The sequence below is a fragment of the Varroa jacobsoni genome, unplaced genomic scaffold (genome assembly GCF_002532875.2).
Source record: "Varroa jacobsoni isolate VJ856 unplaced genomic scaffold, vjacob_1.0 scaffold_734, whole genome shotgun sequence".
Lineage (NCBI taxonomy): Eukaryota > Metazoa > Arthropoda > Arachnida > Mesostigmata > Varroidae > Varroa > Varroa jacobsoni.
The window spans coordinates 370,772-438,300 of record NW_019213636.1 but is presented as its reverse complement, the minus strand read 5'-3'; the positions used below and the strand labels follow the sequence as shown (position 1 = coordinate 438,300).

The following is a 67,529-nucleotide window of genomic DNA, read 5'->3' as shown; positions in this document are numbered from 1 at the left end:
ATATAGAGCGAGTCGCATAAAATGAATGAATAAATAACTATAGGAACAAGAATTACAATAGCAAAAAAAAAAAAAGAGATAATTAACTAACAGTAATCTCAGACACGATAACAACTACGAGATTATGATCATTTATTAGCAACAGCAACATGAATATAGACAAAGTAATCATCATCACACTTCGTCGATTCGTACGCAAAAGCGACCCTCATTCACGCGTGAGCGGAAGCCACAAAATGGCAAGTAAACGAGAATCGTATAGAAAGACAGATCGATGAAGGCTTCATAGAAACGCGGCGAAATCAATCAGTTACTTTAATTCTATATTTATCGCCTGCTACAATAAATATGAATTACTAAAGCGCGTTCTGATGATTACGCATTCGCTCGAAACTGTCTCGTGTGTTTTTTTCTAACTTTACACATTTTTTCCAGAACGATCAACGATAATAGATGTTATATCGGACAATCTGACATAGGATCATATTGAAAAGAACGAATGTTTGCTGCTACATAGATGTTTAATCGTTTCATTTTGAAGCTCCGTTGCGGCGTATAAGTCACATGTAACAATTTCTAGTAGAAGTACAACGACCGTTGCACTGTCGATAGTGGCTGTAGCTCATCTGCAAAATGACCTTGCCTCCCCGAGGGGGTCCTCGATTTTCCTTTCCTTATCACTCGTGTTCCTCTTGGGTGGAACTTTGTCTTTATCCTTTCAACTCGTAGAAAATATTCAGCAGTGTCTGCTCTATCAGTGGACCAGACATTTTATAAAATTACTGCTGGTCAAACAGTTGCAGCGTACGGCCAGTGTTATGTTGTTTGTAACTAGGGGCATTCATATACGTACGAGAATTCTATCGTAGCAGTGGAATACTGATTCTACTTCTTTCTTCTTTCACTTAGGTGGCGTAGGACGTCGACGTTTTTCGGTTGTCTAGTCAATTGACGTACATGAACGCGTTACTTTGTTCGAGATTCAGACTTTTCGTACGAAGGAGTTTTAGCCAAAATTACAGAAAAAAAATTGATCATGTATGATGCATTAAGCGTTTTTTTTACCCGTAGTCAATAATGTTGTGGGCTCACAATTTCTGATATAGCAAGGTCACAAAGGTGGATTACTCTATATGTACATTTGGTCTGTTTCGCTTATAGTAAGCATTATAAGGTGGCAATATGAATAGCCGAGTTATTTCTCATCGTACAGAATTACGTAAAAGAGATGACATGTTTTTGGGTTTCACCTTCAAAGCAGCTCTCACCCATTGTGTGATTAAAGTTATTGTCAGACAAATTTTCGATGAGCAACCCAATAGCGCTTGCTTACTTGCACACCCATAGCAAGAGCATGACTGTGTAAATTTACATAAAGCATACAAATTTTACCTTTTTCTAACAGTTGCTCAACCCAGTACAGTTACCCAGCTCTAACCCATTACATATTACAACCTTGGCTCAGAATAAATAAAATGTAATGCAATTATCGGACCCCCACCGAAAGTTTAGCACCTAAAGCTGCGTACAAACAAACGATCGTTTCCAAGCAGAGAAACCGTTCTAGTCAAAGCACTTTCTTTACCGGGTAGACAGCGCGTATTCGTTTGTCAGAGGTTCGTTGCAGTCTATCCAGAGATCAGCTTAATAACATTCTCTGTCTTCTAACAGCAGCAAGCTTCATCATCAGTAGGGGTAAGCTCATCCTTGCGGTAAGTAGCGACTGTTTGTATATTCGAATTTTTCGAGTGCTCTCACTTAAATCATCTGGACTTCACTCCATTTTCAGTAGAATTAATTTTACTTGGCTGCTCGTTAATGCTTCAAACTTGGAACCTGCCAACCACTGTTTGTTTAATGTATCCTCAATAGATTTCATTGTTTTTGACAAATTTCTTTCTACCGGATACCGTCTTATTTAAAATTAAATAGATTGTTAGACATAGGATAACAGGATAGGTTCAGAAGGACACTTAACATTATCCTGCTTGTCCTCATATTAATATTAACAGCAAAATATCGATTTCTATCGCATTGGCTTCACTTTAATAATCTGTTCGGCCGGGCCGATCATACGACTCTATGCAGACGAACACGCTTCTTAAGAAATTGATATTTTTTGTTTGAGGTAGTTACAAAGCTGTCTAACGAATAGAAAATCTGTCTGCGAATGAGAATTGCCATACGGAATCCCTCGGGGTTCATTTCTCGACTTTTTTTTTTCTGTTTTTGGCTTTATATTAATTATTGAAGTCATTTGCTTATAAGCTTTATGTCCAAAACTGGGGACGGATGTTGATGACGCCGCAGGTTCGGTATAGAAAGACATCGATCGAGTCGCATAGTCTGCAAGTGACAGCAGACGTTTAGATTTGTTATTTATAAAAGAGCTTTTAAATATAGAACGTCTTCACGCCCTAAACTGAAAGTGGATTATTATCCACAGCTTGTTTAAAGATTTGAAAATTACCGTATCGTCTCTGTTTGGCTCTAACTTCCACGGGGATAATCCTGTGCATTTTCAATCAACGCAATTTCTATCTGTTAATGTCTGATTTACATACAATTCTGTCAGATTTCTAATTTTACCAAGATGATTTTAGCGCTCTTACGTCTAACGTCCATACGTCAAAATCTACATGCGTCTTTACACATCGAAGTTGAACATATGAACAGATCAAGTTACTTGAAATTGTTTGTGTGAATGCAAAGGCTCGACGTACTCGCAGTACCTTAATACTTAAATAAATATAATAAGTATACTTAAATAATACGTAATACATAGAATATAGCGCACCTGAGTGCTGCATCAGAAGCTTGCTCGCCCCAAATTATTCGATCAGATCCATTTCCATTACGTAAGTCATAACAGGCACGATCTATCTATAATACCCACCTAGATGTGTGCCATACATTTGCTAGTATAATAATTTCTCATATACTGCCTATGATGACGCTGATAATCACAGAAGAACACCTTAAGTTGTTCGATAATTCTAGCTACACCTTGTTGATAATTCCGCAGACAAACGAAGCGTCACAAACTTAAATGCACACTTAGTTACTTGGTAATTTTTGACACTTTGTTCATACAACAATATGATACAATTATAATCATTGTAGAACGATTTGAAACATGTCTAGAGTTTGACCTTCTATGCGTATCGCATATGGAAGCAATAGTCGTAGTGTTATGACAAAACAGTTTTTGAACAAACAGCGTTTGAAACAGAGCTTTCAGAATGAAGCCTGATTTACCTGATTGTCCATCACAATGTCAAGGTCTTTTTTGCGTTGCAATCGCAGATCAGAACAGGTTATTGCTTTATAAATGATTATATCGAATTTTCCGATAACCAAACGTGGACAATCAATTTGTGTGCTATCGTCGGTCCGGGAATACCATAACCGTTTCGCACGAAGTGTGCACACTGCGATCTGTCAGGGGATATAGTTGCTTGTTGGTAAATATCCCCCAAAATGCTGTTACCTGTCGATTTATAAGGTAGTTTATCAGGAAAATTTGAAAAGCATGCTTTAAAATATTGAAAAATGTTATTATTATTATTTTAGCAAGGCGTATAGCTATATATATATACATTGTTACTACTATTATTCTCATTATCTATTGAGAAATCGCGATGTGTTTGTTACAAGGCCCAGAGTTTGTGAGAAGGATTGCCCAGTCGTATTTTGACACCTATATGCGCAGATAAATACAATTGACATAAAAAGAAACAACCCCCCGAATATGAGCATGACGGGTCCATAACAGAGTGCAATACAATATTTCATTAGCGTCACACCAAATTTATGATTTCCGCTAAACTGAACGAATTTCTCTTCATTTAGAAATCAGTTATTTTAGTCAATATGGAAAATGTACTCTTGACTCAATAAAGGGGAAAAGTTATACAAAGTATTTTGACAAAGCTATCTGCTTCTACAAGGCGTTTTTTTTCTCTCCTAATTTTTGATTTAAGCGGGGATCGAGCCAAGTAATAGTGCGAGCCATTGCTAAAAAGTGTAATTTCTCTATTTGGTTTAATTTGTGAGAAGGTCAAACAAAGAGGTAACCTCATCCTTCGGAAAATCATTTATTTCTTTGTTGACTTAATAACAACAGCAAACCGATCAAGATCTGAGACACTCAGCTTATCTAGCAGTGCCCGGCACAATCCTACTCAACGCTCTATTTACTTCGGAACAGTGAACCTCGCATTGCGCAACCTAACACTCCGTGTGTCTCCATGAGTTTGGACCATTAGCAGGGCAACAATATAACATCTAAAAGAAAACAACATGCTGTTATAAACTAGACAATAACCGCATCGTTCAAACACATGGACCGAACAATAATAATACGTGGTGGAAAATGATAGATGAGTAAAAAATGTTTGTTTGCCTCTAATTTTGCCCATTTGTTTTGACTACTTTGAAAACGTTTATTATTAACGGAAATACTAGTAGTTCAACTAAAATATATGCGTTTGATGTATGAAAAGTGGCGATGCAAGACAGGGCTTTCGACTGCATTGTATCACTACGTTAGAAGTAGGCGACAGGAGACGGTGTTTCCGAAAATACTTTATGGGCTTTAAACTACGACTATGTGCTCTTTCACATTTCCTTGTCAATATCGGTGCTTGACCTGTACATTTAACATCTTCTATAGCCGCTAAGGCTTCCTTAAACTTCCTAAATCTTTTAAAATCCAGCAAATGAGACTCCAGGACAAAAATTACTGCCGCAATTTTACAAATATTTTCAATACAAGCTTGGAACAATCGAAGCTTCGACGCATATGGGTGCCAATCCAGCCTTCTACTGGAGACGAGAAGTCCATAAAACTTTTGATATAACAAAACTAATTTAGAAAACGTTCGAAATAGTCTGGATTAAGTACTAGTAAAGTTTTAGCTCATATGTCAATAGATCATTATAGGCGCACAAAGCCTACAGGCGAACTCGTTCCCTGATGTCAACGTATTGGGAACTGTCTGCCAGAATGGGCCGTTAACGACAGCTCACAAAAAAAGGCACGTTACGCAAAGCCCTTGTGGATTCTACAAGGTTCACAGAACGAACTTGCTTGTTCTGACCGAAACGAGTATAATCTAATATTGATACAACGCTTAAGAATAAATGCTTTAGGACATTTATAAGAATAAAGGTAGTCTTGGGTAAACTCGTTTCAGCAAGAAACCAGCAGGAGCACGGAAACATGACGACAAAATAGCCATTTTGAGCCCTTGTCGGTCTAAGGTTCTCGTATAAAGTTTATAAGACTGCCGTGACATATAACATACCTCAAACTCTGTACGGTATGTGTTTTTTAGAAGTAAAAATAACGATTCGTATATCAAAACATTTTATACTCATACGATTGGGTTCATAATACTGTTGCTATTCATAACCCTATTGGGTTAGGTGAACTTATTTTTCACAGATTTTGTGTAAGCAAAACGAACTGATCATTTGCAAGCCTTTAGTTTTATGCCGTTAAGTTGAACAGCAAGTTCCACTTTCACAGCGGAGCTTACGATCAGAACAACATTGAAAAGGAATTGTACTTGCGCATTAAATATGAATTAATGTGAGTCCATTGCGTGAGATTACCCTACGTGGTTTATTGTTGAACCAGACATACGATCCTCTTCGCCTTACATACAACACTACAAAGACCTCTTAATTGCGAAATGATTCTAATTCATATATATATATATATATAGAATCATAGAATAGAACAATCGGCAAAAACATTAGCAGAATGTAGTCTGCTTACTAAGAAAGTACTTCGATAAAACAGTGTATTTACCCTCGAATATCACAAATAAACTATAGCCCAAAATGTGACATATTTATATATATATATATATATATATATACAATTTAGGACTACGCAAATATGTCACATTTTGGGCTATAGTTTATTTGTGATATTCGAGGGTAAATACACTGTTTTATCGAAGTACTTTCTTAGTAAGCAGACTACATTCTGCTAATGTTTTTGCCGATTGTTAAATTTATGGTGCACTCATGGTGTGCTCGCCATTTCTCAAATAACAGAATCGTGAAACAATTTAGGCCTGAAACTGAGCATAGGCGTACTTAGTTTTGTGCTAAGAGCCATCCTCAAATCCAACGGAGCACTACATGAGTTTCTTGACAATTTTCTATCTAAAATCAACAGATTTCTTCATTTTTTCCAGACTTCGTTCAACTAGACCTCAACTATGTCCAACTCCATCATACAAGCTTCATTTGCTCTAGTCTTCTTTTTAATTAATAGAAATCATCACAACTCGCGTCATGGAGTGGGGCCTTAGCAACCAAGAATATTGGATTGTGCAACTTCAGTAGAGCTAATCATACTAATTAACATAAATGAGGAAAATACATATTTCTGTCGTTTTTGGGCCAAAATTGGTTCATTGGCGTGCCCGAACAATGTAGGCGGCAACTTTCTTAATTTTGTCCGGAATTGTCATGCCTGTTCCTGTTCAGGTTTTAGATTTATTGGTTTTGACTTTAGTTAAGGCGCCAAAGTACCTAGAATCGTCAGTTTATCATGGTCCAACTACTATCATCGTCTTTATGGCAATCTTTAATGTGGCAATGTATGCATGTATGTGTTTAACGGTAAGGTTTCCAGCATGAAATTTGCAGCAGAAACGTAATTCTTTGGCAATACTTAGCAGTGGCCGCCCGCTCCAAGCCTACAATTAGTCCTTCCTTCTATGATACCCCGAAATTTCGCACATGGTCAAGAGATGATTGTCCAACCGTAATTTATATAAACTATTTAATTAGATACAACGTTTCGCTTCCAATCGTATTAGGAAAATTGTGCTAGCAAATATCCACCATTTACAGGTTCATCCATTCTAATAGTGACTTAGGCGTATATCAATCAACCTGATTAGCACAAAAGTGAACATAATTCACTTTTATAATTATAATAATATATATATAATATATTCCCAACTCGATCATCATAGCTAATTTATGTTATTGTTGCGGCGAAAAGTCCACTGGAAGGCTAAAATCAGTCACATACGGTCGGGCACACCCAGAGTGCTCAGGACGTCTCTTAGAAGGGGTCTGCACGATAGGCATAGAATATATCAGTTGTTCGAGGTGCTACGTTGGCGGTTACAGCAAGTAACTACATATAAATTATTTCCTTGGACAACACAAAAAAGTCTCACAAATATGAAAGGCATGTTGTCTTAATTAATAAAGTTTTATCTAGAATTTAATCGATTCAATGTATCCATCGATTCGCTATAATGATGCCCCAGAGGCACCTCAATGCGCCAGACACACCCTCGTTAACATGACATTTTAGGTGTTGCAGCATCCTCGGTATTGCAATTGAACCTCAAACGATACGGCGCATTCCATTACGTGCGTATGACAATGTTTTGATTCGCCTTCTGGAAGTATTGCAAGGCGAAGGTAATGGAATCTTTCCGATACAACGCAGCGTTTAAGATACCGAAAACTAAATAGCGTAAGTAGGCCAATGGGCATGTTTCTAAATATAAACATTTAATAAATAAAAACACGAAAAACTATGGCGATTCTGCAATTTTTCTAGAAAAAGACCGTTCGGTTCCGACGCTAAGTACGTTCGTTCATGGCATCTATCTGACGTTTGAGCTGTTCGGCCAAAGCTATTTACAATAGAAGAACCTCAAATTCTAGCAAAATACTTCGGGAAAGAAATTTTCCTGAGTCAGGAGCTTGCGCCTTTAACGCCGTATATGAATCGACTACTTCTACAGAGTCGTTAAGCTGTACAAAGCATCGATGCTTAATAAATTACGCACTATGCCTAACGATGGCAAGGTAGGTTTTCGTTTCGGATATCACGACAGCTGCTCGACGTATACGCTGTTGAGCGCTTACCAAAGTCAAAGGCGAAATCAGGTTGTGCTTTTACCTAACGAGGCTCAGAACGACGCCTGTCTCGATCTGAACTAAATGGCTCGATCTGGCATTGCATTAAAAAAAAACGACACGATGACAAATATTGGTAGAAACAGCATTACCTGCTGGCCGGAGCTCTTGGTAATTTTTGGCGGGAAAGGAACCCGCTTTAACCTGTTCCTCGCGCTTTATCAGCTTCTGTTTGCTTTTATGATTAAACCTGTAGTTTATTTATAGGTATACACAATAGAATCTAGCACTGCAGGGCCACAGAAACAGAACGCTTGCAAACCATGTGAAGTACTAATTATTACCAGGTTTGGTACGTAAACGTTTGTTTTACCGTTATCTTCCGTCGTTACGAATCATCCAGAAGGCACATAGGGCTGCCGGGAAGGAAAGCTATGCATCTTCGACAAGCGTTTTGCAATTTTTATTGTACGTAAATTATTATGCACACTAATAGGGTACACTATGCGTACATTTTAGATGTTCCGTGGTTCCATAAGCGATTGGAGTTGATCGCGACCACACTAAGAGTATACGCGAACGAATTTCTTTCATTTCCTATCATACCTGCGACGTTACAGTCCGCGCGACCTCACGTTTTCAATCCTACAAAAAATACTTCGGAAATGTTCCGCAGTAACCGCAATACCATTCTGGAACGTCATCACAAATACGCTTTTGCTGAAAACCAGTCGATGACTACGTCTTCCGGAAACGAGTCTACCTTAAACCCTACTTAACAACTAGCGTTGTCAACTCGTTATCGCTAAGGCACAACTATAAATTCGTCAGGCGACCACAGCGAAATCCACTTAAAATGGTTGGCTTAAACATATAAATAGTGAAAATATTATTCAGTTGTATTAACGACTACAAAAACAACCATCTCTTGGACTCGAGTTTTTTTAGTCTAGCACATATTATCGAACTGACTTTAAGAACATGTTGAATTCGACGCGTAAGAAAACGATAGATATTATAATATTCGCTTGACAAGTAAGACACGAGCGATTTGAGTACGCTCAAACGTTTTGCCATTTCTAATACGACTCAAAGCACTCGGAATGAAGCTCGTTCCTGTATTGTTTTTTTCACTATTAACAATAGCCCCCGTACGCAACGTGTGGGCTGCCCATGGTAACTATCGACTAGTCAGCTTACTTAAATTATCCGTGTGGACACACGGAAGTTATTGTTTCACTCGCAAGTGTGAACCAGCGGGGTACAACCATTCACATAAACCATGGACTATTTTCGGTCTTATTCCGTTACAGCCAGATGGTAAGTACGCGGTTTTGCTTGAGCCTTGCTTACTAACGTTAATGCACCTATTGAACCTTAACACCTACTAGTACTACTACAGAAAGCTGTACGATTCATATACCAATTAAACGGCATTGATTTAACAAGCTCTTGTGTAGTGGGCCACTATTGACGACTCCGCGGTCGATTAATATAGATGTATACTAGTAGCATAGCGCGCCCGATATCCTCAGACAGACAAAACTGATCCCCTCAATAATAACCTCGTTCCGGTAATACTTCGCCGCCATTTCCGTGTCATGTTTCGTATTAGGCATAGAGGATGAGTAACTAAGAGTCACAGGTATCGCAGAACGCAATCGACGAGTTGAGCTTTGAAAATTCCGCCGATGTTTTTTCAGGCAAGAGAATTCCAACGAACTGCTCCGACGTGAAATTGAATTTCACCACTCTAAAGCCGATCTTGCCAGAGCTAATCGCGACGTGGCCAAGCTTTACCTCGGAAAAACCTGAACATGTCTGGGAGAGACGTTTCAAGCATTTTGGTCAGTGTGCAATTAGTCATGACGAAACAGCAATGGTGTCAGCGTATGATTATTTCAAGACGGCAATTTTACTCTACGACGGACTTAAAATAGACGAAAACTTTAAACTCGGTGGCATTTCGCAGAACAATATTACACCGGTATCGCTCAGCCGAATCAATTGGCTTTTCAATGGACAGAATAAGGCCATCGAGTTCTACTGTGAAGGAAATCGAAGTGGATATGATGTCCTTCAACGGATGAAGTTCTGCTACCATCCACGTTCACTCCGCGCAATTTCGTGTCCGAAAATTGCCAATGAAAGACCAACATGTAAGACCAAACAAGTCTGGTATCTAACGAATCCTGCTGGCGATCAGTCGAAAGCGTCTGATGCGATCAGAACAGTCAATACGACTTGTGAGCTTGTTATGATTGCCGTATTATTTTATACGTTGCTTACCCTCAAAGATATGAGCATAAACTGAAATATATGATGTCGGGTGAAATCCCCTAAGTTTCGAGGATGAATTATTGATCAATAATTGATATCAAGTAGCGTATATTTGCAGTAGTATATTTGGTTATACATTTCATGGACATAAATGCTTTGAAATCATTGTCATTATAAGTGCCTTGCTTAGGCCTATTGACCCTGAGAATCAATAGTATCAAACATCCATTAATAGCAACAGCGCCGATGCCCTATGCGCGTGATCGCACGACATTTACCAATCCAGTTATCTTCTATCTCTGCTACTGTTAATATATGCTGGTGCATGGGTCCTTCTGCGAGGCACTAGGTAAATTCAGCAACAACACACGAACCCATGGGCACAGATAGACATTAAATGGGTGAATGTAATGCGGCAGGTCTCACAGGACACGTTAGTGCAGACGCTACCAGTGGGGCGGCAATTTTAATCAGGTTACTCAGTATATATATAATGGAACCTAAAGGGAAATGATAGCACCTGTTCTGTCGTTGTGCTGTGTGTACTACCAGAGCTTTCATCGTTGCTTAGGACTAGCTCCTTATTAATTTATATGATCTAAGGACCACCTACGTTGCAAGCCAACCTGAAACGCAATAGTGTCTTCATAGCCAAATTTGGTTTTCTGAACAAAAATATCTTCTGTCATTAAAAACAGAGTGCTCGAACGTCCCGTGACATGCAGATTCAAATCTGTTTCGGCTGGTATTGCTAATGGTTTCAGAGCAGCCATTCTGTAATCCTCTATATCATGGTGGTTTAAGATGTGTAACACATAATTTGCTATAATCGTTAGTTATACTCTATAACGTATGTGTATAAAGTAAAGCACGAATAGCCCCACATAAACCTTATTTACCTGGAGCTGTTCGTGCCTGTGACTGATTGGGCAGTTCACATTCAATCGTCAAGATCGCGTTGTTGCCTTTATCGTTGTTACAGGAAACTTCCAAAAAAAATGCCACAACATCAAGTTCGACTTAAGCTACCTCAATTCGATCTCGGCTAAGTTGGAAATTTTGCGACGAAGCTTCACGGCCATTGCTCCTGGGTTTATTTGAAGCGGCGTTTCAACCCTTCTTGAGATGTATCCTCGATGAAACGAAGGTTCCTTGTTCGGTTCTTGATCATTTCACGAACAGCATTGAGCTGTACCGAGGAGACAACCCTTTACAAGTAAAACGTCTAATGGTTGACGAGTTCTTCTGCCAAGAGAGCAAAAATAATGGCGACGTTCTTTAGCGGATGAAAATGTTTTGATCGTAGCGCATCTCGTGTCCAAACATAAGGAGCACAAACACTTCTAGCAAAAGTCCATACGTTTGGTACTTCAAAAACAGGCCAGAAGACTATCGCACCAATCGAAAACCGTCCTTTATCACCACTACATGATATGGTACCCGCGGCATGACCTATACGCTGATTCTAATTGTCTTTTCATTGTTGATCTTACTAACTATCTTCAAAGACTGGACATAAACTGTCTGATTAATAACATATTTCTAACATCAATTCGTTTGGTTTACGCAACCAACGCAACAATCATGCTCCTTGATGCTAACTTCAAGTCACTGGTACCGTCAAGTAAAGTACAAATGAATTGAAAATATTATATTATATATTATACTTTGATTATACGAGGATGGGTGTAATATCTGAATAAATAAAGATAATAAGCCACCAGTGTCATTTACTACTGTTACGGCAGGGCTGAAGGGTTCCCACCTGCAAGCAGTCAATATATACACTCTGATCATTTCATTGGACTTTCTATATGTAATAAATTATCCATTTTATTTTATATATACAGTTACATATGCGTTTCGCTATGTGCCTTTTACATAACGAAAAAAAAAGTGACAACGGGAGCCACGCTTATCTCGATTGCCACTCGTCCTTCACTTCATCATAAAATACTGCCGCGCTCAGAACACTTAATCTTCATAACATTAATTTAATGTTTCAAATACTGATCCTAGACAAAAACAGGTCCTACAAAAGAATATTTTAGCTATTTCAGTATATGCTCACCTGACATAATCATGCACTCAATAAGTAACTAAAGTAATAAAGTAACTAAAGAAATTGCCATTGGTAACCGTCAACGACCTCGAACGGCTACTAACAGGTTGTCACTGCTAAGAAGAAAGTGGATTTTCGACAGGCGTCCAGCTTTTCGGTTAGGACACATCAACAATGACTCGATCTGTAATAGTTTTAACTACGTATAGTAACGTACTACGAAATCCGCGTATGAGTTTTGAATTTATTATCTGTTCAGATCTACTCGTGACCTTTCGTCTATGGACAACTTCATAGAATTCAACGTACCGATTTGATGTTGGACGATTTATTTAGCTACGGCGCAACGTTTGCTCCTTGTTACTAGAAGGGGCCACAATCTGTGTGGAGCGATGCTAAGCTAAGACAGTACTCGAGCTAAAATTAATAACTAAGTTAATAGTTAACTTAGTCTGGAAAGACCAATAATATCGCTTATCAATACACGCGACTGATTCACAAGAATCGCTGAGTTCAATACGGTTCTATTGTCATCATCAGGCCTCAAAGGAGCGGATCGCATCAATGAAGTAAACTTCAGAGAAGTAAATACGAAGGGAAATATCATTCGAGATTGCTTGTACCCTTCAAGAGGTGTACTATATTCTGGTGTGTATTGCTACTTCTCAGTAGGATTTATATACGGTAATGTTTTTTTACTCTACATCTAGGCTTATCGCCCACACTTGGTTTGCAGATTTATTTTACGTTCAATTGATTTGCTATACAAAGAGTTCTAAAAGGCTAATAGAGTAATATGTTATCCGTGAAAAAAACCAAGGGAACTAAATGTCTACAGTTATTTTCTGTTCCAATAACTTGTGAGCAGTTCTGCAGTACGTCGCGTTCTCGGCGTAACATCATAGAAATATACTTAGTCACGGCTAGTGGGTTCTACCCACAAACCTCAAAAGCGATTCCACTTAGATCAGACGAGACGCCAGACCAACTGTCAGAATTAGCTAGGTAAGGTTTCATCCTAAGAATTCCTTTAATGGACGAAAGAACGGGGACCTTTTTGACATTACTATTTGAGTATTTATTCATCTGATAGTTGCTACAGTTGCACGCACTCCCGGAACAAAAATCCATCAATATAGGGCGATTTTGTTATTATGCTAGGTAAACCTTGTGCGCGTTAACATATTTACAGTTCCTTCTAAATGGTCAACTAACCCGAAGAGCCTTAGGATCCTCGTACCTATCTGTAATAGATGACAACAACCCCGGGGAAGTTGTCACGTATCATGCGTTGCATCTTCTAGTATTTCTGAACGTAATATTGCTGCTTTTTTTTTTTTTACGAATTTTTAGAACAGTTACATTTTATTACTATATGATTATTCAATGCCAGCTAATTGCAATGGCGAAAAAGTTGACGTCTGTGTGATGTGGCACTGAACAGTTTATTGAGTATTCGCGCCTCTATCCGTTTCCTTATTGCTAGCAAACTACCAAAGTACTAACTCAAGTTCAATGTAGCCAAAAGCATTATAAGTAAGCTTTTCCGCAAACTGTTCTCAGCAATGTTTAAAGTGTTAGGGGTGCTATGTAATTAGCTAATCAGCAGGCCTTTGTTCGTTGTTTGACTGTTTGAAAAATATCATTAAGGCCTGTGTACGATATTACTGCGTTCAACTGATTAGAATTACTGCAGTTTGTTATATAAATGTCGGTCGAAACGAGTTAATTCGACCCTCCGGGAGATAGCTTGATCTTTGAGTATGACGTTCAAGGCACGCAAGACGGATACGATATTCTTCAAATGAACATTACTGAAGACAAACGCGACGTAAAAACGCTAGCATGCTTGGTTATTGCCACAGGTATACGAATACCGTACCGTCCGCGCTAATCGTTAAAGTCTAATGGCAACGTGAGTGCCACAGTATGTCGGATAATATACATTTTATCATGTAGTATCGAACATGTAGTATTTAAGGTAGCAAGCTTAAATTTATTCAATTATCGTTCCAATGTAATTCAATTGTCAAGTCAGCTAAAGGTATGAGGACCTACTTGAAAATGATATTTATACTCAGTCAAATTGGGCCCGTCATTATATATGTATGTATATATATATATATATACAATAATCACTATTCCGGTCGATTCGGGTCGGTTGGAAAGATGTGTCATAAACATGGACTCAAAAGAAAAAAAAGCCTCAAATGCTCCTATTTATCGTAACATAATATTAGTTGCGGGCTGCATAATCGATAATGTTGGACAATACCAAAGTCGGTTACCTTTATTTACCGTATCTGAGACCCGGATTAGCGCTGGTAACGAACGCTAGTGAACCTGAAATCTAACTAGAAAGCGTCCATGCTAAAAGTGCTTGAAATTTAGTGTGCTCATCGTACGTAACAGTCGAAAAAAATGATCAAAATACTGAACGTTCGCCCACAACAAAGGATTATTAATGGTAATGCCGGGAAAAATAAAGTGATCTGAAAATCGAATCCACCTCCAGAGCTGTATTCTTACCTATTCAAAGCGATTTTAATAAGCGGAGAACGCTTGTAATGTAAGTTTCATGTGAGCCCTTTATGTTTATATTACCTCTTGGTTTTTTAAGCCTTCTTAGAGACTAGTAGTATATTTAATCATGTGAAGTATTGATACGTAGCACCATTGACAATTTTACTGGACGAACATTTCTACTACCACTACGTAAACGAAAAAACTTGGACACGTTGGCTTTTAGGCGGTCCTTCGCGCGCGTAAAAGACTCATTTTCTGGCGTACGATTTCATCAAAAGAATTCACCGCCATTTTGAATATTTTCCTAATACGACAATATTTATGTATGCAGAAAGCTAAAAAAAAAAAAAAAAAAAAAACTGGATGAATTTATTTGCTAACTTTACTTACGAGTCTTATAATATAAGGATAAGCCGAGGACTACTTTCCAATTTTAGGTGCTTCCGCTGAGTTGAAATTTAGAAACTCTCTTAATCCGAGTCCCCGTTATTAGCTCCATCCAGTTATCACAAACTTATATCCTCTGCTATAAACCAGACAACAACGAGATGGCAATCTGGACAATGGTCAAGTCAGCTTCAGAGGTTAGTAATCGTAAAGAACGTTGGCATTGGGAATAAGCAAAAGCTCATTTTATCGAGAAGCCAAACGCGTTGACACATATTGCTTGGTACAACATAGGCGTTTACTTGTGTCATACCAAGAGCTGTAACATTGTTAGCTGTCGATTAAAAGGTGCCCTGTAGCTAGTCGTGCTGTCAGCTGTGCTCTATTACGTAGGGGTACTTTGTGAAAGGACACGAAAAAGTTCTATCTGACATTTATCGTGATTTTAGCAACTGAGATTGGTTTTTTCTCTACAGGGCTTCAGGATGTATTCTGTGGCCGTGGTATTAGTCGTGATTCACGGAGTGGCTTTGCAGACATCAGAGGCCCATGAGCCGTCATTGGCACCATCAGAGCTTACCACAATGAACACCACCGGATCTTCGTCGGTAATTAAGCTATTCGTTAGAACGTGGCCAGGATACTGTTCAGTCCACGCATGCAGAAAGCTACAGGCGAAAGACTCCATACCAATGTGGACTATTGGCTCCCTACGCGCATCGATAGTAGATGGTATACAGCCAATCAAATTTTTTCATGAAGCCATAATTTTTGCAGTCATTGTCAGCTTTAAGATAATGAAGGAATTAGATATACGCTTTATTTTTTTTTAACGCTATGGCACATTAAGCTTCGGTATACGAATACCCCGTATGTGAAGACGTAGGCGAGAAAATCGTTCAGTGAAGTAACAGTACAATAGTAAGACTTCGATTAATATCGAAAATATTTGACCCACTCACTGTACGTTGACACATGTTATGTATCAGGGTGACTATTAGGTGCTCGATTTTCTCGACGTTTTTCGTACCTTTTCGTGGCGGTCCCCCGTCCCACGGTTCGGGAATCGCAGTACTCAAGCTTTGCCTAAATGCTGATATTCACGAGTTAGTCTGTTCTTGCAGATCAAAAAGCCCCACTAAGCAAGTGCAAGAAGACGGAGTTCAACGTCTCTGATATTGAAACAATCCGCAATGAAATTAGCTCTGCGTGGCCAAGCTTCAGCACACTATCTGATAAAGCATTTTGGGAAAAACATTTTAATCGCTATGCATCATGTTCCCTCAATCCAACAAAACAGAACTATACGCCCCTTGAGTATTTTACGACTGCTATAAAACTGTACCAACGAAGCAATCCAATGAAGCTGTTTGAAGCTGTGGGCATTAAAGAAAATGACAATGAAACGGTTTCGCTGGGGCGACTCCGAACTGCCATTGATGTAGATCCGTCGACGGTCGAATACATCTGTGAAGGTAAACACGATGACACTGATATTCTCGGAGGAATAACGCTGTGCTTCAGTCAACAGCTAGACAAGCGCGTCGCCTGCCCGAGCGAACCTAATAAAACCCTTACTTGTCAAACCGAACGAGTATGGTATCTAAAAACGCCGCTTCGGAGCTTGGCGAGTACGGGAGTAACGGACACGCAGAATCGGCAAATCAGTACTAGGCCGCAAGTAAATAAACTGCGGGCTAGGCAGGCTGACGACGACGTAAATACCGAGGGAGTTACTGAAACAACCGAGAAGCAACAAACAAAGCAATCTGGCCCGAATTCGAGTGCCATTAATCGGATGAATATGCTGTGGGTGCTTATCGCTACGTCTTGGATTTTGTTCGCCCATAATAACGTAGTGTAGGATGAATGGGCGTTTTGTCTACAGTTTCTTGCAACCGGTTTGGAAAGTATCAGCGACGCTTCAGAGCACCTCATATACATGTTTTGAGTCTAAAAGCTGTTTATTATACATCAATAAACGGTTTATTTTCACGGCGACATCTTACTTAATATGGTGGAGATGTGGGTAAATCTCATTGATAGAAATAAAAGATGATGAATTTCTAAGATGAGGAAAAAGATGAGTTGCAATAACACAATGCGACGGCACGTTGATATAATAGTAACGTGTGTTTGCGCAAAAATTGGGCTGGGGAAAAATGATGCTCACTAGATAGAAATCAAACCTCACTCTCCATATGGAAGCCATGTACCGTGGACAAAATCCTACGCGTTCAAAATAAAGACAAATATTTTCTAGTAGTACCGATAGAAATCAAACCTCACTCTCCATATGGAAGCCATGTACCGTGGACAAAATCCTACGCGTTCAAAATAAAGACAAATATTTTCTAGTAGTACCACGTTAGTAGTAGTACCACGTTATAATTGTACGTACGTATATCATTGTATGTGTATACATATTTTACATGTATACACATAATAATAACACACATTATATCGGTTCTATTCCCACACCTTGTTCTCGGTACAAACGTCAAACAAACACATATGAACAACTCTTATCTTACGAACCCCACGAACGAGGTTTTTATTTCGATGCTTCGAATAGACCGAGTTTGGCCAAGTTTTCGCTTATTTGGCCATATTGTGAGTTACGTTTTATATTTGTGGCAACGTTTGCGAGATTTCAATTTTAGCAAATCGAAGAGCGGTATAAATTTATAGAAGGATTTTGCTGTGAGCTAGCGTATAGTAGATTCGCATACAGCATAATATGCGCATATTAAATAAAATAATGTACTTTTATTTGATTCGGCACCGGCATGTAATCAAGTAGCACCTGAATTAAAAACTAATTGTTTTCTTAGGGATTTTTTTATCGACAACGACATTATGACCCAACACAAACGCTAGATGATCTTCCGTAACAGGCTAGAATATAGAGTCCCAGATTCCGAGTATCTAGGGTGACAGCGTAGGCGCAAATGCTGGACTAGAAATATTCGATATAGACATCCATCAGGTCCTTCGAAAATCTTCTAGAGTACCACGCCTGTCGATCGAGTGCTTGGCTGAAATATTATAATTGATTCCACCCGTAAACCAAGCTAGTTTCATAAATCAGATATAAGGCAAATAACTGATATCGTATTAAGCGGGTAATAGTATTATGTTTTGAATTGGTAACGCAGGGATCTGTTTTTGACAACCTAGTGATATTTTTTAACTGGAATTTCGTTGTTTAATCATCTCGGATAACGAAGCATTTTATAGCTTCGTTGTAGAGAACGACCGTCAGCCTTATGCTAGTTAAAAAGAAGATCAACAATAGCGATATTGAACCGCATTAGGCGCAGGATATCGCGATGCTTTTTTATAAATTCCCGGGGGTCGTCCAGAAGTCTCTTTTTTCTTTGGCGCGTGTGTCAGCCTAAATGAAAAGCATGCTCAAGGAGGGTAATCGGTAGGCGGCAACCAATGGAACCCTGTGCCGTAGCGCTTATACCACTTAGACGATAGGTATATAAATCAGTTAAGAAAACCCCAATAATATTTTTTCTAATAAGACGTATAAACTTCTTCCCTATGTTTACCCATAGTATCCAAATGGCTCTCGTTTGTGTTCTACTATGGAAACCTGTCAGTTCAGCGAATGCCGTAAACTTTTTAGCGTTTTATACCTACACTGAACAAGGGCAACTATTTTCTATAGTTATGGCAGAACCGGAAAAAAACGACGTCGTTATAGCTAGTACAATTTGGACGGTGGATTTCATTCTATAGACGAGCAATATATTACTTTCTAGTAAACGGTGTCAGCGACAGTGCAGAAATTCGATGAAAAATCCTAGTGATGATGGAAAGACATCCTCCGTACATCTTCCCATTCGCTGAGGAAATCGGAACGACTTCTATTCATCGGTTCCTTATTAAACTAGTTGAAACTTTAAAAGAAATCAAATTACATAGAACGAGCGACATTTAAAATTATAATAATAAAAAGAATAATTAGAATTGCTCAATTTGGAAAACGTGTTCCCATCTGATCACTGTGAAAAGCGGTTTAGAGGTGCGTATTGTGTCACGTTTATTTGTGGTCTCTAGGAAGATCTCGTACCTTGTTGTCTAGTAATAATCAAACGCTATCTATATGCAAGCTACTGTAGTGAAGAAATTCACACAAATGATTGTTACTTGTTTACTCAATTAATGGGTCACCAATAGGATACCAGCCCACATGTCACTTTTCCTAGAGCAGATCTTCTTTTTGACGTCTTAATTTCGCACTCGTCACACTTAGCCTCCTTCAAATTTTCCTTAGATCCAAAAATTAAGGAGAACGACACGACGAAGTAAAAAAACACTGACCAAACGAACAGCTTTCCCTACGATTGAATTTGAAAAATATAGGAATTAGCGAAAATGGCGGCAAATGTGTATTATATCTTGCGGGAACTACTTTCACGACGGTATCACAATAGATTGGGACGATTAGAAAAAGATCTCACACGGAAGAATCATTGATTTTTCAGTGAAGGATGGTATGCATATATATGTAGTTCACATGTACAAACAGTTCTGTCTATTTCTTTTTAGTATTTACTGATATGAAGTTCTAACATGGAGTGTTTACCCAAACTTCATCGACCACTAACCTGTTGTGCATATATGGTCAGGTACAAAAACTTTCATATGATTAAATTTACTTGTATCGCGTTAGTGATGATGAAACGCTTCACGTTTTTATTGTCTTCAAGATAGATACTCGTAGACACCATGCACATTTACAGACTGCTTGACGGCGTCATCACCTTAGAGTACCTGCTAGTCAGGGTTTCTATATACAGGACATTTCCAAAAAAAGATACGATATAGATTTAAGTCAACAGCTCACTTAAGCTCTCTGGATGCGATTATGTCGTAGCGACAACGAGTCCGGTCAAACGAAAGTAGGGTGCCCCGCAAGGTGCCGATATCAACACTGTGCCATCGACTAGCTGAAGTTAAACGTAAGATTCTTTCAGGCTTCGGATGGACTGGTTATGTCAGATAAGTAAAGTGCTTCAAATAGCGTAAGCTGCGTCGGACTGTTCATGTGGTGCGAGATGATCTAGGTTCGGAATCAAGCGTAGATGCTTTGTTTTGCACGACTTAATTCATCTCTCAGCATCGAATAAAGGATTAGAGATGAAGCGGCATTTCTTGTAAGGTAGCATTCGACGAGAGTTCTGGATAGGCGTATGTTGACCTCATCAGTTGTGCACGTACATACCGCATAACTGCCTAGATTAATTTCATTCATATAACAGTTCTACCTTAACTGCAGTTCTTGCAGTAAAGTTCTATTGGAATAAAATATTGCGCTTAACTGCACTATGTTAACAACGCTCCACAGTTTCCGGATGAAGTTGACGATTGTGAAAATATTCGTGATACTAGCACTGGTCTTGGAGGCAGAATTAAGTGCTTCTGGAAGAAGGCGGAAGCGTGGGGTGCTATACTTCGAGGATGAGTCACTTGCTATTTTCGAGTTAACTCTGGTGACAACAGCCGGCTACTGCTCGGTCTTTGATTGTAGAGAATATATTCAACTCCACAAGTTTCCACAATGGATAATTGACAATCTAAGAATTCTACGGGGAGATGGTATGTAGTTCGGCACATAGTTTGCTTTTTGTTCTTGTCTTGACTTTCCATATTGAGATGTTAATTATATTTATCGTTACCAAATGGTCAAACGTAGCATAGGTTTAAATTTTAACGGCAAAGTTTTTTAATTTTAGAATGAGTTTGCAAAATCCGCCAAGAAAGGTTTAGCAGATATAGTCGTGCGGTTTCAAGCTTGTAAATTAAGTGGTCAAAAGCTTGTATTACCTTATGACGTGTTCCGCCGTGATTTATTCAAATCCGCAAATTTTTTAGGTTCGGAATTTCCTTCGCGTAGCTGTAAAAAGGTGAAATTTAATCCGCCGGAGAAGGTTGAAAGGAAGCTGAGGATTATGTGGCCAAGCTTGACCTCAACACCTTCTAGGGCTATTTGGCGGAAAAAATTCCGTCGGCATGGGCCTTGTGTTCTAACCTATGCAGAAAGTAGAGAGAAAACTTTTGGTTATTTCAAGGAGGCCATAACGTTATATCAACGGAGTAATATTTTGAAATTACTTGAGATGAAAGCTATACGACCAAACAACCGAGCGCCGGTCTCCTTGGATAACATGATCTTGGCCATTGACAGAGACAATACGCTCGTCGAGTTCAATTGTGAAGGCAGTCAAAACGGTAGCGACATTCTGCACGGGGTCAAACTGTGCTTTGACTCGCCCACTGGCAAACGTACCATTTGTCCAGATGCGCTTCGAAAAAAAACTTGCAAAACTAAAAAGGTCTGGTACCTAAGAGACATACAATACTTAAATGAATATAGGAAGATAGAGAAACAGTCAAAAAACGGCAAATTGACTAACCCTGGCCAGAGCAATGTACGGAAGGACGACTACGACGAGTTTAATAATTCTGATGAGCAGAATGACTATGAATATTACTACGACACATATGAAGACCGTAGTGGGTACACTGAACAAGATAAATCACCTTATACTGACACTGTTGTAAAGCCACAACAAATAGCAGTACCAAAAACATTTAAACCAGAACACGACAAACTGGCTGATAAAAAGCTCTACCCTAACTGGCCCGTAGAAACTAAGAATCATCCCTCGCAGTATTCCAGCTGTATACTCGCTATGCCAAGCGCGCTATGTGTGTTCGTCGCAACGTCGTTTGCCCTAGTCGGCCTTAGAGAAGTTACTCTAAGCTAACTTCAGGCCGTAGACGGCCATTCATACACGACTATTGCGCTATAACACGATTGCCGTCTTCTGCTTCAGTCGTATTAAGCTTACAATGCTTAGATAAGCTTGAAATTATTTAAATGTTTGGCTGATTTCAGTGTGTGACACTGGGTTTGCTAACTGGAACAATGGGTCTTAACAGTTGCTAGTTTTACGATTACGATAAGTTGTTTTTGAAAGCCTTTTTTGAGCTTACGTTCTTCCTGAAAAATGAAAACTACAGATGATATTTTGCACTTGCGCACTTGCCGCAAAAATTCGAATCAGCCAAATATAAGGTCCTGTTAGAATTTCCTAAAACGATGTATTCGCTTTCGAGTCTGGTAAAACTCGGTGGTAACAAAATATAATCGTACAGAGCTAGCTAGCTAGCTAGTTATCTCCGTATACCCCGCCGTTTAGTAATTCCCGTACGTCCCGCCGTGTGTGACCCTCGAGAATTTAATTTCGGTTGTCCTTTTCCCTATATCACTTGTCTATGAAGACGGATCTATAAGCATATTATCCGAAAACGAAGCGTCAGCCCCCTATAGGTAAAGTACCACTGGCGTATAACCGTTAGTGGGTCCTCGGTACGTGTATGTTTTCGTGTATCTTAGCAATCACATTGAAATCATTCTATGAATGCAGCTGCCGAAAAAAAAAAAGTGCTGAAATGCACTGACGAGCAGTTCGAGAGCTTTGTCTATAAAGCCATAAACGTTACGTTTCATATATAGTCTGTGATAGTGCTTTATCAGCTTCGCGACATTGACGACATGGCGATGACGATTGTGCGTTGTACTGTAGTAAATAGCAACTAGCTCCCTTCCTACAGATCTGCAAATTTATCTGACTGATGTAATATCATAGAACGGATGTAGTTTCGCCGTAAAGAGGTTCAAGGGCGTGATCAGTATCAACCCCCTCCGTTTTGCCTGCGAACTAGCTTCAAACTGACCTGAGGGGCTAGTACTACTACATCACATGCCAAGTTAAGCAATAAAGCGGATACGATTACAGGTTGCAGAAGCGCATTGAATAAACTACGACTATATCGTTAACTGATAATAAACTCATAAGTTAAAATGTTTCACACTGAAGCCGTTCGTACCGTAACTCATCACGTTCTCACAAACTAAGTTCTATTTGGCTACAACATGACACCACATGCAATTTTGGCTGTGTCCTGACAGGTATGAGATACAATATTATGAAACAATATTGTCTCAATTAGAGAGGCAAGAAGTTGGCTGTTTTCCAAATGATCAAACTGGCTATTGGTCGAACTTCACCTGAATGCAACAGAGTAAAGTGTAAACATCCATCAAAAACACGAAAAATTACCATCCAGCAGTCTCCTGATTGTTCCTGTAACATACAAGTTAATGGCTATAATCCCAGTTGCTCAGAGGCCGTAAATTTCTGCCGGCCGTAAAAATGAGCTTCGAGGAAGCCTATTCTACGAACGGTGATCTTCTGGAGTCCATTGCGAATGTCCCATAAAACGCGTCAGGTCTATCTAAGGAGCTCAATTATATCGAGTGTAATATCTAACATTTACGTTTTTATCAAGAATATGGTTCTTTGTAGAGAATCTAGTTGCTATGTGTCAGGCTTCTGTGCATACTTCATCAGTTAGTACGATTAACATAATAGCGCAGCTATCGTGGCTTTTTCAGTATCAAACGTGTATGTTACAATACCATTGCATGTTACTATGCCTCGTGCATATTTCGATCTAGACTACACTTAAAATTCTTGCTCAGTCGGTTTTAAGAGCATAAAAAAAATTCTCCAGTGTACGCAAATAAGCGGTATCTGGCCCAATAAATGATGTTTCTGCACCCAAATTCCCAAGAATGAGTGTATAATCTGGTTTTACATCGAAAGCTTCGAGTAGTTAGCTGAAGCTGAACATCGGTAGATGTTTTAAAAATTTTATCTCCGCCGACAAATGAGGATACTTGGAGCTATTGAAGTCCTACGAACGATCTACGTGCCAACGCTATTATCGCCACCGTTTTTGCTAGGAACGAAATTTTCACATCGATAACGCTTAAAAATATCCAACCCCTCTTCAAAAATGTACTTTCCTTCGATTGGAAAAAATCGATAATTAGTAGATCACCCGACAATAATAGTAGGCTCTGCCCTTTATTTAGTCCTTGTCCAGTAGATAGGAATGGCTATTCAGCCTGCGCTAACAAATCGATATACGTTTTCCACCTCAGAAGCACAGTTACCGAAATCGGTGTGGGGCAACCACCAGTCTGTGTTGATGATCCGGTTGCTAGAGATCTGCGTAAGTATATTGCGTAACAGGCAGTTACTCCCGAAGCATCGCTACTGAAAGCGTACTATCTGGGACGGCAAAATCCACCGTGATTAACAAGGAGATTCACGAATACCAATAATATAAATTACACTGATAATACTGATTAGATTTGGCCTCGTTGGTGAAATACCGCCGTATTTTGTTTATGTACACTCGCTTTACGTCATCACTGTGAACTTTTATAATGAAATAGTTGTCGTCAGCTAGGGCCAGCGTATTAGCTATGTTCCGAATGTGTGGATGGATGATTTGATGCTTTGTATAACTGTATTGTTTATTTAATCATTACGTTAGTGTTAGTTATGAACGAGCTGAAAGCAAAGACCCGTTAACGTGAATCGAGGATACGTTACGGATGCAACTAGCGTATCGATGTAGCTATCCGTACAATACAAATACTAGCGCCAACAATATGACCGTCCGAAATCCGAAAATCACTGCCGACTATACAAGAAAAACTTGCCAGACTAAAAGCGGGTTTGTTCCTTAAGAAAATTTCCCTACGCTAAAACGCCTGCGAAGCACTACGTACGTAGCATACTATGAATAAAAAACGGTCCTTATAGTTTAGCAATAAACGTAGCAACGAATGAGCATAGAACTCTTTACTTTACCCAATATCTTACCACATTTCGGTATGGCCATTGTCGGCAGCTTGTATGCTACAACACATCGTGACAACTGGGAGCTCTTTTAGTAGACACTAGGAATCGCATGGTTTCGGTGGCCAGAGTGGATCTTCTGCCTCAATGGCCGTGCTGTTTGTCGTAATATTCCATCTCGAAGCCTTATTTCGATCAACCTTAAACATCTGTTCTTGCGGGATAGGTTAGCGCATTGCTTTCGGTATAAAAACGTCGTTAATGTTGTTTTGAACGCTTCTTTTTTTCAAAATCTTGATTCAGTGAAGGTGAAACACCGAGGTCCATGTCCTGTCCAGGCCATATGGGGTTAGTACTGTGCTAAAACAGTGTTGGATAATAGTATAGCTGCGCTGAAAACGAGGTTGGATCAAAAGTAAATACGACTTGTTTAGAGGTGATGTATAGCAGCGAGAAAAATACATAGCTTCTTGATCGTTGTTGATAACATTTGGTCTTTTTGTGGCCGAGAAGTTCCTTCGACGGGCGTAATTCCAGAGTTTGAAGGCAAACGGTACGCGTTTTTAGATGCTCAGGCTTGTCCATATTGAATGAGAGGTGTTGCTTCTCACAGCTTGGCGAATATCGAGGGGGGAAATGTATCCCTGTTTGTAACTCACCGTCTGGTCGATTCGATCGTGCGGGCTTTCGTACGGCAACCATTCACAATTATCTTAACTGTCCACGTGCCGTGATTATGCTATTTTGACAGGTTGCTAAATTATCTAACACAGGTAAATTATCTTAATCGTTAGAAAACATTAGGTTACTTTCGATAGACAACATATGATGAATGTTTCGATTTTAGATTACCTATTTTAGTCCTGTGGTCATGGCCACTTCAGATCGCGCCCGCAGTTTCAGGTAATACTTGGTAATAATAGTGATACATTCTGTTTGACACTACGGTAATAATTGCCCTATAGGGCGGGCACTTCATGCTTAGGTAATCACATGAGCTTGGCAGACGGCAGTCGAAGCTAGTAATGCCGTGATGTATCTCGATCGTTTTGGTTTAAAGTAAGATAGAATCCGGGTGGTCATTGTTTTTTTTTCACAGCTAAGATACACAAGTGTCGGTGCGGATAATCTATAGAAGACACTTAGCCGACGCCTATATTTTTTTACAGTTCATATTTGTGTTTAGTCGAGTAAGCTGCTACAACGAAGAATTCATTAGGGCAATAGATTCGATCAGTAGTGACAAGAGGCCGTTGTACGGGCAAATGACTCCTTTAAACGTAAATGTTGAGTTGAACACTTATTGCTTGAGAGATCTTAGTAAAGGTAAAGAAGCGTCCCAGCGCGGTGCAAATAGGTCATTTTTCAATAGACCTATCATTGTAATGAGACGGTAAAACGAGCACATATATCTATATTGCGTCTTCTAAATTTTCGATGATCCGCAGAAGTGGCTGTTACAACAACCTTATTGTTACAACAATCTTATTTTATTCCAGTAGTTCATGACAATGTACCAGGCACTGTGAAAATTCTACTAAAAATAATTCTTCTAATATTAGAACTTTGAAAATGGTTTCCATTACACAGAATCCAGATCCGCGCCAGTCGTTGTTAACGTTTTGTCCGGAGTATTTGGTTTTATTATTATTAGTAAATGTACGCACGCCTTCAATGCCATTCGTGTTACGTTTCGCATTAACACAAACACACAAGTTACAGCCTGTTCGACTTGACTGGATTCGTTTCATTTAACCACAATTTGCCGTCAACCGTTTGGAAGTAAAATGAAAAGTAACTAGACTAACAATCTTAGCATGCCTCTGGCGTACCTGGGTCCGCACCCAGTATCGTTTGCTTTTGAGTATATTTACTGACATTTTTCTTCTTCGTAATTATCTCTGTCCATAAGACAGAACACCTTTCGTAATACCTTCTACCCTAAGATAGACCTACCTCACTACACGGTAATATTCGATTTGTTAATCACAATGTATGTCTTAATCCTATGTGTCTTGGGCGCCTTAGCTCAGGCAGTTCGGCCCACTAGTATGCCATTCCCATTTATTACATTCGAATTCAGTTTTTGGATGCATACGCTGTACAGAAATGTACGAAACTGCGCAGTGACCAGGCGGAAATATCCTGGGCAATCCACTCTCTTTTACCAGCCAATTCGGTTTAATAAACATGATAATATATATGTTGATACTAAGCGCCAGTTTATGATCACACTAAACATTATAGTCTGCTTCTACGCTAGGCCACCAGATTAGTTTAAGTAATAATTATTTCTATAGGAATGTTGTTCTTGCGAGCTAATGATTACGGCAGTCTCTACCGCAGGTTTATATCGACTCGTTCATCACCTTGCGGTTCTGGGGCCTCGATTGGACTCTGATGATATCATTACGTATACAGTGAAAATAAAAAGATGAAGTGTATTGTATCAGCCGAGCATTACCAGATGACGTAAGACTTGGTTTCAGAAGAAGGCAAGACTTGGTTTCCATGAAATCCATTCGGTGATCGAAAGGCAAATACGCATATTGAATTTCTAATGTATTAAAATCCGCAATCCATTTTTTACTATTTAATGGAATGAAATTGATGCTTTCCAACAATTATTCTAATAAAGCACTTAGTTCTTCTAGAGGAAGCAACGGTCCGGATAATTGCCCCTCGAACGCGATGTACTACCCTTCTATAGAACTTCTTTCTTAAACCTGTACTGGATAAACTTTGGCCGAGCTACACTCTAGCCTCTAACCAGCACTTTTGGAGGCACCAGTTTAAAAAATATGGAGCTTGTACCAAGTTAGCTTCGTCACCACTTGATTATTTTACGCGGACCATTGTCCTATCGGTGGTATGTAATATTTCCCGAGTGCTTGAACACCCAAAAAAATTACTCCAAGTAATCCGAGAAAAATCAATGGAACTTTTGTGACTTCTTCCGATGCTACCCTGCCCGAGTTATACTGTGAAAATCGACAGAATAAGAAAGACATCCTTGAGAAGATTAGACTGTCCCTAAGGAGGGTGGGTTACAGCCGAACAAAAACATAGTACATGTCAGTCTAAAGATATTTGGGATCTAGCAAGTTCGGGCACGGTTCTTCTACCCAGTGTGCCTTGTGTACTTGTTACAATGCTTTTCATCGTGTTTACATTTAGGTCCTTTCGATGTATGTATGTATGTATGTACGTATGTATATGTACGTGTGACCCTGTAGGTCCGTTTAGATGTAGATGAAACTACCGTGGCAGAATATCTCCTAGCATAGCTAGGTCTCCGACTTCGAACGGCCTGCACAAAATAATACGTTCATTGACGCAGGTAACGTTTAGGGAAGTTAGTTGTATATTACCTAGAAAGGTACGGAAGCTTATCCAGCATCACAATGATAGGCTAAATGTGACACCAGATTTGTTAAAGCTAAGCACTATTCTCAACTTTACTCCCGTCTCCTAAATTGATTAACTATGACATAACTAGATAACACTTGAGACGACACGTCTGCCCATTTACCTTATCTTCGTAAAATGATCTCTGGTCCCCAGAAGACTGTAGAGCTAAAAGAAGATGATGATGTATGAGGAAGTCGAAAGTTTAAGTCTTCTATTTTCAGCACAAGTGGGGTTTATGAATTATTTTTAAAATACATTTTTCAACAACAAATTGTACCACATAAAAGTAAGGCACAAAGCAGTAAATATGAACAAAGTGTGGGCCGTATTCGTTTTTTTAACATCATCGATAACTCTGCTGGGCATCACTGCAAGTTCGTGGCGTATTGGTCAGGTACACTGGCAATTCAAGGAATCTATACAATAAAAGATCATGAAACGTTGAGCTAGATAATAAACTTAATGACATATAGATTCGAGTATTTTAAATTTCAAAATAGAGGAAATGTAGTACTACAAACATAAGTTAGGGTCTGCATCATGACTCGGGCTAGGAAGCCCGAGCAAAAATCAACTGTTTTAGATAAATAAGTTGATCTTTAATAATTACTAAATTCAATCAAGTTCATCACGAGTTGCTGCTACGTGCTGAAACAACCTTTTCTGACAATGATGATCGAGGACATTGTGTACTGTGAATGTTGCCTGTGCTTTTAGCGTATTAAGCACATTGAACACTTCGCTACAAAGGAACGAAAATTTTGCTCGCGTTTGGCATTGGGTCTAATTGCAGTAATAGATATAATCCATTTGGATGGCATCGCGTTCGTGGTCTATTATACCGTTTATAACATTGTAGCCATGCTCATCCTGATAACTTAAGGATTTAAGTTATCAGGATGAGCATGGCTACAAGACTAAGGATAGTCTTTAATATGCGATTAGGTGTCTAGTTCAGTCCAGCTATTTCCGTGGCAGTCGTACTACAGTAGACAGTCAAATCTTATTATTGTTTCAGACATGTGAAAAGCTCTCGTCGAACAGAAAACACTAACTTTAAAATATATTGGGTAAGTATGTAGAAGGAAGTTTTCTAGAAAGTCCTAGTAGTATCCTTCAAGCTGATTCCTGTCGGACTCGATGCACGTGTGACGCGCTTTCATGAACTCAGTTGTAAAAATGCTATAGATTTCCTGGATTTTATTAACCCTCTTCGATGTTCTGTCAGGTGTTTCGTTTTGGAAAAAACTCAGATGTAGATCAGACGGAGGTCGAGGCAACATAATAATCGCAATGAAAAACGATATATTCGCCAAAAATTAATTTCTTTGATGACAGCGGTACGAAATCTTTCAGAAATTTCCTATAATAGACCTTAATAACAGGTATCAGGACCACATAATGAATTCATAATGCGCAATTTTCCGAAAGTCAAAAAGGACGCTGAGAAGAGGTTTCGTTTTTAAGCTGGGCCTTGCAATTTCTTTCGTCCATACCTAAACAATTGTGCTAGAATAAATCAGGTAATGGTCGTACATCGACTTCTCATTACATACAATAAAACGAAGCAATTCGGGCTTCCTCTTCAATATGTTAAGGCTTTCTCTGAAACAGGTATTGCCTCACTCGTAATAGAGACCTTTTGCCGCAATCCTTACGCCTCCAAATCATGTTTTAAGAGGGTTCGACACAACCTAAGTGAAATGTCTAGCCTTCTAGTGTCTGAGGGTAATTCGGCGATTTTCTATCGGCACGTTTTTTAGCTCTTTGTACATTTGCACCCATATCCGGCTAATAGGTATAAACATATACAGTAGCGTTTCGTCACAATGACATGATTCGTAAGCCCTTAATTTTGTCCGTGCAGTGAACGTTCCCTAGTAATTCACTTTTGTGTTTCCAAAATTAAAACATGACAAAAAAATCATTACAGCCGTCATAAAGCCGGTCAGAAGCCGAAGTTGGAAACTTCTTCGATCTAGCACTACTACGTAAGTGAAGTTCCAGCACTAAACTTCTTATTTAATAGTAAACGAAAGTCATTCTATCGTGGCTGGAGGTACACGCCGAAGAGAGATACCCTAATGTTTCTCTAAATCGAACATGGGTTTAGGTGATAATAAGTTAAGGTGTCCTTGTCTATTATTCCTAATCGTATAGAGCACATTTTTGTTGTAGCATGTTTTTGAAAGACCCCTATGCAAACGTATGAGGGTGATATATGAGGGTGATATATGAACACGTATGATTGGACGTATTACGTTTGTTACCATTTTTATCGAACGTCAATTATTCGACAAATTACAAACTGCGTATGACGTCCCGTTTTTAGTGTGAATTTATCGCAATGGATCTACACGAAATTAATTGGTAACGGTCTTTATAACACTGAACGCGTCCTCTGTGTAATAGCGCATTGTGAACTTAGGTTGCGCGTTTCGCTCTATTCTAGATACGATACGGTATAAAAAAATCAGCTGAGATAAACCATCCGATTGTCCATGAAAACTGTGTTACATTTATGTACAGGTACGCTTCGCTCGGATGTTCATTTTCTTAGATTTTGTAGAGTAGTGCTGTTTTCGCTAGCTATTGAACAAATCACCCGTATTTAAATCGTAAAGTTGAATAATTTTCTATTTCCTGTCGAAATTAACAGACATATTTGAGAGTACTACTATATGCATATTGATACTGTGTACTTTAAGAACTTGTCGAAAAGCAGGATAGGACGCTATATGGGCTAAATTTCAATGCTGTCGTCGAAAAGTACTGACGTAACGGGAAAGAAAGGGTACCGCTATATCCGTAAAACTTTTCTACTACGAAGCCGAAACAGGCTTACTACAATTCATTAATTTTTGAGAAAGTGTCAGTAGAAAACACCCATGTCGTTCGCCTACACGGCAGTACGAAACGGGGTTATATGTGGCACTAGTGCGCAAAGAAACTAGTCAACGAATAAAACTGAAAAAAATGTTTGTCTTTCTAAAAAAAAAAAACTGTAATTTTAGGTAAGCAAGCCGATGCTTTCTTAGTTTTGTTGCTAAATTAAGCAGCCAAAACATTATAAGGCGTCTATCATTGTTCCACATAGGCGTCCTGCTGGGCAACGTAAAATGGGCCTTTGTGTGGTCCAGGTACTCGCATGCTGGCTAGTTTCAGTTTATTATAAAAGATATTCAAAAGCATAACAATGGAAGCACCATTACCTAAAGCCAAATTAACCGGACTGAAACCTGTATAACCGTCGTAATGATAGATAATTTTGATGTAAATAATTATCTATGCTAAATTTGAATGTGGTTCATATGTCAACAATGCTACCCTGTCCAAACGATGCATAACGTTGATGAAATTGTCAAGTTCTGTTGTGAAAGCAATCACATACCATGACATGCTATTTACAACAATGGCCCGAAACCCCTTTACCCTGACATATATAGACATAAACGTATTCTTACTAAGCTTAATTAAATTAGCATTGAACAATCAATCCTGTTTCACGTATGCTCAAAATGCATCGACCCATCTAACACACTTTGGCTCATTGATCTACAGGGCAATAAACTTACTTTTGATTTGTCTTTGAAACTATGATTTTCGGATAGTGAAAGACAGGACGCTTCCTCATCATCCGAATCAAATTTTACGAAACGCAAGAAAAATATTTAGCTATCTTCTGTAGCTCAACGTTTTGAAATCTAGATTAGGCAAATTGTGCTAAATTTCTGACCTGCCCACATTTTTCAGATACAAATCCAGATAGTTTAATGATATAATAACTTCAAGTAAACGTTGTTCAGCCAGAGAAAAAGGAGTGATCCATATATCCCCACCTTTTCCCGAATAGATCGAGCTTACTTATTACTCTGTCTTCTTCAGTGCCACGAAATCTATTTAGCTGATGTTACCGCGTCAGCTGATTTTCAGTATTCATAGACGTTCTGTAACCCTGTTTTCGCTGTGCATCTATAGCCGCTAGATGGGTTGATGGGCCATGCATGAAGGTTCAGCATCGCTAATAGCCTACTTCTCATGCAATCGTAGTCAGCAAAGCACGATTTTGGTAGCTAAAAAGTTCGCCTTCTGATCGATTGCGGTGCGCGCACCCCTCCTGTTTGACTTTAAATAAAACGGTGGTATAACGTCATTCCACACGGCCTCCACAGTTGTAGTGGTAACTAGTGCGTACGCTCACTGATTTAGTCGCAATAGAAATCCTTAGGCAACAAGCCATAAGAAATCATTTTAATATCGCGTAGTTCGATCTATATAATCGAACCTAGCTTGTGTTGTGACAATGTAATATGGATTACAGTACAGAAGATGAAATTTTCAGGAGGTTTTGAGAAGTCAGTAGATCAATTCTTCTGCACGAATGTGATCGTAGTAACCTTCGCGGCGTGCAAAAAAATTTTCTCAGATCATTATATGTGCTCTTTTTTCGTTTTACATCGAAGCCGAAGCTATTTAGGTAAAGCCTCACCGTTTTTTGGCTTCAGTTAGATAACAGTGAGGCTCCGTACTATGGTAGAGAAATGTTCTCTGAAAAACTCTACGCTGAGCCGACTCAAGCTGACCGCTCATCTCTTGATTCAATGATATATTCGACAATGAACTATATTAACGATAAAATCTTAGCAAAATGCGCGCTACGGAGGGTAGCAAAGCAAATAGGTCAAGCCGTACTTCGATACCGGCTTTAAACAGTGGAAGGCAGAATGCTTGTGTAGACGCTGCTTGAAACTTGAATGAGTCGCCAGTTTCAGCAGTGACCTATACTACTACACCTGTGCTGATGTTAGTGCCTGTAAAGGTCATATTATTCCACTGAAAAGAAGAGCGAAGAGAATTTATTCTAAATATACTAGTCAATTATTGATACAACAACATAAACGTTTGGTTTCGGTTGCGGGTATTTTGCTTTTGGTCATCATAAAAGTTAAGACGTAACTGGTAGAAATGAGTAACAGGCCTCATTTACGCTCAGGTTGACTAGGCAGGGCAGAACGATCTCTTTTTTCTAACGTGACAAAAACGACATCAAAAGAAAATGACGCAGTATAGAAAAAATACTTTAATCGGACTGGATCCACAGCAAAAACGATATTTTTAGGTCATTTTCTGTACTCAATAAAGTGATATACCTCCTTCTGTCTTAAGAGTTTACCACTTGTCGATTATTGGAAGTCTGTATATATTACTTCTATGAATAATGAAGTAGCGGTATGTGAAATATAGATCGATCTCCAGTAAACGCTAAAACTTTATGGCATAGTTTTTTCTGGTTGCATATAGATCGAAAAGCCAAGCTAAGTTAGCGACGTAATGGCCACGTCCGGCATTTTATCTCTAGAAAGGTAACTTGTTTCAATTTTTCATTACGGTACTTACATGCATTTATGTGCATAAGCAAACATACTCAATATGATCGAAAAGCCATAGTATGAAAACCTTGTATAGAAAATAAAAATGTACGAAGTCGTAGTCGGTACGCGTATACGTTTTGGCCCTTATTACCGCATGTTAGAAAATGTCGTAATTTTTTTATAAGGTTACTGCTATTAGTTGATCTGATTGATTGGAGAAAATTACAGTTACAACTTTAATGTCAAACTGAACTTCATGTTAGTTATACTAAGCATTTGTTTCGTCTCATCAGCCACTTCTATTGCTAGGTACGCTTCTGCAAAATCAACGATAGAGAGTATAACTTTCTTATCGTTAAGCTTAGTACGCGCTTTTCTAACGTCGAGAACAGTTAACGATGGTTCCCTGAATCGGATTGTTGAAAACAATCGAAAAATTCACACATTTTTTAATTTTTTTTTCCTACAATCTAAACTGGTCCTGCAGGATGACAGAAGCCGGACTAGTCAAGTCGGATTCCTTCACGACCTGCTATAGTCGTCTTCTATAGCTGAGATTCTGGTCGTTCCGTCACTCGTTGAGTGTGTTAAGAGTTAACTTCGCAAGGTGATGGGAGGAAAGGTGGCGAGAAATGCCCCAAGCAGATCTTGAGGGAGAATAATATTGGTTCATCACCTGTTCGGCGTCTCTCGCCTCCTTTCTAATCTTTCCCTGAAGGCGCACATACATATATATATAGCACATAATTCCTAAGACTGTTGGCGAATACCGCTTCACTGCCTGAAATCATGGACCTTTCCTTAATATTTGCTGCCACTGTGGATTTAGTCAGAGGTGGAGTGTAACATTTCGTCTGTTCTTCGCGAGCAAAACGGCTCTGCTTTGTAGCGTAGTTCCTAGTTCACGACGTTTTTCATCAACTGCATGCTGAGGAATGACACCTGGACTTGCACTTCATCAGAAGCTACACTTAACGTACCCCAAAGCTTCGCCACTTCTTTGATTTCTTAGTATCCTCGTAGCAGTATCTTCACGATCTACGACAAAACTGTCATTCCAAGATTATTCCTCACCCAAAATATCTTCAAGGTTTCCAGAGTATTAGAATCAAGTATTTTTTTTGTTTATCATATTTTTCCTATATGAATAATGTTAGCGTTCAAAGACGAACTAGTTCATCGTTTACTTCGGCTGTTCGATACACCCTAACTAGATATTATTTACATAGCATTTATTTCCGCCTTTGCTTTTTATCAGCGCTGGCGTTTGGGCTAAACAATAACTAACTTGACCACCTGCCTGTTGAGATTTTACTATCAGAGTTTTACATTTATCTATCTTCGTGAATTCTACCACGATACCAGCTAACATAGAAGTAGCGTTATCTAAGAGATTCCTTGCAACTATGGTACAATCTCTATTCAACCTGATAACGCGGATCCAAGGTCGATTCGGTTACTGGTTTCAGGGTTTGCGAAACGAATCGATCGTAAAAGAATTCTCTAACATCGAAACGTTGGATATTTTAATCGGCCTATTCTTAGGAAAGTTGTTTGCGAGAAACTCGTCTCGCTAATGTTATCGACAGAAGGTGTTCGTCATTCTGCTGATGGAGGAGGTTAATTTTTTGAAATTTATTGAATTATCTGAATATATATATATATATATATAAACTAGAACGAGTCTTAAAGGACAAATTGTAAAGTCATAAGAAAATGTGTACGTAAGAAAAACATATACTCAGCAGAAGGGCTAGCTTGAGAGATTTGACAGGGTGCATTAAGTGAACTAAGGAGGGTGCGAAACGCAGCGCGATTGATTTCAGGGAGACCATTTACCAATACTGCAGATTAACAGCTCGTTTATTGTCAGCACCAAAACAAGGTTCTGATAGAGAAAAAAAATATTGGACGTTTTGACAAAATAAACAAAAGGCTATATATCGATAGTATACGATAGATACGATAGAATAATACGTATGTAGTTTATTACTAACATGTCTTGCATACAAGATGCCAACATGTCAAATATCGCACACTCTTCTCATTTTAGAACGCTTCGATATATGTATTGCATCTATCCGAGCCGAGAAGACGCTACACGGTAATATTTGCCCACTGCTAATGGTGCCAATCAGTTAAACTCATAATACTGTCTAGATTACTTTACGAGATAGGTCGGAATAAAGCCCCGCAGATAATAAAGGTCGGCTTATAGATGTAAGATGGTTTTGCTATACACGGACACAGTCAGTTCTGACATACATCATGGATGCTTTACTGAAAGTGGCCATTTAGATAGGTGGTTGCTATCTTAGATATTCCCGCATCACCCTGAGATAATTGGAGAACGACAATTTCGTCAAGACAATAGTCGATTGCCTAGTTTAGCATCACATCATAATATCGAAATCCCTATTATCTTTAATTTTACGCAGCGATCTTGTTGAAGAGAGCAATATTAGTGGGGAAATAGTAGGATTACTATATGAGATCCTTTCGTATCGCAAACACAGTTCATTCAAAAGGCTACCTCACCGTTACACGGAGTTTTGACACTTCTGTTATTTGATGTTGTAGTCGATGGGAGCTAGCCGTACTTGATCAGCTGTAGCAACTGCGATTCCCGATTATGCGAGTCGTTTGCCAACTGCGCTATAGGTTCGGTCGAAGGCTCATTTACATACATTTCATCTTTGAAGGCCCCTCGAAGTACCCATGTCTAGGTTAGTTTTGTGTGTTTAAGGATATCTGCGATGCGGCTAGTACTTTGAATCGCGCTAGAGAAATGTATTCAGGATAGTCAATTGCTTTAACTAGTAATTGCCTTCGTATAATATGTGCTTACCCAATCCTATAGTGTGCCTTTGGAGTTGCCGAAATGTCCCGTGCACATATAATAATAATAATATGTGATAATATAACATAATAAATTTAAAAAGCACAGCTTTAGCTAGTAAAAGTATAACTTACAATAGGACAAGTATGAATTATATTATCTATACATCATGATTAGGTCTGTGGCAAAAACTCGAAGAAAATACGGGCCAGTCTCATAATGACTTAAAACGACAAGGGCATGAAAAAGAAAACGACACCCCGGGCCAAATGTTCTGCTCAATGTTCCTAGGATCACATAGAAAAATACGAGACTGCCAAGAGCACACTAGCCGTTGTAACCTATCTACGTAATAGTTGAGCAAGGACGCCCTTTTATCTATGAAACCGCTAATATAATCAATAAAATCACTCTAAATTTGCCTATAAGTTACGGATGAGATCGATCGTTGCCATCGAGGAGATGCTAAATAAATGTTAGCGATCCATCAGACCAACACCAAAGAGATCGTCATAGGATGAGGTGACTGTGATTCTGTAAGTGGATAGATCTGCATAAATCGGAAAGCTTACAGGCAAAATCGTAGACCACAGAGCAGCTAAGTAAAAGAGTTGACAAGGAGGCTGGAGACAAACGAATCATTCAAATATAATTTGATTCCCTCAAACTTCAAAAGTAAATAGCATTTGCAAATGCAAACTATCATATTTTTAAAGCTGTGGGCCCTTAAAGTATTTACAGGTTTAACTACGGTGTTTTTTTTTGCCTTATGATTCGGCAAGCATCTCTAGTTTTCCATTAGTAATTTTTATCGACACACGATCAATTTTTCATAGGTTTTTCGCCGGTGCAACGTTCTCAAAGCTGACGAACCCAAACAAATCAGTTTTCGGCTGCTCTAGAAGACCGAAAACAACGCCATGTTATGAAATAGTCTATTTTCCCATGAAGCAAAGTTGCAACACAGACCTACCAGGCTCATCACAATTCAGAAAGGTTATCAAACCATATCGATGATGGAACCTCGATCACATACGCTAGAGGAAATCACACCAAACCCTATTTTATTGAAGCATTTGATTACTTCAACCCTATATTTACTTGTTCTGCAAAAGTAACGCAGTCGACATCATTCAAATTGGTGAACTGTCATAGAAGGCATGATTCGAACGCAGATACTGCCCGTAGCGACAATGTCTAGTATTAGGGAATACACTGAAGTAGCTCTACTTGGACAAGTTCGTACGGTTGTACACATGATTCTACAAATGCAATCACTAAGCATTGTAGAACTTAGCTGGAGGACGCATTTATGATGAGTAACTTTCTTTATCCACTCATGTAGACACTCCATTTATCGTATCTACCATTAACGCATATATATATATGTATATATATGAAACTTTTTTCATAGACTTTATTATTTTTTTCTCAATTCAGGTATTCACGATTATTATCTGAAATTTTTTGTCACTTAAACATTTATTCCGCTACTATAAAAGTGTGCTGATAATTTTCCTATTAAAGCAATTTCTTACGAAGCAATATCTAACAGGTGTGCTAGCTAACAACAAGCTTCTAATTATAATTACTGCATCATTTTGTCGTTGTAATTCTTGCGCTGTGATGTCAATGGAAGTCGTTTATCTCTGTTCACTGCACACCCCCGAATTATAGACGGTGTACTTCAGACCTGGTCGACGCATCAAGGCTCAGGGTGCTACAGTGAATAGGACTTACATTAGACCATCGAACATATCTATTTTCGATTGTACATTTGTTTTGTCCAGTTGTGTTTACTCTATGATTCCATTTTCTTACACTTAGAAATAAGTCGGCTTCCACCACATCTTGCAACTCTTGGTTGAATAACTTTGCGCGGGATATTATTTGCAAGGTTAATTGTTGGGTTCAAAACGTCTTCCCCAACCAACGAGTAGAATTTTCACTAAAGACAAGGCTTATACGGGGAGCTGTCTCCGCTGCTCTAGCTTCAAACTAGTAATCGTAAATCACTGACATTTTGCATGATTTATTATGATTCGCCTATTAAAAGTTGAAAAAAAAAAGAAGACAGAAAGCTTTCTAACGGTTCTCGCTGTAATAAATACGTCCATTTGAACTTTAACGGTTAATTCCATTTAGCCAAATCTCAAATAATTATATAGTTTCTCTTAACCTATAGCCGTTGCAGAGCGCCATTATAATACATAGACATTATATAATCTGTTTTATTACTCTTCAGGTACAGCAAATTTTGTAGCAATATGCTCTTTTGTTTGTTACCAAGAGCAGACGAATTTACACGTAGACTGATTTCGTTTACAATGCGGTCAGAATAGAGCTTCTAGGAGTTTGTCAAGATGAAGGGGCGCTTAACGTATGCACTTACGTCGGTATTGTTGTTGATAATGTTAGTTATTGATCAGTCGATTTTAACGAAAGCGGCAATATCGTAGCTACGATATTTCTGTTGTTGGAACAACCAGCTTCGAAGGTACGATTGAAGGTCAAAAAAAAAAAAAAAACAAAAATTCGTGAAATTTATACGAAAAACAGTTTCGGCGACTTTTGCTAAATTGGGTTAAAAAGTGGTAATAGTAGGTAGTCCAATGCGTGCGCTATTTGAGGTAAATGACCATCATAGGAGAGCTCAGAAATTCAATTTTCTAGCGACATGCTCCCAACGATGACTGCTCAAAGAGTTAATGCGAATTTCATCATTTTTGGCATAAAATTGGCCCTATCTAACTGAATATGTCCAAAATAATGGTGGGTTTGCAGTCGATTTACGGTTCCTACGCTGACAACATAAAAGAAAATAAATATATACATGACATAGAAGTATAAATTATGATACCAGTTAACGGACTTTAAGCATTAGATCATATGATAGAAGCAAATGCATATATACTCTTTTTGGCGGTAAAAAAAAAACAAATAAATCAGCCAAGCAATCGCCTTACTTACTAACTAACTGGAGATATGCTTATTGCTTGATACACGAACATAAATACAGGCTGGTATAGACGAACTAAAAATGACTGGCGAGCTTTTGAAGATGGTGGGAAACTGTTATGAGAGAAATAAACAGAGTGAACTCTAAAAGTTTCTCGATATTTCGTGGTCATATCTCTTATCATATTGATAGAGCAGTGATAATTCCATTCGTTTTTAGAACAAAGGCCAACGTTGTGCTATGCAGATTTTCGAAATTTTCAAACGCTAGTTGCGACGTTTTCCTGCCAATTCAGGCATTATTAAGAAATCGTAAACGTTTTAGTTTTATTATAGTCTATAATATGACAAAGCTTTCGGTGTTTTATGCACAATATTTTTTTTTATTACCTTATGGAGCTCTATAATTTTACACTAGTTGAAATACAGCTAAAGGAGGTGAATGCCTTTGTTCTCCTAAAAAGATATTGCTACCCTACAATTAGATGGTAATTGGCTGCCATGAAAACGAAAAAATCTCCTGATACCGAGCTGTGTTTTGAAACGCTACGCGAAAGGATTTGCTAACATTACAAGTGAACGTTTTGCGCTGATCTTGAACTGATGAGAAACCGCACGCTTGAAATATTCTTGCTTGCTATCAAATAAATCAGTAATAGGGCTGATTTTCAGCGGCCTAAAACATTTTCCATAATAAAAATTAGCTATCCACACAGGTTAAACCCTAAAATATTACCTTGCCGTCTCTTATCTCCGAGCTCATATTCCAATGTAACAGAGATATCCCTTATAACCCTGCATCACAGTTTTAAGCTATGTTCCCATACATTGGTATGGATTTGTTGTCGACGGCGCTTGAAGCAACAACCCCCTGTTTTTTTTGTCAACCAAAGACTTAGCCGTGCAGACTATTACTTCGATAACTGGACGTGGACCCGGAGCTGTCTGTTATTATAACGTAGAACGACACGCCCGAAATACAGCTAACAATCACTTGTGCAGGCGTCTCGCAAATGCTCCTGCGACGCGCTTACTTAATCCTGCTTCACTAATAAATCGATGCAATGCACTATCACCCTCGCCGTTTATCGACTTTTAAGTTGTTTATAAACACTGTATACAAACGTTGCATATAGGAAATGATTTACGAAATATTAAGAATAAAGAAGTTATTCTCAGGACAGAATTAGAGTTGAGCATATCAGCCTACACAAGAATCACAGGGGTACGCGTTTCAGACAGAATCCACATAGTAAGTTACGTTAAAATAGAAAACTGAGTACAACGGTTTGTGCTGCGAGGGTCACTGCATAAAAACGTCATCTATCTTCCAGAGATTTTTCAGTTTCGAAACGGCTTCTGGCATTTCAATTGTTTAGTAAGAGTAACGGTTACCTTGCGCCCTACGAGAGTGCTGTGCGCTCCGTCACATCTTTAAGACCTTCTAATTATAAAGGTTAGTACCTGTTCGTACCTGCATGCGAAGTATTTGATCAGTCACCTTTAGTTTTATGTATACATTTCGTTGAACGTTACATTTTCGTTATATCACTTAGGAAAGAAACACTATTAAGAGGTAGCGGATATTTCGCATACTGGCTACGAAATGAACACTTCATTCATTCATTCATTCATTCATAACCGGTAAACAACTATTCATCCTTGTACTACTGTTCCCGCGACATAGAAATCACTGTTCCAATTGCCGTTCCATGCTTCGGAAAAGAACGAAGCCCATTGGAGATCAGGGGTGGTAAAATCACCCCACTCCATTTTGAGCTTGGAGATTTAATTTATTCATTTTTCAAAAGATCAAATTGTTCTGTTGAATATCTCTGACCTTAGAGTTCATAGCCTCTAACGATGAACTCTGTCATACTTTCTAGGCCATAGAACCGGGCCTCTGAGAGGGACTATCATGCAAGTATGATCGTAGTATGCGATTATAGGCCGTCGGAAACTTTTGCGTTTCCGGATTTGGTACCAAGCCCTACTAAGCAGTTAGCTGATGCAGTAAAAATCTGCTTTGGTTATTATGGCTACGACTAGCACTGTCGTCAAAGAAAAATTTTGCATATTTAATATAAAGCACGTTATGGCCATAAAAATAATATCCATATGAGTAATTTAAATATCGAAAAATACTACGCCATCCCTGAACTAGATTATAGCTAAACGTGCGCTACACTTTACTGTGTCACCGTTTGAATTAGGATTAGATGAAATCGTTCTGGGTTTGGACGCTACGAACTTTGACATGTATCGCATTTATGGTCGTCATCCTCATGCGGGCCTCTTATGCCAATCTCCTAGCCAAGCAATTTCATCTCGTTTTGGTGAACAACGGCTACTGCGCTGCAGCCCCGAACGGATCGAAGTGTGTGACAAACGACGCAAGGTATAAGCCTCATTGGAGAATAAACTCAATTCGCGTTATATGGCCTGAAGGTACGTAATTGTAAGAATCGCTTCGTAGCAGACAGTGTTCAACATGACGATATATATCCTGTAGCGTACGCAAGTTAAGCTATAGATTAGTTAGAAAAAGGTCGACTTTGTTCCCTTGAGGTAGTTATAATTGGAAGGGCACAATCGTCCAGTTCTGTCGGGCGAGTTAGAGGCAAGTGGATGACAGGTCGAAACGAAACGCCCATAGACAACACAGTATCAAGCCAACTATCAATATTTTTCGCTTGTAAATATAGCTGCTATAGTATAGTGGGTTGAGATACGGGTTTAGCAATAGTTTAAACATTAGTCAGACACCGCGGTGCGAATAAACTATGCACGCGGTGTAATAACAACAATCCTGATCCGAGTTTGCTGAAGTCGTATGACTCAATAATGGTGTTTCAAAACTCATCGGCATCGCGCTCATACACGACCCACGCAATCGACTGATAACCCGGAAAGTGTTAGGTCTGTCAAAAATGTTTGCTTCAGAAAGCTGGTCTTCGACGAACTACATGTCATAGAACGGCTTTTCGCTTGCTCGATAAGAGTCGTAATTTGCGACCGCGGATCAGCGGTAGATAAATTTTCCTAAAATTTATCTACCGCTTTCCTAAAGTTTAGCGCGTGGATTTGGTCATGGTGAAGAAATTCTGGCGCTATCGTGCAATTATTTCTCTAACGGTAGAAACTTTCCTGTCCAGATGCGTAACGTTACAGATCCGTTTTTGTTTTCTTTTGTTTGTCAGTTTGGTTTGTTTTGGCGTATACTTTTTGTTAAAATGTACGCCAAAGCAAAGCGGACTGTGACATTCTTGGCTGTCGTGTAATCGGAAGGCAGTTATCGGACAGACATAAAATCAAACATGTCTTGGCTCTAAAAGCCCTGTAAACGACGTGTATATTACAGATGTGACTTTGAAAATAGACATGCACTTTCTATCCTTACGAAAAATCTAGCAGTACTATTTCGAAAAATAAGTACTGAATTCCGAATCAAGTCTTATAGGTTTTGCGCCTGCCTTCATAAGGTTTTCGATTTGCATGATTATAATTCGTTCTTCTGTAACAGGTCGATTGTTCTAGCTTGCAGAAAGTCGAATAGAGATGGAATACAATTTCCTAGAAAATAGATTTTTGACAGGACTTGTTTTCAAATCGTATTTAAATGGCAACGTTTCTCACTCGGCCATGATTAGGTTGATAGGCTTTCTGGCAGCCACCAGTTAAACACCAGCACATTGTTTCATAGTCGGAATTTGATAGACGCACCATGTGGATCGGTGAGCTATAATAATAATAATACGAGTACTTATTCATTAAGTACGTAAGTAGTATTCATTAACTGATACCTCTAGTAGATGGCTAGAAAAAAAAAAAATTTCCTAGCCATGTTGATTCTGCTTTTAAATGATCTGATAAAGTGCTTTATGCTCGATACAGACAGTAAGCATTGCTTTGTTACGGTTAATATTCCTATTACGACTACCAACCTCGAATTGATATCATTACTTACAGAGGCAGAACGAAATTGTAGCCAATTGCGGGTTGCCGATCTTAAGGCCATCCGTTCAGATCTTGACAAATTGTGGCCAAGCTTCGTTACGAAGACTCCAGACGAGCTTTGGAAAAATCAGTACAATAGAGACATTAGCTGCGCCATACGGGACGGGAACATTAGCACGCCATTGGCTTTTTTCAAGAAGATCATAAAGGTTTGCAAGCAATGGGATATCTATCATATGCTCGAGAGGGAGGAAATCACGCCAAACTACAACGTACCCTTTCCTTTATTAAATATTAATCATGCACTACAAAAACACGGAGTGGCTGATAATATAACCGTGTTAGGCGTCGAGTGCGCGACCGACAAACGCAATAGAAACATCTTTTTTGGAGTTCATTTGTGCCTTGATGTCAACCTTGACCCAGCACGATGTGATTCAAAGTCAGTCCCGAATCCGTGCGGTAAACCGGACCAGGTGGGGTATGCTTGGTACTTGGGCGAAAAATCGGCAGGGTCAAGCGTATTTTGGAAGGTATCCCCGTTTACGGCCGTAGTTGCAAATGTGCTTGCAGTCCTATTTTATCGCTGCTCACTAGTTTTATAGATATCAAAATTACTAAATAAAAAATAAAATTGCGAAACAATTATTGAACACAAAAAGGTGCTATTCTGTGCTTTAGTGCCCATTGAAAAATAAGGACTAGATGCATGTACGCGGAACGCATACTTACAAGGCAAAAACTTCTTCAGAACTAGCGTTCAGTATCGTTGAATATAGCTCGATGGTGCTTTTCAATAGTGTTGATCTTACGTGAATTTTGGTCAGAACTTACGCTGTAATCTATAAGCCGTTCGCTTTTTTTCGTATGCTATGGGCGTATAAATTGGTGACAGGTGTTGTAACTTACTTAACAGAAGTCTATGTAATACAGCTACATACAACTGACGCTATCAGGGCAAAATTACGTAAGCCGAGTGAGAAGCTCAATCTCACCGGTTGGCCATGTTCCCGCCTTGTTCCACTACGAATCAGTGCAGATCTTCATCAAAAGAGTACTACAAGCTAATGGAAAAAGTGGCAGCAGTCCGGTCTTTCCTTAGTCAGGTTGTTTATCTTGCGCATTCCCTTGAGCAAGCGCCCTACAGGTTGCCAGCGCGTCGAGGATACGTATATTCGGCCTTTTCCGCCGAACGTTTGACAGCATTTTGCCGTTCATATTTAGGAAGCATCAGATGGCTCTATAGCCGGTGAGAATGTGTCAAGTCAGTTTTTTGCCTGGTCGTGTAATTCAGACCTTAATACAAGTTCTTCATAATTTCGAGCATCCCGTATGTCTTTTCATGTACCAATAATTCTCATTTCGGCGTCTTCTGATGGGTTGTCCAATAATGCATGCTTTCTTTTACCTTTAAACACCAATTACGCTTTTGTACTTACTGTGCAATACGCCTGAGTGACGCTTAACGCTAGGACTCACTATGCTTTACGTGGTAACCTACTGACCGCTTTTCTTTAATCGTTGATCTTACTTAAGGATGAATTTTTGTTTTTTTTTTTTAGAATTTATTTAAGGTTCAGGTTAGTTGCTATCTGAGTTAAGTTTATGTAATCGACTAGTCGAATACCTAGCTTCGAAAGGCGTCAACGGGATTCGGTTGATCGAAGCATATCAACATGGGCGAACAGAATTTAATTGGAGCAAAGATTAGTGGATCACGTCAACTTGTTTCTGCTAGACGAAAATTTAATGTATTATGTTTATTTTTTATCTGATCTGTGAGTTGTTCATATAGTGGCTTAAACGTTGGCGATCTTAGATCAATACGGGACGAACTCGCCATTGCACTTATTCCCGAGACGACGAGCAGAATTCGTCTCTTCAGTTTGCTAGATACGGTTCCTGTGCTGTGAATCGGAGGAAGGGTGTTCATTGTTAACATGGTTCGAAAAACACCTGATCTCTGTAGGCGATTCGATGTTTTCGATATTTGACTAAAAACAGCGACACAGCGATTTGAGCGACACCGTGACAATATTCAAATCGGCTGTTCTAGCTTTTTTTGAGGGAAAGTGTCACTAGATGTTTCTGCTCTCCTGTGACGCTAGCAGCGTTATTCTTTACGAAATCCGACTATATCTTAATCGCAATTAACCGCCAACTATTGGCAGTTGGTATACGTCGACGTGTAGAATTAAACAGCTGTGGTATTTTCATGCCTCTGGAGCGATCAGCCGCATTCATAGTAGTCTCTTCGTGATTTTAATAACTATCAACAAAGTGACAAGTGACATAGAAATTAAACTATTAACGACACTGATGTAATTTCAAGTTAAGCTGCTCTCTTATTGGATTAATAGCAGTTCATCAAAGCAAAGGAGCACTATGTATCGTTTCCCGCTTTGTTTTTGCCTGTTTGTCCCTGAAGTTTTAGTGTTAGGCAAATTTAAGCTGCGGCCAGAAGCGGTTATCAGCACGGTTTAGGTGAAACAGCCCTTGCTAAGTCGAAGTTATTTTACGCCTAGTGTCCATCTAAAACAGTTGGTCGTTCTTGCCCTTCATTTAGATAATCAGATAATACTAAAATTACCTTGAAATTACCACCGATTCTATACTCAACTAGTTACGTCTTACTTAAAATATTATAGCGCCATACACTATACGCGTCACGTCTTTCATCCACAAATCTCTGCTTTGGCAGGAAAAATGCTAGTAGAAATTAATAATTAGAAAAAAAAATTACCAAAGAAAGGGAGATAACCCAGATAAGGTATTATTTTAAAGGGTAACAGATGCTTCTACAGTTATCACTTCGTTTCATAAGTCTGTTGAAATACTCGGGTAGACTCCCTAATGAAAGCAAGTCCTTGATCCTATAGCTAAAAACAGGTGAGTCCGCGGAGCAGTTCGCATAGGACAAATAATTTGATTCGCTCGAGTTTCAGACATTTCGTGTACAGGAACGGGATAAGTTGTAGTTTTTGTTGTTAATAGTTGTACATATTGATAGACATATCATACGTTAGAAGGACACGCTGGTAGAAGCGTAACAGATAAAAAGGGTAACCTTTTTGAAATGTAACTGGCTTAAAAAGAAATACTTCATCGGCCAAAATGCAAACATGACTATTGTAACCCATTTTTCTCAAAAGAAAGATTTAATGAAAGATCAAGCTTCTTTAGATTATGTTCATAGGGGACCTCTTCTACGAAGAGAGTTCGACAGCCTTTTGCACCTCTTACTGCTCAGATTGTAAAACATTCGTAAAAAACAGCCTTGAGAGCCGGTAGATATTAAATCGATGGGAAGAAAGCCACATATTATCGTTTGTGACTACCAATAGGCATTCCGTTGGCCACTAAACGAAGCTATAAATAAATCGGTACCCAATATATAACACTGTCAACTACATATTTGTTTTTCTTCTAATTTCGTAAATCTGTAATAGCTCTTTTGTATCAATCCTGCCTCGTAGAACAACAACTTACAAGAAAATATGCATCATCCTTGCGAAATAAGAGCAATTCAATGAATTTCAACGCGCAGCTCGCTAAGGCTTTCTCCAAAGTTATAAACTCTCTAATAGGACGCTGTCTGCAGGTCCTTTTTTAAATTTCGTACGAAATTTCTGATTTATCGATTTCAAGTGAAATTGAAAATAACGGAAATTTTTGAGTCGGCTTTTTTCCCATTTAACAGCATTTTGGAAAATATCTTTGGGCAGTTTCCGACAAGCCAAAGCCTTTATGCACAGCATGTATGAAAGTTTTTTAGCCACGTTCTTAATCCGCCCGGTCTAGTGGCGCTTACTCACGTCTTTCTTTGACCAGCGGTTTTTCTTGAGACAGCAGCTATGTGATGCAAACGGTCCAACTAATAGCCCAGTTCTTGCTTGACTCGATCTATCAGCTGCTGTAAATGATCCCGCCCAGAAGTCTATTATGCTGTTTCAGACAACTACGCATAATTTATTATGAGCGTACCTAGTGTTACCGTTTTCCCTAAGAAATGATGGTGTCGTATCGGCGTCTTGGACCATATAATTTTTTCCACAAGGTTCTTTAACGCGTCCTACTAGGTGGCCGTCAAAAAAGCACCCTTAGTAGTCTTCCACCGTTTTATTTTAGGTAATTTGATAATTGCCTTATAGCTAGAAGGTTCATCGATCAGAGCTACAATAAATCTTGTTGAATCTTTCCATGTCTGTTAACTATGGTTATCGAGCAAGTTCACAGCCGCTTGAGCTAGATAGCTTCCAAATAAAAATCACTTGACTACGCCAGATATTTGATCAGCCGCCTCCGAGCTCGCGCGGCTATAAAAGCTCGTTCGTGATAACTGACCTTCATTTTCCGCATTTGCCGCAAAGGACTCTATGACGATGTGGCCTGCTTGGAGGACTCTAATACTATGCATCATAGCAGGTAAGTAAGTAAAAGCAGGTTAAAATTATCACATAGAGCGTGCGTCCATCAATGTTCCTTATCAATAATGATTCTGAACATGATGTCAGAGTCGTTTTTCCCAAGTGGACACTGCTTTTTCAATAAAATCTTATGACACGTGTGAAAATTTAAACCTTTTTGAATCCAGATTCCCTTTGCTTGCATGGGGTAACGTTATCGTTAAATATTCAATATCTTTCTATGAGGACGTAAGCTTATCTGTCAAATGATGAGCAGAGAAATACTAAGACTGGTATATTCGTCTAGAATATGTCAGCCGTACTACTTCTTATCGGTACATAGGTAAAAGTTAGTGTTTTTTGAGAAATTAGCGTAAATAATATTGTGTGAATTTACATTGCGTCTATTGAAAGCGTCAGCTCGATCACATCGATACGAGTTTGATCGAATACATTTTCCGTAAAGATAAATGCCCACATGACAGCTTGTCCTGCAGCAGTTTTATTATACGAAAATTATTTGTATCGTATACGCTCAGTCTACAATCATCGATGGATCGTAAGGTTTTTTGGTCTTGAAGCAATCTACAAATTAAGCGAACTCATTTCTCGAGTACTTTAATTTACGCTAGCTTCATCGCTCCCATATGTGGGACAGTGGGGTCAGGGGCTGCGTGTGCCTGTACAAGGTGACGTGCAGTATATCCTAGGTACCATGCAGCGTCCTACGGTGCAATATCATTGTTGGGCAATTTCTCCGATCGGACACATTTATCTCGTAATGAGACTTTTTAGATTCATATCGTCGTACAATATTATTGTATTTTTTTTTTAGAAATTTTTCCTTGCTTTGTACTTATTCTTATCTTTTAGGTCAAATTTTATGTCTTTCTAGAGCGTTCGAATCGTCGGGCAATCACTGCTTACAGTTACTTATTCAATCATTCTTTTAATTGCCAATCTATCATACTTCGTCCTGTCAAGTGTTCAATGGACCGCTCAGAAATGGTCATTATTTACGAAGTATAAGTAGAACAGAGTAATTACATTACACGGAATTCTGAGGAACCTTTGTGTTAACAGATGAATGTTTTTTTTTTTTGTTCTCGAACTGTTGAATTTTGTGATGTAGCAATTTTGTCGGCCAGAAATAATAGAATCCGTGTTGAAAAGACGCAACACTATTCAGACTCTACGGAAAAAACAAAGAGATTTACGACAACAATTAGGTAAGACGAGATCGCATAGAAAAACATGGCAGACAAAGCAATCACATGCATTTATATGCGACTATAGAGGCAAAGCAGTCTGGCTAGTTAGTACGCATTTCTTAAGCGCGCTGCCACCATCAGCATGAGGCTATCACTAGTTCAATTTACGAATAATTACCACGCTGTTTCATAGCTCCATTGAGAAAAAAAAAAATGGATAAATGGAGCAACATCTACACTGCCTTTCGACGATAAAGTATCGAAAAGGTGATTCTGAGGAGGTAGCGAAAAACCTATTTCGTCCTTTAGCATTTTGGAACGGTCATTCTGCATAACTTTTCCCACTCTTATTTTATAATATAACTTTTTACCCTTACTTTTTACTGTATTCTGCTACTTGAACAAATGTAAAATGAAAATTCGTTAGTTGTTTAGTCGCCTTTTCCCTATATATATATATAGGGATGTCTATATATCTATATAGATGAAGATATTCCCCTGGAAAATAATTAAATTCTTTTAGCCAATAGAGTGTATGCCGTCTTAAACGTACGAAATTCTTAAACGTCTTCCAACATTTGCTTGAAAAATACCTATTTTGAACTTCTTTCTCCGACCTCGATGTCAAACGATCGATTTTTTTTTGTCGACCCTTAGTGTGCGCAACAGAAGCTGTGTGTCAGTATGAAGACAGCTTCGACGACGATCGGGCATCGCGTCAGGACCAAGAGTCGGGTTCCCATGAGATGGACGCAAATGATGAAATGGAAGGATACGATAGTGATAAACGAATCGGCAACGGCGGGTCTGGGGGTAAAGAAGACGATACCACAGTAGCTTATGGGTAAGCGTGAAATGACGAAACAAACAACACAAAAATAAGAAATGGTTATCCACATAAATAAATCAGCTTGATATATATATGTGAAAATCAGAAATCCTGATCGCTATACTAAGTCTTTAATATTAGGTTCGTGCGTTTTCTTCTTGCTTGTCTCTTTTCAAAAGAACGTATTTAGAGGAAAAGCGCACTTTTGGTTGCGGTTGAAAGAAAAAATTCACCTGAGATTACTTGTGGGACCTTTTGAGCACTCTGTAGAATGAAGAGGTCCTTGCTTTAGGACACCTGGTCTCTGGTTTTTCTGCTGTTAAAAAGCAATGTAAATTGAAACGTGTTCTTTAACGAGTAGTAGAACTAGCTCTCTAAGGACCGTTTCCAAACATTAGCTGAATGACCGCTACATATGGCCATTTTACAGCAATGACGAGGCTCAAGGTGAGGAGGATTCACCTGAAACGACGACAATTGGTCGTCTACCGGAACGTGACTTGCCGTCAAACGGACCGTTTTCCACCCCGACGTCTGCAAAGTCGCGCCCTCAGAGTGGAGATGCGTACGTACAGTACCGGAGTGACTATCCTAATTACTTTGGTAAGCGAGTAAGAGGTCAAAAAACAATCTAAGATTCATTGTATAATCTGTACTGGTGTTAGTAAACTACAAGTCGGTTATGAAAGGTAGGGTAAAGGTAACCCCTTGCCCGTACGAAATATACTACTATTGAGCATTTAATTACAATAATGTGGCAAAAACGCTGAAATGACTGAACTGTTGAGATTTTCAAATCTCCGACCCAAATACAAAGCGAGGTCGATTTAGTCTAGAAAAATGGTCACGTCTCATCCTCCATAATTATTTGGAACGTCGTTAATTGTTTATTGTTATCAGGAAGGTACTTCGGTGAGTTATCACATCATTTAGAAAACAAACCTGCCCACGGTCCACCCGAAGTGCCGAAATACAACGTACCGCCATATCCATTACCAGATAGCAGAGTGAACCCTAACTTCGATAACGACCTGTTCGAGGTAAGCGGCAAGTCTAAACGTTTAGTCGGGAAATCTTTTCATAAGGATGTTTGAAGACAATAGCTCTTTCCAACGATGGCATATTTTCTAACCGATTCTCTCCATAGGCAGCCACCGTCATAAGTGAGACTGTACCAATAAATAATTAGCTCGTCGCTTATTAACCACCTTGGCTCATCTAAGCTGTACGAAGCACAATCTTTATGAAAACATTCAGACTGGGAGCAACAGCCAAACACTGGATATGTCGAGCGAAAATCAAATGCCTCCTGACTACCTTCATAAGCCGCGAATGATGGTCGTTATGGCGAGACTGCGCAAACGTTACGGTGCCGAAACGCATCCGTTATTTGTGGGACTTCAACCCGCATCGTTCGCCTTCAGTAAGTAGATTGAGCAAAGGTTATTGACGATGAGAAGCTAACTAGGGTGTTTTGACTCGCTCATCAGCGCTTTGTCGGACTCGAACGTTTATTCAAACAAAAAAAGGTCCATAACAATGCATCTTAAACCAGAATCAGAAACGTACTTAGAGATTTATAACACTACTCAAAAATTGCCCGTATGACCACCGTTTCAAATATCATATCGTTCAATTGAAAATCTAACAAACATTAATTTCACATGTCAAAATAATGCTATTTTATAACAATATGCTATCTTTTGTATAGAAGATGCACTAAAATCTACAGGCGTTCACTCGGATGTTGTCACTAGGGGCTTTTAGCAGGCAAGTTATAGTGGATTCCTGAAAATTAGGAAAATTTGGCTGGCTTTCGAATATGAGTTCCTCTTTGGACTTACAATGGCGGAGACAGTTCGTCCTATAAACCTTGCATTCAGTGAAGGTACAATTATTAGGAACGCTGTAGGTCGTGGGTTCCGCAAAATTTCAGAAAGTTAATTTTGAACACGGAAATGAGTTTGGTAGAAGAGACTCGGCGAGAATGAATGACAAACTATTGACAATTTATTCATCTGAAAGTGCCCTAGCATTAGTACCCAGCTTTAGTCTACGTAAAAATACCATACCTGTTCGCCTGGATCAAATTAATGAGGTAAAAAAGATGTACCAACGGACGTTATGTCGCTTGAGCGAGGACCAGAAAAACACGTAAGGCGCACTTACTTCTCTTTGCTGAACTATGCTGATTTTTGTACCAAATCATGACTTGTAATAGGCCATTCATCATAATCCTAGACGATCATATCGGCTCGTGGATGCAACTAAACCGGCGGGTCATAATCTCAAACAAGTATTCACTTCCAAGAACTTACGATGTCCGTTTGGCGGCCCAATGCAGCCTACAGCTTCATAAACTCTGTTTTGTAAAATTACGGCTGAAGTGTACTGTCAACAATTGGTGGAGGTGACAGTAAACAGAGGCAAATTATTTCTATTGCACAGCAGCGTTCGGCGTCGTTCCGACAAAGTGACGGTGGGCAAAATGCAGAAATTACGGGTATGGGCTATGCTCGCCAGATATTGGTGCCATCGATTACTTTTGTGAAATCTTGGCGATTTTTAAAAGAAAAGTCATTCAAATCGATGTCGACATTGCCGTTGAGAACATGCCCCGAACTTCCACAGCAGCGAAACTAACAAGTTACCGTCCAAACAGCGGAAGATTATACTACTCATACCTCGATAGGGAAAGAATTATTTTCGATAAGCGGGATTCGCTATATCAACTTTCATACGATCTAACGCACTGAAAATTCGAATTGATATTTAACCTAATACGCGGCAAGGTATCGAGGCTTTCCGCTAGATGTGAAAGGATACGATTTGTGTTAATGTAACCAAATTTTGTGTTTCTAGCTCGCATTACATCTGTAGCTGCTCGCAGCTCTATAGAAGTTCCAGAGTCGAAACTGATCCAGTTCACTCATAACCTAACACAGATAATAGCGAGAGAAATGGAATCCCTGAAGGGTCGTCTGCGTACCATGGAACTCGAACGCATCAAGCTGTTCACAGTCTTGATTCAATTCAAGAGTAAGCTTTTGTTATTATGGCAGTAAAGTAGTGATGATTTTTCACGTTGAAATACATCCTGTCTTTGCAATTGAACGTAGACTATTCAATCAGGTCGCGACGGTCGCCAGCTGAAAAGCTGCTACTGACGCTACAGGGTTTCATTACATCTACGATCTTATGAATAGAACTAATGAACTTTCAGGTATTTTGAATGAGATGTACGAACGCTCCACTGCGGATGGATCTGTATATGCCAATAGACTAAATATGAGTCAACATGAGATGTACATCGCCAGACTGTGCAATCTGTTCATGATTCCCTGTGCCGTTACTAGACTTAGCCCGCTTACGCCTGACGAAATTAAACAGATTAATTATGACGTCGGACTGTTTGATACTAAGATCAATGACAAAAGCAAGGTTCGTGCACGATACGAAAATTGACAAGGTCTATTCATACTATTTTCGAATAAAATCGATCGCCCGGTCGATTGTCGTACGTCCCTGTGATAGATAAATGGGTAACATGTTTTGTTGGTGATCTCAGGGATACGTAGTGATATAAAGTCGAAAGGGTCAGCCGTTTGATCTAACGCGTAAAGTCGGTGGCAGACATAAAATTTAAACTATTTCCACCTCATATAGTAATCATTTGGGTTAGTATTGACAGATGTTCTGCATAGTTCAGTGTACACAATGCTCTAGCTGATTTCAGATGGTAGAACCAATCAAAAGCTCAAAAGACAGACATACGTTCATTTCCAACGACGCTATAGGACATTAGCCTGAATAGACAGTTTTCAATACGATGACTTTCTGATTCGAGACTCATAAGAGGAGCATTTTGCACTGTCATAAACTTCGTGGTGGGTTTAAGCCACTAACATGAACGAATGATATAGTATGACCAGCTAGCTAACACGTCTGAAATAGATTTAAAATCTCATAATTAGGAGAAGTTGATACTTTTTTTAGGAGCTCGTATGCACCGCTTTGACAGAAAACGACATCTGCTTACTGTGACCATCTTTCATGCGATGAATATTTCAGTTGGTTTTAACCAATCGTATAAGGATGATACTTGTCAGAAAAGCCTACGATGATAAAAAAGACAGATTAATTCCTAGCAGCCCTAACGAGACTAGCGACTATATTTCCAAGGCCAGCAAGAGGAACAGTAAATGCAGGTACACAAATCAATAGACAAAACATTTTCTATACCTAATGAAGTTATGGCCTTGATGATAAGGCATGACACCCCACCGATTCGAGCTGGCATAAGTTAGTAGATGATGAACTTGTACTATCATTTTAAGTCTAATTATTCTTTCTAAATCGCCAGTGATGTTGCTACGTCGCTGGGGTCAGCACTCCACTGCTCGAGGAACTCGGTTACGCCGTCATCGAAACTTAGCACTACTGCTCGGGAGGACCAAGATAGACACGAAATTCTACGATGTAAACTACGCCGATTACGAAACCTCTATTTACTGGTGAGTATTTGCGTTTAACTTTTCCACAAGCGACGTGACTCAGCTGTATCTACTTAAAGTATGCTTCGGATACAACGGAAGTCAACGACGGCATTTCAGCATTCGTCTCTTCGTTTTGACTGCATCCTTTCATCGAAAAATCGCAATATTAATCAAGTTGTTATTAAATCAGAGAATCTGGATGTTGAGCTAATTGTCGATCACATCTATTTAGAATGTGACTTACATCTCGGGTTTTGTTTCTTTTCTCATGCATGCCTATGGTCTCAGGTTCGACCTCTTGTCACGGGAACTAAGCTGACCCGGACAGAGCTCCGTGAGATCTTCCGAAGTCACGAAGGCTTCTTTGAGCCCGGACTGACGGAAGCACAAAAAATTGCGCTTGTCTACAAGATGGCTGAAACCATTCGAACGGCTTTCGTCCCTCGACAACTAGTCAGATCAGATTCGTAGCCTTTTAATCTTACAGCTGCTTGCTTTATTTGTTAACAAAGATTTCGCCTGGGTCCTAATGTGTCCTTGCCATGCTTAAATTCACTTGGCCACTAGAGTGTCGCTGAGTAGATTGTAATGTTAGGTTTCTTGATCTCTATATCAAGCAGGTCTTGAATCCGAACTTGAGTACGTCTTCAGCGATGTCAAGTTCTGCGTCTACGATAACCCCAATAGTTACCTCTCCAGGTAGCGAGTTGTCTCCTGCATCACCATTTGTACGCTCTCCCCTTTCGATAATTGCACAGCGTCCGAACAGCGACTCCAAACGTGCACCACCTTCGGACAAGATGCATGTTTCAGGTGAGTACGTTCAATAGCGATCCACGGAATAGCTAATGCACCTTTACGACATAGTTACTCCCACCAGTAGTAAACAAGTGGCGTTGAGGTGATAAGTTATGATGGCTGTTTTAGTTGTGTGGCACGTTCAATGGGCTGAAGAAGCCAGGTACGTTTATCGCTGTGATATTGGGATGTTTTTTTTTACAAATAAAAATAATTGCAGTGCATTAATTAGCCGATGTCTCATTTTGAAACAAATGTGATTTTCTATATAATCATCTTTGTTACATCTATGATAGTTTAAATTGCAGGCAGGATACGGATGGACCTGAACGTCGAGCGAGATATGAATCCTACTCAGGAAGGCATCCTGCCGCATTTCCTTAAGAGATAGGACCATATCAAACTAATCAGATCCCCGATACGGAATTGTGTTGGGGGGTGTTTCTGCTTTTTTAGAGAGCATTTGTATGCTATTCGCTGTTCAGGTACTAGCCTCTTCCCTAGACCAGTGCATATACAAACTTGTTTTTCCTTCAGTTAATTTCACAATATGACGTTATTGCTGGAGGTTATTCTGATACGAATTATATTGTTTTTGAATTTTCAAACAAGTATGTTTCTATGTGATTGAAAATGGTAGCAATATTAGGAAAGTGTTATTATATTTTACGTCTGTCTTCGTCAGGTCGTATGTAACCAATAGACTTCTCGGATGCGTTACAATGACTGTGAAATCTGGTGTTTTTTCAGAAGTAATCTTCTTTCTTGTACACAGAAGCAAACCTATCGGACATCTTCAATCAGATCTGTATTGAACAAGCGTTAGACAAATTTATTTCATGGATGCTTGTACTGTCGTAGTAAATGTCGGTAGAAGCCTGTCGATATAGATCTTCTTAACCAATTGTAGAATGCTCAAACAACGTTACGCTTAAGCAATCTTGCACAGTAGTATATTGTATCGTATATCCGTATATATATTTTGGATCTAATTTGTCTACCCTTTTAGGGCTATTCATGTATCCTTCAATAGTGTTTCGCGGATTTGTTCAGTTTTTCATTTTTGTAAATATGTTATATAAATCAATTTGATTGATTTAGAGTATTCTGTCAGTGAAAACGTAGCCGAATTTTCTCAACCCGCAGTAACCTCTATGTCGACAAGTTAGCCCTTGCGTAACTTTCTATAATTTTTGGCTAACAAAGAAACAATAAATAAAGAAAGCAAATTCATCCTTTTAAGACTTAATTTTTATCTATTTATTACATTATTTTGATTTTGCTGCTTCTGCTCCGTACCTGTGCCGTCTACGTCGGTTTGTTCTGCGATATTAAGCATATGACCCTCTTAATTCCGTTGAAGTAATATTTATTATTAGACTCGGGGATTATTAGCCGTGTATTTTACGCTCTATTGAATATTTTCGATACTTGTCAAATACTATCGCACAGTCTATCCGAGGAAAATTCATCATAAAATGGTGACGAGGGTTCAGCAGCCGCACGCTGCTCAAATCTCTATAGTGCATTTGCCTCTATATGTTTATGCTCTATTTCGTGGAAGTACTAGCTATGAAAGTATTTATTTTCTGATAAGCGGCAAAGCAAGTGTTCTTGTCGTATGCGCAGTCAGAGGAAACTCATCGATGTTCTTCGAAAAATCTTCCAGAAGCTCTGAGGCTCACACCCGGCCATTAAAGGAAACTGCCAGTAGCTAAGAAGGATAAGCCCTTCTACCCTGCCGTTGGCAGTACCATTCGGACATGTTGTATATGTTAATCATACACTATATCGTTCGTCCGCTTTACCAGCCTCGAGTAATCCGACAATTCAGCCCAGTTGACGATCCATCCGCTATCACCAAAAACTCCTCCTTGTGTTGTGCTGCCTGCCTGCCTCCTTGCGTGGCTGGCTTTAGGATCTAAACAACTCAGGCCTATGGTTGCACGCAGGTTCTATTTGTTATCCAATATTATAGTGATGAACGCTAGCTGTGCCGACCAGAGTTTTGTGTTTCATTTCAACGTAGAGTTTAAAGTCTTCCCAAATTTACGTTCTCGACTGCTTCTTTTGACAGTGCCACAGAACAAGCTCTATATATTTCTCTATTCGGACTTCTATTTTCACGCGGCTCTTTTGTTTTTACTTTTATATTTTTTCCGTTTTTTACCAACGTTTTTGCTTGTTTTGTTTTCACTTTTTTTATATGAGCTGTCAATTTGATACTTCCCTATTCGGCCCCGAAATAATAGTTGTCGTGTTGTAGGACTCTGACTGTGTTAGGGTTAATCTTACTGCTGCTGTAGTAATGTCTATAGAGACTACTCTAAAATGGTATGGCACTTCAAGCCGAGGGTGGGCCAACACAGAATATTATATCACTCAGCAGTACCGCCTTACCCTTTTTTCGCCATTGCTGGCTCGCTTCAAAACAGCGATATGCAAAACTACGTTAAACCTGCTTAGAACAAATCCTATACAAAATGATACTCTGTACCATAATTTTTATTGTTTTTTTTTTTTTAAGTTTACTTTTTTTTCTAGCTTTATTCATTTTCATCGTTTCGCTATTATCGTTATTTCCTTACACAACGATAACGAGCATTTAGAGCGATCAGTCGTTTGGTTATTATTGATTTTTTTCTTACGCTTATTCTGCGGTCGTGGCTATTTTTATCAGTTATAATAGTAGTAACGATAGTTTGTTTCCACTTATCAGCTTGCTTCTAAATCAGTATAATGATTCCTTTTATTTATTACTCTGATAACTACAATAAAGTGACTCCTATTTGCTCGCGCACGAGTAGAGTTTTGACAAATATCATCAAGTTTCTAGAAAAAACACTATCGAAAATGGTACAACTCGCAGGTCAGAAGTAAAAGCGGAACAAGTAACTTTCCAAAATTATCATATATCCAAAATACGAATTCGAGCATCAAATGCTAGTTCCCAAAATTCTGGTGCTACTGTCCCACCGTCTTCAGTATAATTTTAATTATACATAAATGCGTGTATACGGTTGAATATACATGCGTATCAAAGCTGTTTTGTCATGATTTCAGTCATACTAATATGGCTCCGCAGTTTTATGTAAGCCAAAACTTAAAATAACACGGATGCTGTTTCATCCTGAGATTTTGAAAGTTTCCAGCGGCGTCTAACGGCAACGGCGGATTCAAAACTCCCAGGTCCAGCTTCCATAACGTTCGGCGTATTCGATATACAAGCTCAGTGGTATGCACGAATTGTGTTTTATTTTTTTCATTTTTATTAGCCTTTGAAAAAAAGTGCGCGAAGCTTCATTATGGCTCGTGCTCTTCAATTTGTCTAGCAAATCGTCTATGGTTTTCGATGATCCGAACTCGTTTACAGTCAATGCAGTTGAGTTCGACAGGTTCACCCAATCTTCTAACCTCAGATCAAAAATCAAACGAATCTGTAACACGCTTTTATCTCTAAATGCCTAAGCTTCATTGTTACTATTTTATTCCTGTCATAAGATCGCGTTCGATTCGTGTCTAGTAGGGTTTGTCCTATGCGGGAAACGTGTTATTAGATTTGAAGATAAACCGCTTGCTTTGTTTAGGGTCAGTCTCAGAAATCTTGCTATTTAACTATGTTATTGACTACGGAACATCTTCACGATAACTCGGCCATCGTTGTATTTTACGTCACTTCAACTTGTTTTTATTTGGTGGCCCCACATGACTCATTTGTCGTAGGTATTGAACTACATCATTTTCTGTTTACCTAACATTCATATATTAGTTATACTACGGCATTGCGATCGTAATGATGGTCGCATTACTGTTATGAACTAATTCGTATAATAGTTTGCCCTTTATGAAGTGTCGGGGGGGGGTAGGGAATTTCGTGTTCCTAGATCATAGTAATCATCAAACACGTCCCTTCTAAAATTATTGATCGTAAATTTAGTTTAGCCGCTATGACGTACTACTCTGACGAACAGGCGATTTGGTATACAAGTGCGTAGAGCACTTGTACGTTACAGCGTTCAATTGTGGCCAGTTCAGATTGAACTAACGTCTGGATCGACATTGCGGTTAAGGTGACGTCTGATTATTAAGATGTATCATACAATGAGAAGGTTACGAAGCCTTTGACAATTGGGAAATCTATCACTGATCGCTAGCATTGTGCCTCTTGCGTCAGACAAGAGTCTTCGCTTTATTTAGATTGATTACGCCTAAAAAAAAAATGTATGTAAGTGTTACGTCAAAACACTGCCATCGTAAATGCTATGTTTTTCGCCGCAAGAAACAACGAAGCAGTCTGCGTGTATTCTAGCACGAATATCGGTGCGAAATTTAAACACAATACACTAAGGTGCGTTACCCCCATCGCCGGCCGCATTTCGAACTGTATTGTTGTCTAATAGATAATTAAAGCGGAAACATAATAACAATATTCACCTATTGTCCTTGTAGGTAAAAGTAGCATTTAAGGTGTTGATTGGACAAATTTTTCACAAATCGGCAGCGGTTTCTAGCTGACGAAACCGACTCAGAGCGCGGAGCACGTCTTGCCGCCAGCCTAGAACAAGCAAACCCGCTTGTATTTTATAAACAACACGTTATATGTCATAACAAACTTTGCTATATATATATATATATGGGTTCTAGGTCGTCTACTGGGGTCAATCTAGAAATAGCGGGTCACGACCCCTTGTATAAAAGCAAGGCCCCCGCCAGACCAAACGCACAATAAGCATGTCGTCTCAAATCGTTGTGTTTCCGTATCACTATATAGGCTTTTTATGATCGCATTGTGGCACTGCAAATCTTTTTTAGTGCATGCGCGTGCTTTCGATAATGTGCGAATAGGAGCTAACAATGGGTCTAACGTATCGAGATGAACGATATACAGATTGAATTTATGTCAAACGATGGTGATGGCATGCAGTTGTCAAAAATAATAAACTATCTAATAATAATAATAATAATTAGCAGAAGGGTATTTTTTCTTCACATGCTCAAGAATAGCATAGATAAAAATATTAATATTTTTTAGATAGCAGCGGAGATGTATTTGATAATAATCAACAGGGAACATTGCGGTTGTTGATTGGCCTATGATTACGGTTGATAATGGTTTATCAACACGGTAAAGAAACTTGACGGTCGTAATGTTACTAAAATTACAATAAATTCTACTACGGATGTGTATACCGGCTATTTGTTTTTAACTTGTATATACAACCGCACGTCATCGTAAACGTGAAAGCAAACAAATGGTTATTATTCGGTGGATAATGAAATTGGGTGATTTTCTATTCGGGAGCAATGAACAACAGCAATCAACAGCAGCAAAAACAAAATTAATTTAAAAAAAAATAACCAAATTTAGAAGCGCACTCCAAATTTCGGGTAAACTAGAGGCTGTGAGATAGCCTCACAATATGGAAGCATAGACACAAAGGGTTTTTAGGTCGGCGTCCATTTTACGATCGCCGAAGAGCCATTGCATATCTCTGGGTGCCAGTCCACATAAAACAAGATCTCTGACACCTTCTCATAGACGAGAAAGCTCGAAACTTATCCCAAAAAGTTTCTATAGCCATAGAACGAAAAAAGCTAGATTTTAATCTAGAAAATTTGTGCAGCCAAAGACTGTACCATATATCATCTATTTAGAGGTGCTCGATCACGCTGGAGATAACTTCACTACGTTGTGCAAGCCGTACGATATGAAGATCGCTCAATAAAATTTAATTTAATGTCCATAGTGACGACGACAACGAGAATGTGTCCGTTAACTGCAATACAACAGTTAGGTATCCACAAGATAGCCACTAACTATCGGAAGCTGCTCGATCGATGTTCTCGTTTGTGTAGGCTATTTGAAGTGACGAGCTCTCGCCTTCCCCCTGTCTTCGCCACTCTATTTAATGCATTGTCTAAATGAAAAAAACCTCCAGCGGAAGCAATATTTACACTTGACTTGTCTTCTCGCACGCGATTCATTTTCTTTTCCTCTTCCTGGAAAAATGGCTACAAAGGCGTTAGTTAAGACCTTCGCATTTTGTGTACGACTATCGAATGTCTGCCGGCACTAAATAACGTGCGATGAGTTTACGGATATGGGCCCGCGTTAAAATGGATAAAGGTCACAGTTAGACGTGAGCGGCAATCGAATCCAGTTGTTCCCTGCAGCTCTGAAAAACCCGAATCGTTAGCCTCCTAATTCAGCCGAAGCCCTCAGTATACACCGAGCGTGCACTACGCTCACTCATAGATAGCGCTTAACGTACCGATACAATCCTAAGAACGCAAACAGGAAATCTGTACGAAGCGTCCAGTCAGTTTAAAAAAAAAACTAACTCCCTTAGCAACTATAACTTTGGGCGTTTCACGAGCAATTTTCACCAAGTTCTTTTGACAGGAGCAGCGTTCTTCAATTAAGAAGCGGTCTTCTAGGACCCAAGCAGACCTGCATTTGGCCGACGTTTGCTCGTTGTGATTGCTGCATTGTACTTCACCGTTGTATGGATCCTTCACGTTACGCAGTGCTCAAAAAACAAGGCTGCCACCACATGTCAGAATATCACCTGGAAAGCTGAAATCTTACTAGAGCCCAAGTTTACCGGGGCGGGGGGGGGGGGGGGAATCTATCCAAAAATGTGAAACTTGCCGACAGCTACTTACATATTGCATTGTCGGGCCGTGTCTTTCTTTTACATGCTTTCGAACATCAATGAAAATATGCGCTTTAATCGTTGACTTCGTGGGGTAATTACCCCGTTCTCGTAGCATATTACATACCGTATTTTTTGAAAAAAATCGCCTGCATCCTTTCAATAGGCTGTCTATTCGTGCACTCAACATGAGTTGGAAGACCGGGGTCCGTTGTATGCAATTTTAGTGCGTGCTAATGAGCTCTATTATCTATAAACTGCATGATATATATAGATGCGGCCAAGTGTTGCCATTGATTATTATTGCCGAGTATGTCCTATACTGTACTACAACGCCAAGCAGAGTACCGGAAAAGATTTTTTACAGCTAATCTGCTGTGCAAAACTGGTGCACGTAATCGAAAGAACCTAGCATGCGTGTCGGTTGAAAACCACTTACTATACAATTAGTTCATTTTCGTACCTGATGAGAAATCATCGAAAATTGGAATGCTGCAAAAATTTTCGATATCTCATTTCTACTACCACTACCGTGTCTAGTATTTTCACAATTGCATCAGCACCAATGAACAGGCCAAAATCGTACTGAAAAGCGTTTGGTTTCGGCCTGGACCACGAAGTTTCTAGGTAGTATCTGTCGGTGTATGAGGTTGCATTTTTGCTATGTTGGTCCTGGATTAAATGGGTGACATGGTTGCATTGCAAATGCTCATCATGTTTCCGGTGAGGCGCAAGCAATGGACAAATAACACACACTCACACATACCCACAGACACACACCCACAGGCAGACACACACACACACACACAAACGCTTACACACGTTCTTGTCGTTGCTGGGTGCGATAGGAGATCGATATGGGGTATGGTGGAGATGTCTGAGGTGGTGATTTGGTGCTGTTCAGGCAGAGTAGTTGACTTAAGTAGGCTTGGCATGCAACTCGAGGGTTCCACCCGTAAATCTTATATGGACTAGGCTACGGGCGAATCGCCATCCTATAACAGGCAGAGAAAAAGAACGCACAACAAAAAAAAAAAAGAACACATCAAATCATTACATGAAGTATTTGCAATACATAAAGCTTCCAAAGAGTACAATGTAAAATGTAATGAAAAAACGTGTTGACTAGATACATTCAGCACATGTGTTGCAAGGGCTTCCGTTCGACAATCAGTAAGTGCGTTGCCTAATTTTACTAATGCATCAGTAAATCAATTTAGATCGGAAAGAAGATCTATCCTTCGAACTTGAACACTTTCTCTTTTCTCCTACCAGGCGTACAAATTATCGAAACAAGTGAGGCAATGAAGCAGTTGAAAAACTCCCAGTGGGCGACAAGTTGAGATTTTTTCGCACAGTGCCGAATGTCTTGGACGGAAAGCAGCCATCATAGATTGATCTTGAACGGCGCCATTAAAACCAGCTAACCGAGTCATTCGAGTTGAACGATTTTACCATTTTCTAACGAACGGCAATTTCCTACGATAACATTTAGCAAACGGTTAATAGGGAAATATAAATACGTATTGACCGAGGTTTCTGGTTTGGTTTATTCTTGTTTTGCGACCGCAAAGCGAAGGCCTTCAAATCAGGCTGCACAACTTATTTGTAGTATGCCGAGCACACGAAAAGGTATTGCCAACAACGTCTCAGTGTCTAGGAGACCTCAAAGGAACAGCAAAGCAGGACCAGTGATCATTACTTATCTATATATATACATATATTATATAAAGGTTATATGCTAAAAATGCGGGCAACGGGGAAAGGTGGGTTGAAATTGTGAATGGAAAAAGATCAATATTACTTTCGTACGGTTCGTAAAGAATATTTACCCGAAATCAATGATTGCTGATAAGGAATATTGATTGAGAGAAAAAAAGCTTTGTTAGAGTGCAAAAGCGCACCCAGACCTACTTACGCCTATACGATATATAAGTATAGTAATATTATTGTATATATATAACTCCGCATAGGTTGATTTTACGTGTTTGGCTTTTGCTAACTGTTGCTCATATTTATTTCTCTTTCCTCTCGCTAGTTAATAATAATAATATAATTATTTCTCTTATAATAATCATTATTATTATCATTAACAAAATGCAATGCGATTCAACGACGATGGATTCAATGATTGGCTATTTCTATTTCGTTATTATATTGTATGTATGCCTCCGTATGCCCATATACGTAGACGTTATAGTAAATAAACAAATATATCAGGGCATATGACCACCACTCAAAGATGAATCGTTCATATACCATAACTGTAAATTTTCATTACACATTCAAATGATTATCGGCTAAATTATTTTCTCGTCGTGTCGTGGCCCATTTATCCGGTCTACTTCGTTTTTCGTTTAATTTCGTGTGCTCATTACCAGCCGACTCGGCAAGACGATACGATATCACTGTCGCATTCAGTCGTTGTCTCCTATTTCGTATACATACATACATACATACATACATACATACATACATACATACATACGTGCGGTACTAGTAATCATAATAGGAATAATGGTAATACTAAATGTGTATGTTTTCACTTAATGAAACTGGTTTTGCCAGCTTTCCTGCCGTCCTGGTTAGCCGTTTTGTTATCTACTTCTAGATTGTCGGTACGGAAGATAGCAGCTTTTTTTTTCAACAATTAATCGGTTTTTTGCTTTGCCAAACGTATGATCATCGTATTTTAAACAGCACTTCCTTTGTTTGTCCCGGCCAGAAGGAACACGAGGCATGCGTTGTCGTATACTTTCGTTCCTCGTCTTCTTTCTATTGTTATGCTAATTAACAAACTCTCGACGCGGACGTTCTAACTAGTTTATACGTTTTCCGCTAACTGCTTCTGGTAATTAGCGTTTGCCAGGAGTCTGCTAGCTGGCTAATGGTAATAGCTTATATGCAAATCTGAGATAACCTTTGTTTTCATCGCCACAATCTATCTATCTATCTATCTATGCTTAAAACTCACGCGTGTATTAGGTTATACTTAGATCCTGTCGGCCTCAATGGTAATAATTTTGGGGTTAATTAATACGAACAACTACAATATTACCCAGTCGTCTAGGGTTGCGACATCTGGGCTTGGATGTTGTTTATATATATATATATAGATTTTAATGAATCTGTGTAGCTTTCATATCGGTCTATATTGATGGCTACTGGTGTTATCAATGATATATACGATATAATCATTACTTTAATTATATTCATTTTTTATCGCCATTAATAGTATGTATTGTTTCCACTATAACTACTGCTATAAAAAACGGCATCTTGAGTTGATCAGAAAAGGTCGCCATCTTGCAAAGGCACTATTATTCAAGCAGGGCCTGACTCGAGCGAAAATTAAATTGTCTTGTCCCGATTTGATCAGTCCAGTGCCTCCGTTGGCTTTTACCTTGTTTAATCTTGACGGTTTCGTTTTTATTTTTGTTTCGCCTAAATAGCTACGGCTGTTAAATCTCAATAGCGAACCCGTGTTTGAATATCGGAGACAAATGCCGGCCGCGCCTTAAGCTACCGAGACCTAATTGTGACTGCCTTGGCTTGATTCAGCTTTCACTAATGCTATCAATAATAATGATAGTGATGAGCACGGCGGTTCCACATCTACCTTCGAAAGAATACTCCTGATATTAGTAGGTTCGAGTAATTTCCACCTTGATAACTATAGACGTTCATTTAGAGCGCGTGCTATCAAAGCCTTTTTTTCTAGCTGTCCTTGACCGTTGCTGCCGATACACAAACAATGGCGAATTGTATTATAAACTCCTGTGCGTATATATAAGCGTTCGATAGCAGTAACTACTGATCAGTTTCGATTAAATAAATGTCATTCTTGCAACGTGTTGGTCTTTGGTAGCATGGAGTGATGCAGGACCATGTCACCTGGTCGAGTCTTGGCCTGCCAAGTTCTTCAGTTTTTTTCTGTCTTTGAGTGGCAACCTACTAGTACATACATAAAAACTAGTTAAGTTATCATTGTTACTCCCATTATCGTAATCGCCTTCGCGTCCAATAACGCTATTGCTAACAATACAATACTTTAGGGCTTCTTCATAACTAACCGTTTATGATGTCATTAATATCAATGTTGTTTACTTTTTGAATTGAAGGTATCATCATCGTTCGTGCTTTGCCTCGTATATAAGTTTTGTTATCCTTGACCTGTTACCTTGTTGTCCTTATGTTAACAACAGGTCACTTATTTATACGAGGAAGACAACGGCGCGTGCCGAACTAAATTTTTTTCAAGTAAAACGACTATTCCATTGGATTTTAATTTCACACCGCAGTTAAAAGCAATCTACAGCAACATGTTTGATTCGCACGCTGAAGGTTGAGACGACGCACAGATTGATCAATAATTAATATTAAAAAAGATGATGGTCTCGGTGAGATTGAAGCAAAACATGGTGTTGTCATGGCTTACCATCGACACGGGGTCCTGCGAATGTCCCTGCACATCTACTTGACATAGGTCTGAGTTGCTCCAAACTCTGCGTTTTTTTGCGCCTAGTATTTATGTCGTTTACAATGGTTTATGTTACGTGCCGTTTTTGCTGATCCTTAGAATATCCTCAAAGTTTTGCTATCTGATCGTTGAGGACAGGCGGCATCCAGCGCCACAGGCCCGGATCTCAGGGGGTGCTTGGGTCTTGCTGTCGTCTCTGATGAGGATAAGCAAGTGTTACCCAAGTAATGTTTTGACTATGTAATCGCGGATGGATAATCTATACCACCATTATAGTCATAGTGGTAATTCATATTACTTTTGATGCTTTTTTTTTTTTCTAAATATAACAGTAACTACACGTACATGCTACTACGACGCATGTCTGCACTGCGCCACAGGGTCAAACTAACGTTTCCATTGTTATCCAATGTCAGCCTTTTATCTTTGCCGTTTCATAGTACGAGTTTTTTGATCTATCGGGTTCTCGTCATTGTCATGTTATGCTTTTTGCTATCGTTGTTGTAAGAAGAGAGTATCGTATATATAGTCCTTGCCGTTGTAATGATTTTATATGTATATATATATATATATATATGAATACGTTTTTGTATAATTAGTACATATATTGTCATTACTAAGATTAGCATTATAGACATGTCTCCTTATACTGAGAAGAATATGGATGAATAAGACATACAGTTAGTTTCTTGTTGTATGCCATATTCTACGTGTTTGTTTTGTCTTCGTCGTGCAATTTCAGACCCCCTCTTCTCTTTGGGCTTCCTTCATTTGTTTTTAGAGTAGGCAATCGTATGCATACGAATATAGCCGTTTATCATCTACCTTTCTCTATTGAACTTTTTTTTTTGTTTGACATCTCTATCGTTTTCGAATATTCCAGTTTCACGCTTTTTATAGAAAATACAAGTCACGTATTGTTTCCGGGTTTCTTTGGCCCACAGCAATTACGACCCAAATACGATTTTTGAAAGAGTTTGGGCAAAAACCTTTCGCCTGTCTGACCCGCAGATCTATTATACCCATCTCAGTGATCATTGTGATACGACAAATAAATGGGGTGTGGAAATATATCAACTTAAACTGTGGATGCACTATTAGACAATAATATCGAAACGACTTACGGCATTAAAATTAGAGAAGAAGGTGTGTGAGCTTACAATATAGCAACAGCTTGCGGTAACACTATTGGCAAGGTGATGTATAAATTGTGTGACTA

At 39.1% G+C, this 67,529-nt stretch overlaps 5 protein-coding genes and 1 long non-coding RNA gene across 11 annotated transcripts; 5 read left to right on the top strand and 1 right to left on the bottom strand.

Moving 5' to 3' along the window:
• Positions 1–8,826: 8,826 nt before the first annotated feature.
• LOC111263100 (uncharacterized) lies at positions 8,827–10,248 on the top strand. The gene is made up of 2 exons (XM_022837906.2): positions 8,827–9,225; positions 9,609–10,248. Exons 1-2 carry the CDS (start codon positions 9,009–9,011, stop codon positions 10,217–10,219), a joined length of 828 nt encoding a protein of 275 aa, XP_022693641.1. The 5' UTR covers positions 8,827–9,008; the 3' UTR covers positions 10,220–10,248.
• Positions 10,249–15,240: 4,992 nt separating this feature from the next.
• Positions 15,241–17,155, top strand: LOC111263099 (uncharacterized). Its single transcript, XM_022837905.2, has 3 exons — positions 15,241–15,357; positions 15,637–15,892; positions 16,285–17,155. The coding sequence occupies exons 1-3, from the start codon at positions 15,322–15,324 to the stop codon at positions 17,022–17,024; spliced, it is 1,032 nt and encodes a 343-aa protein (XP_022693640.1). The 5' UTR covers positions 15,241–15,321; the 3' UTR covers positions 17,025–17,155.
• A 2,800-nt stretch (positions 17,156–19,955) lies between these two features.
• Positions 19,956–23,056, top strand: LOC111263098 (uncharacterized). Its single transcript, XM_022837904.2, has 3 exons — positions 19,956–20,136; positions 20,523–20,773; positions 21,050–23,056. The coding sequence occupies exons 2-3, from the start codon at positions 20,530–20,532 to the stop codon at positions 21,943–21,945; spliced, it is 1,140 nt and encodes a 379-aa protein (XP_022693639.1). The 5' UTR covers positions 19,956–20,136; positions 20,523–20,529; the 3' UTR covers positions 21,946–23,056.
• Positions 23,057–39,836: 16,780 nt separating this feature from the next.
• Positions 39,837–44,095, top strand: LOC111263101 (uncharacterized). 4 transcript variants are annotated; one of them, XM_022837909.2, is made up of 4 exons: positions 39,837–40,702; positions 40,812–40,933; positions 41,691–41,925; positions 43,447–44,095. In XM_022837909.2, the coding sequence occupies exons 3-4, from the start codon at positions 41,697–41,699 to the stop codon at positions 44,037–44,039; spliced, it is 822 nt and encodes a 273-aa protein (XP_022693644.1). In that variant the 5' UTR covers positions 39,837–40,702; positions 40,812–40,933; positions 41,691–41,696; the 3' UTR covers positions 44,040–44,095. The 4 variants fall into 4 exon arrangements, with proteins under 4 accessions (XP_022693644.1, XP_022693643.1, XP_086825576.1 ...); XM_022837908.2 differs by having other exon boundaries at positions 39,837–40,729; XM_086969450.1 differs by having other exon boundaries at positions 39,837–40,933.
• A 3,443-nt stretch (positions 44,096–47,538) lies between these two features.
• LOC147753119 (uncharacterized) lies at positions 47,539–67,523 on the bottom strand. Its single transcript, XR_015312150.1, has 2 exons — positions 62,649–67,523; positions 47,539–49,888 (listed from the first exon to the last, which is right to left on the bottom strand). It is a non-coding gene; the product is annotated as an uncharacterized LOC147753119 (long non-coding RNA).
• LOC111263097 (uncharacterized) lies at positions 47,790–56,423 on the top strand. Of its 3 annotated transcripts, XM_022837901.2 has the most exons (13): positions 47,790–47,859; positions 49,709–49,895; positions 50,311–50,483; positions 50,781–50,920; positions 51,138–51,303; positions 52,743–52,919; positions 53,104–53,321; positions 53,952–54,088; positions 54,244–54,394; positions 54,665–54,829; positions 54,997–55,189; positions 55,483–55,659; positions 55,925–56,423. In XM_022837901.2, exons 1-12 carry the CDS (start codon positions 47,811–47,813, stop codon positions 55,563–55,565), a joined length of 1,839 nt encoding a protein of 612 aa, XP_022693636.1. In that variant the 5' UTR covers positions 47,790–47,810; the 3' UTR covers positions 55,566–55,659; positions 55,925–56,423. The 3 variants fall into 3 exon arrangements, with proteins under 3 accessions (XP_022693636.1, XP_022693638.1, XP_022693637.1); XM_022837903.2 differs by lacking the exon at positions 54,665–54,829; XM_022837902.2 differs by lacking the exon at positions 55,925–56,423 and having other exon boundaries at positions 55,471–55,659.
• Positions 67,524–67,529: the final 6 nt, after the last annotated feature.

Excerpts from the sequence above, each read along its gene's own strand:
- LOC111263099 (XM_022837905.2), top strand. The coding sequence starts at position 15,322 with ATGGCAATCTGGACAATGGTCAAGTCAGCTTCAGAG. Across the intron at positions 15,358-15,636 it reads TGGTCAAGTCAGCTTCAGAG|GGCTTCAGGATGTATTCTGT; the intron begins GTTAGTAATCGT and ends TTTTCTCTACAG. Across the intron at positions 15,893-16,284 it reads ACGCGCATCGATAGTAGATG|ATCAAAAAGCCCCACTAAGC; the intron begins GTATACAGCCAA and ends CTGTTCTTGCAG.
- LOC111263097 (XM_022837901.2), top strand. The coding sequence starts at position 47,811 with ATGACGATGTGGCCTGCTTGGAGGACTCTAATACTATGCATCATAGCA. Across the intron at positions 54,089-54,243 it reads AAGAGGAACAGTAAATGCAG|TGATGTTGCTACGTCGCTGG; the intron begins GTACACAAATCA and ends CTAAATCGCCAG. Across the intron at positions 54,395-54,664 it reads TACGAAACCTCTATTTACTG|GTTCGACCTCTTGTCACGGG; the intron begins GTGAGTATTTGC and ends CTATGGTCTCAG.
- LOC111263101 (XM_022837909.2), top strand. The coding sequence starts at position 41,697 with ATGAAATCGTTCTGGGTTTGGACGCTACGAACTTTGACATGTATCGCA. Across the intron at positions 41,926-43,446 it reads TCGCGTTATATGGCCTGAAG|AGGCAGAACGAAATTGTAGC; the intron begins GTACGTAATTGT and ends CATTACTTACAG.
- LOC111263100 (XM_022837906.2), top strand. The coding sequence starts at position 9,009 with ATGAAGCTCGTTCCTGTATTGTTTTTTTCACTATTAACAATAGCCCCC. Across the intron at positions 9,226-9,608 it reads TATTCCGTTACAGCCAGATG|GCAAGAGAATTCCAACGAAC; the intron begins GTAAGTACGCGG and ends ATGTTTTTTCAG.
- LOC111263098 (XM_022837904.2), top strand. The coding sequence starts at position 20,530 with ATGAAGTTGACGATTGTGAAAATATTCGTGATACTAGCACTGGTCTTG. Across the intron at positions 20,774-21,049 it reads AAGAATTCTACGGGGAGATG|GTTCGGAATTTCCTTCGCGT; the intron begins GTATGTAGTTCG and ends CAAATTTTTTAG.